At 53.6% G+C, this 59488-nt stretch overlaps 1 protein-coding gene across 1 annotated transcript; it reads right to left on the bottom strand.

Moving 5' to 3' along the window:
* Positions 1-3992: 3992 nt before the first annotated feature.
* Positions 3993-29125, bottom strand: FIGNL2 (fidgetin like 2). The gene is made up of 2 exons (XM_037031020.1): positions 28911-29125; positions 3993-6042 (listed from the first exon to the last, which is right to left on the bottom strand). The coding sequence occupies exon 2, from the start codon at positions 6029-6031 to the stop codon at positions 4052-4054; it is 1980 nt and encodes a 659-aa protein (XP_036886915.1). The 5' UTR covers positions 6032-6042; positions 28911-29125; the 3' UTR covers positions 3993-4051.
* Positions 29126-59488: the final 30363 nt, after the last annotated feature.

The following is a 59488-nucleotide window of genomic DNA, read 5'->3' as shown; positions in this document are numbered from 1 at the left end:
ACCTAGTGGAAAAGGATTCAGTAAAGAGTTCTTGAATCTCGGTGTGTGAATTCTTAACTTTCAAATCGGTCATGCCCCCCCATCCCCACCCCCACCCCGCTCTGCACAGGCATGGATGTTCCTCATGGTGCAGTGTTTCGCTCAGTGACTCCTCCAGCCACACTTGCCCCCATTTCAGCCGTGTTTCATGCTCTTAGGCCAAACCACACATATGCTGCAGTTGCCAGCCTCTATAGCTCTGTCCACTGTACCCCCTCCTGTCCAGGAAGCTTTTGTGACACCCCACAATCACCGTTGTGAGTCTGGGTCTCTTCTGGATGTTCTTGAGATAGACTGTGCATCCTTCATCAAGACACTGTATCTGGGAGCTAATTAACTCAAGGACTTACTCAGTGTCTTCCATGTACCAAATGTGCCACGTATGAGAATAAAAATTTTGGTGTGGCCCCTCCTCAAGCAGCTTTATGCAGCTATATTTTCAAATGATCCCTTTTTGAACTTTCCCCACCCTGTCCTCTGGCATCTCCAGAACAGTGGCTGTGCTTAATCATTTCTATATTCTTAATGCCACACAGTGTCTACACACAGCAGGTATATAGCACAAACCAACTAGAGTGTGAGGAGGGTCTGGACCTCAAAGACCGGGGATGGTTGGGGTTGCTGAACCCTGGGACAATGCCCCGCAGCCCCCATGCCCAAGCACACCCTCAGCTGTTTCTCTCAGAGGAGAAACTGCTTTGCCTCCTGAAAGCCTGGTGTGTACACTAAGCCCTGAGCCCTGGGTGCACTGATCCCCTCACACTCTGGTGTTTTCAATCATTTCAGAACATTTTTCAAAGACCTCCGGAAGTTGTGAGTCCAGACCTCTTTTGGGTTATCTCCACATAGCTTTTTCAGCAAGATGCTCCGTCCTAGTTTTATCGGTCTCTGTTTATGATAAGTTCTCAGAGATAGTTTAGGGTTTGACAAACGGTGGCAAAGGATTCTGTGTGACCTTCAAGACTGGAACTCGGTTATTTCCATACCCTGCCCTCTGGGTACTTCCCCCGCATCCAAGAATAGAACACAAGTATAACCACAGCAGCCACAGGGGCTGCGGGCCAGGTTGTGGGTAAACCATCCTCTTTCACCTCTTCCCCGCATTCATTCACTCACTCACTCATTCAACACACATGCGAGTCTTTCTTCGGCCCCCCACCCCTCCAATCCCATACTTCAGAGCTCTGGGGATACAGTGAGTCAGCCCCAGTTCTGAGCCTCTGAAAGCTCAGAATTTCATGATGGCTTTTCATCCAGGGGCCCTTCAGAGCCTGAGTGTGGTTTTTCACCTGGTAGCCTCAGGGTCCAGTGCCTGGTGGGCACTTCTTGTGCCAGAGTGAAGAATGGGGACGTTTTGCTCAAGGGATAGAAACACCCAGAGCCACACCAATGGCACAGATGCACCTGGATGCCCGAGAATTTCCCAGTGGGCTCCCCACATCCTGCTACCCACAAAAAAATCCTCTGGAAACCACATGTCGTTGCTTTAATACTGTGTGATACTTTCTTTTAAAATACAGTCTCTTCTGAGGTAGACAGAGCGCAACTGCAGAGCATCATCAGACAGGAGATAAATATGTCCATGTACAACACGCAGCAAAATGAGGTAGAAATGGTTACAGCTGGAGGAGAGGACCCCAACCCCAATCTAGGCAGAGGAATGAGAGAGCCAGCTTGCTGAGTCTGCCCTCCCCCAACCCCTGCCCCTGGATTCTTTGGTATGCCCCCTCAACATCACCAGAGCTGGACCTGCCCTTCCCCCACCTGCCCCAGTGCCCAAGAGGTAGGTGCTAGTAGACTGGGGATGTCTCCTTGTGCAAAGTTCCCCAAGGCCAGTAGAGGAGGCGGTGAGGGCCCTGGGTCACTATCAGTGAGCTCCCCTACCAACCCCTAGAGCTGCCTGCCTCTCAAAGGGAAGGGATCCCAACCCTACTTCCCTGATGCCCTCCCCACCCCACCCCCATACACATACACACACCTGAGAGAACCTCCTTGCTCCTCACTCCCTCCAAGGTCCTTTCACAGCCAAGACCCTGTACTGCAGCCCACCCACTGTTTCTGAGGCACCGTAGCGCTGCAAACAGCCAACTCCAAGGAGGGCCAGAGAGACCAAGGGTGAAAAGTGGACACACACAGAGCAGCTTTCCTGTTCATACTGCCAGCACAGGCCCTCAGCACCTTGGCACCTGAAATGTTTCCCCTAGACACCCTTCCACCTGGGAGTGGGAGGTGGCACAGAGGCTGCAGCAGCTGTAAGGGCAGGCGAGGAATAGGAAGGGAGGCTATGGTGGGAGAGAAAAGAGGTAGGGGTGAGGGCATGTTCCCCCCAACTTTGGACCAAAGGTCAGAGTTGTGAACTGGACTCCCTGAAGGGGAGGAGGCAATCTGCTGAAGCCCCATGGAGGGAGGCTGGTGAGGAGGGGGGAATATGGTTCTCAGAAGAAAGTCCTCCAGGCCTGGGCTTCTAGGGGCCAGTGTGGGGAGGATTAAGGCCAAATTCCCAATGTCAGGAAAAACAGCCTGCCCATCTCCTTCCCCTTCTCACACTCCCTTGTCCTCAAGACCTTGGACCCTAGGAAAATGAGGGAGGAGAGCTGCTCCACAGAACCTCTCACGCCTGCCCAGAGCCTCTTCACAGACAGGGAAGAGTGAGTGTGTCATCAGTGTTGGACCCAACCAGTCTTCCCTCCAGAGGGAATCTTCTTAGCCTATGTTACAGGAGACCTCTGCACGGGCAATGGCCAGGTGAGACGACCTCTCTGAGGGACTTCCTGCCTAAGTCACCCTTCCATCTGGGGCTTCTCAGACTACTTGCTGGGTCTGGGGCAGGAAGTGGGCAAGGGCATTCCAAGTCTGGCTAACCCTCCATAGAAAATACTAAGCTGAGAGTGGGCTCCAGTTGAGAGAGCAGCAGAAAGGTAGCAAGACCTGCCTGCTCTCAAATCCCATAACCCACTCCCCAACACCCCTGCCTGCAACTTCGGCTTGGGGAGGACGCCCTGCAAATACATTCTGCTTCTATCCCAGGAAAAGCAGGGGTCTACGTGTGGCTCTGGGCCCTCCCCTTCCAACACGTCTTTTTCTGAGTCTTCCGGGACAGTTTGCTCCCCAGAGGGGTACGGGGGTTGGTGGGGAGCACACAGGAGAGTAGCCGAAGCCTAACATTCCTTCTGAGGGCAATTTCTTCCTGAGTTGTCAAAAATAAAAAGAAAAACAGCAAGTTCTACATATCTTACAAAAATAAGAAGCCTAAATATTAAACAAGCTACATTTCTGATATTTCCGCCCTCAAAAGCAAACAACAACAAAAACCCTTCTTTGGGTGGTTTTTTTTTTTTTTTTGCTTGATTTCCACCCCCCTCCCCAAGGTTTCAGCTGGGTGAGAGGAAATGGGGTGGGAGCGAACTCCATACTTCTCCTCCTCATCCTCTGTACCTCCCGATCTCCTGCAAAAGGATCCTGCACTCTGAATGAGGGACAGAAGGCAGGGGGACACAGAGGCTAGGGAGCAACGGACAGAGACAGAAGCAGAGGGTGAAAGATAGAGATAGGGGAGGGATAAGCAAAGGAGAAACAGGGCCAGGATGGGGGGTGGGGGCAGAGACAAAGCACTAGGAGAGAAAACTAGGCGTATGCAAAGAAAGAGGAGAGAATGGGGGGAGGAGGGGGGAGCCATTAGGATAGCGAGGAGACAAAAGGATTGTGGCGAGAGAGCAGGAGTTCCTTAGGTCCCGGGTGTAGGACCATCCCTGGTGTGCCCGTCGGAGGAGCGGAGATGGCAGCTTCCCGTCCACAATAAATAGAAAAAACCTGAGTACACAGCGCATATGGCATCTATCTGCCTAGCAGAGGCATTTTCCTGACCACCCACCCCCCCAAAAATCCAACAGCACCCTCCCTTCTCCCTCCCACATTCATCACTTGGCACCCTGCCCAGCCCAGTGGGCTAAAGACGCCCCTCCCAGGGCTGGGGAGGGAGGGGCGGCGGCTCCCTCGGCCTCTCCGCGCATCGTCAGTGTCCGAAGCCGTACATCTTGTCCCACTCCACGTACGAGTCCAGATCCTTGGGAGAGACCCGGGGGCCCACCTTGGCCAGTGCCGCCTCCAGGTCCTTGTAGGAGAGGTGGCGCTGCAGCCCCGGGAGGCCCGCCCCGGCCGCTGCCTGCTGGCACAGCTGCCCCAGCTCTCCCCCGGAGAAGCCCTGGGTGCCCTGCACCAGGGCCGCCAGCTCCTGCTCGCTCAGCATGCAACCCTGCTGGGCCAGCGCCCGCTGCAGGATCTGTCCGCGGGCCGCACTGTCCGGCAGCGCCACGTAAAAGCGGAGAGCAAAGCGCCGGCGGGTGGCCTCGTCCAGAGCCGCGGGCCGCGAGGTGGTGCCCACGACCAGCACACCGTCGGACCCCGCGCCGCAGCCGCCGTCCAGGCAGGCCAGGAGCGGCGTCTGAAGCGCGCCCGAGGCGGCGGCGCCGTCTTCCCGGGTCGGCAGCAGCGCGTCCAGCTCACTGATGAGGAGCACGGCGGGTGGGCGGCAGCGCGCGGCCGCGAAAGCGGCCTGAAGCAGGCGCGCGCCCTCCGCGGCGCCAGGCGCGGCCAGCGCGGCTCCGCGCAGGCGCAGCAGAGTGGCGCCCAACTGCGTGGCCAGGCAGCGCCCCAGCAGCGCCTTCCCCGCGCCCCGAGGCCCAAAGAGTAGCACTGTCTGCGGCGGACGCGGGCTGCCGGGGTAGGCGGGCGGCCTCAGCAGGGGCCACACCAGCTCCTCCTCCAGAGCCGCCTTGAGCGGGCCCTGGCCCGCCACGTCTGCCCACTGCACCGGGGGCCCGCAGTCCAGCATCTTGCTCGTCACCAGCTCCAGGGCCCCCGGGTCCACGCCTTTGGGAGGCTCCTCCGACGGCAAGGCAAAGCTCCCGCGGGAAGCCGGCGCCGGGGCGCGCTCTGCGAACTTTTCAAAGGGCTCGAGTTGCGGGCCGTAGACCGGGAAGCCCAGGACCTTGAGAGAGACGCCGTCCGCGTACTTGCCCGATGCCTCCTCCGCCGCTCCCCGCGGCTTCGCCCGGAACCCGTTGCCTCGACACTCGCCGTTGTCCGCCGCAGGGTAGGAGGCGCCGTCGGCTGCCGGGGCCTTGGTAGGCTCGTAGACGTACTTGCGGTAGCGGCTCTCTGCGCCCTCGTCAGCGGCCTTGCGCTTCAGCGACACCCCAGCCTCTGCACCGGGAGCGGCCGCCTGGAAGCTGTAGGAGGTGGGCGCAGGCCGGGACGGGGCGGGCGCCGGCAGGGGCGTGGGCGCCGCCAGGCCGGAGGGCAGGTAGGGGGTAGGCGGCGGAGCCGGGGGCGGTGGTAGAGCCCCGTAGCCCGGCTGCGCAGCATAGCCCCCCGGGGGGTAGTTGTACAGAGGGCCCGAGGGGCCGTAGCCAGGCGGAGGCGGGGGCTGCAACAGTGCGGCCGGCGGCGGCGGAGGCATTGCGGTTCCGGTCTGCGCGCAGTAGCCGGGGGCCAGGTACCCGCCACTGTAGCCTGCGGCGTACTCAGGCGCCGCGGGAGCGGCCCCGCACGTGTTGCCGGCGTAGAGGGGTTCAGGAAGGTTCCCGGCTAAAACCGGGGAACTCCCGAGGCCCCCGGAGCTGCCCCCACTGCCTGACTTCGTTCCCGGGAGGCCTTCGTGGAGTGACGCCAAGGGGTAGTGCGGCTCTGGCCCTGGCCAAGGCTCGGGGTCTCCCTTGGCGCCGTTGAGGAAAGCGGCATCGCTGTAGCCGCCCAGGGTGGGGCGCTCGTAGGGCGAGTCCAGGACCCCTGAGTATTTCTCCGCGTAACGCTTGAGGAGGTTGGAAGCAGTAAGGGCAGAGATGTCGTCGTGTGCCCAAGCATAGTGGCAACGCTGGCGACCCCCAGGAGGCAGCTCCAACTTGTGGGCTGGCGATGGTGTGGTCGAGGAGACGTCCAGGTGCTGCTCTGGCCACTGGTTGAGGGGCTGGGCGTGTTCTGGTGTCCAGTGCATCTTCGACAGAGCTGCAATAGAGGAGTGGGTAGTGAGGCCCTTCAGAGCCCACCGACCTCTGGCCAACCCACTGAGACGGCAGCTTGGGGCAGGCTGGTTCTGCCGCCCAGGACACACTGTCCTGACTTTAAAACCCAATGTGTGAAGAGTCGGGCACCAGATGCCTATACATGTATGCTCTGTCCTGATCTCTCTGGGGCATTAAATGCACTCTCAGTTGGGTGCTTCCTGACACAACCAGCCTCCCCACCCTTGCTTTCCTCCCCTCCCCGCTCAGAAAGGGGTAGCGCTGTCTTCCTGCCCCCAGCTGCAGGCCAGTTACAGACTTGCTCTTCCAGAGGGACTTTGGGCCTACTTGTCGACCAGTTTACAAGCCCCTGCCATTCAGCCTACTGCATAAGGGATCTCCCACCTCACTCCCAGGTTCACAGACTATGTTCCAGCCCCTACATCACCTGAGCCAGAAGTGAGGCAAGTCCCTGGGACTGGGGAAAACCTGTGAGCTTTGGATCAGGGAGGCCTGTGTTTGAATTCAGAGTCAGTTACTGTATAACCTTGGTCAGATTGCCGGGTCTCAGGGAAGCTCAATTCCTCCATCTGTTAAAGGGCATAACGTAGGCCTCTTGGAGTGGTCTTGAGGATTCAAAAAGATAATGTATGTAAAGTATGCAGTCCAGTGTGGGGCACAAAGTATTGTGATAAATGGTACAATTAAGGACTGGAGCAGTGGCTGGTTCTTAATTGTACCATTTATCACACTACTTTGGAGAACATTCTGTGAGGGGGGTTCATTCCGGCTGATGGGACAGAAGGGTCCTCCTGCCATTTCCCAGCACCTCAGGCAAAGTCAGCCCTGTTCAGTGCTTTATCTGATGTAGCCCTCACAGCAGCCCCATAAGGTCAGTGCTATTGTCATCATTCCCATTTTACAGATGAGGAGACAGAGACCAATACAGCCCCAGGGTCAGACAGCCGTTACGTAGTAGAGCAGGATTCTGAGGGCACCAGTCGGACCAAGGAGCCCAGACCCTGTCTCTTGGCTGTGCTTCCTCCCTGGTCCAACGCTCTGCGTACTTGGGGCCAGAAGAGCCCAAGGCCATGACCTAGTCTACATCTCTTCCCTGGTCCTGTGGAAACCTGTGTCTGTGTTTGCCTGGGAATGTGGCTGCGCCTCACAGCTATATACAGGGTTCGGCACAAATAACGCTCCCTTTTATTACAAAATCTTCTATTCCCAAATCATAAGCCTGTAATTCTGTAACATAACAATATCACACTCAAGCACACTATATGGCGTTTTAGGTGAAATGTTTCATTTAAATTATTACACCCAGACTTCCGCCAAGATGGAGGCATAGGTGGAAACACTGTGCCTTCTCCCACAACCAAGTTTGACTACAACAAAAGTTTTGGAGAACTAGAACACACCCAAAGACCAGAACACGGAATTATACGGAAGTCTGACAGCTACGAACCGTAAGAGAGGCCGAACCAGCAGCGGAGCTGGGTCGGGCAGGACAGATCCCCCAACCTAGGCGCTAGGCGCACGGGCAGCCCAAAGCCAGTCGGAGTGTGGGGCAGACTGACCAAGGTCGCACATTCGCGCACAGTGAGACGGACCACGCAGGCCCCAGGGGACGAACCCAGTGGTGGAGGGCTGACAGCGGTGACACACTCGAGTGCAGTGGAACGAAACGCGTGGGCCTGGTGACAGTGGTGGCTGTGGTGCCGGTGGGGGTCGCAGCAGCGGGCGGCGGAGGGAAGCCATTGTACCTCTTTGATCCCGCCCCCACATACAACGTCACAACCCAGCAACTGAGTTGCCCTGCTCTGGTGAAAACCTAGGGTTCCGATCCTGCTACTTAACAGACACGAACAGCCCAAAAGATGGCGCAAGAGGAACTCAAAGTCCCAGAGCCAATAACTCTAAGCAACCAACAGATTGCCAGCCTCTCAGAAGCCCAATTTAAGACACTATTTATCAGGATGCTCACAGAATTGGTAGAGTACAGTCACAAATTAGAGGAACATATGAAGGCTAAACTAATTGAAATGAAGGGAGATGTCCAGGAAACCAATAGCAATGGAAAGGAAACTGGGACTCAAATCAATGGAATGGACCAGAAGGAAGAACGAAACATCCGACCAGAAAGGAATGAAGAAATGAGAATTCAAAACAATGAGGAGAGGCTTAGGAACCTCCAGGACATCATTAAACGTTCCAACATCCGGATTATAGGGGTACCAGAAGGGGGAAAGAAACAGCCACGAGTGGAACACTTATTTGAACAAATAATAAAGGAGAACTTCCCCAGTCTGGCAAAGGAAATAGACTTCCAGGAAATCCAGGAAGCTCAGAGAGTCCCAAAGAAGTTGGACCCAAGAAGGAACACACCAAGGCACATCATAATTACATTAGCCAAGACTAAAATGAAGGAGAGAATCCTAGAAGCAGCAAGGGATAAGGGGACAGTCACCTACAAAGGAGTTCCCATCAGACTGTCAGCGGATTTCTCAAAAGAGACCTTACAGGCAAGAAGGGGCTGGAAAGAAGTATTCCAAGTCATGAAATCCAAAGACCTACAGCCAAGATTGCTTTATCCAGCAAAACTTTCATTTAGAATGGAAGGACAGATAAAGTGCTTCTCAGATAAGGTCAAGTTCAAGGAGTTCATCATCACCAAGCCCTTATTATATGAAATGCTAAAGGGACTTATATAAGAAAAAGAAGATGAAAAATATGAACAGTGAAAGGACAGCAAACACACAGTTATTAACAACCACACCTAAAACAAAAGCAAACCAAGAGGACAGCTAGATCAGGAGTGGAACCATAGAAATGAAGAACACATGGAGGGTTAGAAACAGGGGGGTGGGAGGGGGAGAAGGGGGGAGAAGGCACAGAAAATAGCATAGATGGTAGGTAGAAAATAGATAGGGGGGAGGGCGAGAATAGTGGGGGAAATACAGAATCTAAAGAACTTGAGACACGTGGTTATAAACTAAGGGGGGGAGAATGGTGGGGGAGGGAGTGTGCGGGTGGAGGGGAATGAAAGGGGGGAATAGAACAACTGTAATGGTATAATCAATAAAATATATTTTTAAAAAAGAGATAAAAAATAAATAAATTATTACACCCATATTATTATCCTCCCAACCACACTCAAGCAGGCATTACTTCTGCTGGACCCCGTATACTTACCCTTCAGCCCTTCAGTAGGAAGCACCAGTTTGGGTTAGGGGGCTGTGAGCCCACGTTGCCTGCCCCCCGCCTCCCAAGCAGGAGAGTTTGTGTTCTCTTCACAGCAAAACAGCCCGAGTAGAATTGTCCCTTTCCCCATAAACTTGCCATCCAATAAGCATCCACATTCCTAACTGGCTATACAGTTCCTCACCTGGGTCTGTGGGCTTCCCTGGGAGAGGCTGGGGCTCTGTGAACCAAAGGCAGCTTTCTGAAACTGCACCCTTGGGGGAGCGGGCTCAGGTTCCTGAAGCAGCTTTCTCTGCAGACCCTTGAAGGCCAAGTGCCTCCCACACATAAGAAGCTGGGTCCACCTGACTCCAAAACTTAGGCCATCAGTAAATGGTAACAGAAAGAATTACTGGATGGAAGGGTAAGTAAAAAATTTCTTACATGCCCACCTCTCATTTTTAAGAAGTGTTCTGGCATCAATGAGAGAAGTGATTCAGCCTCTACAAATGGCCGGAACACTCAGTGCACTGACCTCAGTCCCCGTGAACCTCTCCAATCCCCAGGGACCCAGGAAAGGCACTCCCCGCACCAGGTCTGACGCTGGCTGTGATGGTGAGATTAAGAAATACAGATTTAGCCATAGTGGTGTGGTTCAGTGGATTGAGCACTGGCCTGTGAACCAAAGGGTTGCCAGTTCGATTCCCAGTCAGGGCACATGCCTGGGTTGTGAGCCAGGTCCCCAGTAGGAAGTGCGTGAGAGGCAACCACACATCGATGTTTCTCTCCTTCTCTCCCTCCCTTCCCCTCTCTCTAAAAATAAGTAAATAAAATCTTTTTTTAAAGAAATACATATTCAACTTACAGACAGCCCCTGGCTCACAGCTCCGAAACCCTTGGAATTCCCTAAGCATAAGAGCAATGGGAGCATATTTTGTTGTTTGGTCTCTTGTCCTCAGTTCCTGAAGTAGCTTCCAAGCCATGGGTAAAATGGATGTCTTAGTTATTCATAGCAAGCCATTTTCAGCCACACCTGAGTTTTTAGTAATAAAGTGATTTTTGGAAAGCCCTTAGTTAACCCAAAGATGGAGGGTGGTTACCAGGGGAACCAGCCAATTAGATGGTTAGAACTTTCAGCCCCGCCCCCACCCCCACCTCCTGGGAAAGGAGAGGGCTGGAGACCCAGCTCAATTGCCAGTGCCCAGTGATTTAATCAGTCATGCCTATGTAATGAAGCCTCTACAAAAAACGGAAAGGATGGGGATTCAGAGAGGTTCTGGGCTGGGGTGGTGTCCTGGGAGAGGGCCTGGAAGCTCTGCACTCCTTCCCATATTCCTTGCCCTGTGCATTTCTTCCACTGTGGCTGAGTTCTATTCTTTTGTAATTACCTGGTAATCTACTAAAGTAAACTGGTTTCTTGGGTTCTGGGAGCCACTATAGCAAACTAATTGAGCCCAAGGAGCCTCCAGCTTATAGCCTGTCAGAACACAGGTGCCAGTGCCAACTTGCAAGTAGCATCTGAACTGGGGCAGTCTTGTGGGACAGAGCCCTTAACCAATGGCATCTGATGCTGTCTCCAGGTCGAGTGCCAGAATTCAGCTAAATTTGTGGGACACCCAGCTGATGTTGCAGAATTGGCTGGTGTGGAAAACCCACGCATCTGGTGTCAGAAGGGAAGCGCAGTGTGAGGGCAGAGGGGCTGTGTTTGCCCCTCGCCCACGCCCGCTCCACCCCCATCCGTGGCATCCTGGGGCAGCAAACCCTGGGAGCTGTCACTGCGCAACCTTGGGTGAGACACTTCATCTCTCATGCTTCACTTTTCTTCAGTTGTAAAATAAGACAGCTGGTGTAGATGGTGGATGGCAAACTCTCTCACTAGGGGCCCTAAGAAGTAAACTGTTACATGCTGCGGTGGTAAGGGACCCCAGCCATGCAGTATCTGTGCCTCCCTCCAACTCCCTGAGGAGGCTGCTAATACCCCTTCCCCATCTTACAGAAATTCTATGAATCAGAATTCCATTACCCATGAGGAGGGAGGGTAGTGGACCGAACAGGGCTGGGGGCCGGGCAGGGTAGGAGGGGCAGCTGTGTGGCGGCTCCAGTCCTGTGTGGAAAGGGGCTGATGCAGCCCCTCTTGGGCAGTCTCCCCAGGGCTCCATTATCTCAGCCTGGGACAAAGGGGCCAGAGTGGAGAATCCCATTGTCGGCCCTCATATGGAAATCTCATTAATCTATTCAGCGCAGCTCCCACAGGCCTTTTGTCCCAGGCTTTTTGTCTACTGCTCACAACTGCTGCCCCAGGGCGGATCTCCGGTCGCCTGGCAGAGCTCGTGCAGGACGCTGTCCCCCTCCGCTGGGCCCTGCCCCCTCGTGCCAGCCCCTGCTTACTGCAAGAGGAAAGGGAAGGATGACGAAAGGACTCCTAAGGACCAGCCACCTGCCACAGCCCTGGCACCCACCACACAGGAAGCTCTCTCTGGTCTCTGCCAGACAGCAGCCCCCAGCACAGCCGGATCCCCCACCGCCCTACCTGGGGCACCCTCTAGGGCAGGGCCTAGCAATAAACATTTAGGGGTGAGCCCAAGGAGGCCAGAGAGGCAGCTGCAAACTTTCCTTCCAAGGGCCCCAGCCTGTTCTCTGCAGGTAGACGGTTCAGCTCCTGCTAGCCTGCCGACCCGTGCTTAGCAGCACCTCCTGAGTGTGGCTCTGCAGGCCAGCCGTCAGAGATGCTGGGCTGGTCCGCCCTGGCCCAGCCTCAGTCTCTGTCAGGTGACAGAAGGGAAAGTGAAAAGTTGTCATGGAGGGAGGAGAGGGGAGGGAGGGAGGGAAAGAGGAAGAGAAAGAAAAGATGCATTCAGAAGGTCAGAGGCAATGGGTGCTGGTTTTGGAGGGGTTCAGGGCAGCACCTAAAATGGGTGGGAAGATGGAGAGCACTGGGGTGTGTTCCTGGACTTGAGGTTGGCGGGAGGGGGAGGGACCAGAGCCAAGCAGGCATGTGGGCACATCATATCATCACTCACTCACTGTCCATAATGCCCCACCCAAGTGGGCACTATTTACAGATGATAAAACTGAGTCCCAGAAGCCCTGGCTGGTCTAGCTCAGTGGATTGAGCACGGGCCTGTGAACCACACGATCGAGGTTCGATTCCCAGTCAGGGCACATGCCTAGGTTGCAGGCCAGTTCCCAGCAGGGGACTCACGAGAGGCAACCATACATTGATATTTCTCTCCTTCCCTTCCCCTCTAAAGATAAATAAAGTCTTTAAAAAAAAAAAGTGAGTCCCAGAGAGGAGCCCTGGCTTGCCCAGGGTGGGGATGGGGGCCTCCTCCCTCTGGCCAGTGTTTTTCCTGCCTCTATAGGCTGTGGAAAGGCAGGGATACTGGTTGAGGAGCAGACCCCCGAGGGGAGGAGAGGTCCTGGCACAGGGTCTGAACGCTGTTCCCTCATGTCCAGGTGCTCCTTGGGTGGCGACATGGTGAACCTGGAGCTGGGGGAGGGGAGGGAGCACAGGAAGGTGAGGAGGAGGCTGCATGCTGCGATCTCCAAGGAGTAGGAATGTCCGGGACACGTGTGTCACTGTCAGGCTGGCTCTCTTTGTGTCTCAGGGCAAGTTGCTCGTCCTGTTTACTGTCTGTGAGCATCCCAGATGGCTTTGGTTCTTCCAACAATGCAGTGCAAGCCAGCTTTCCTCTCCATGCATGGGACCCAAAGAAATCCAGAAAAAAATCAGCCCTGCTCATTCAGACCTATATGCCTGTGTTCACAGAGTCCACCTGCTGGAGGTGCCCTCCCGCTCCCAGCCACCTAACTCATTCCCATCCTTCAAGCCCCTCCCCCATAAGCCCCCCCACAAGCCCTGCCGCCTTCCTGCATCCTCCCAGGCCTTTCCAGCCCTAATCCACCCCTTGCCTTCTTGGGAAAGCTGCGGAAAGTCCCTCTTGACAGCAAGAACAGGGGATGTTCTTCCTCTTTGCACTGATTCCACCCCCTTTCAACACTCAGGGCTGCTGTTCCCGTGTTCTCCCCTCTCCTGCGCCCCCAGTTTCCCCTGTTCTTGTTCTCATCAGCCCACAAACATGCTGCCATTCTCCCATCTTAGGGGGGGAAATGTTCAGAACCATTTGATCACCCTCCAACTATACATCCTATTGCTCTTTGCTTGCTTTTTAGCAAAAACCAGTTTCAGAGACCCCTGTACGACAACTGCTGATTCCTTCCCCCCATGCCCTTCAGAACCCCTGCCACCCAGGCTCTCACACTTGGCACTGCAGCCTCTCGCCTGCACGGGCCGGGTGCATGACCCGTTGTTAAACCTGATGGCCTGCTCCGGTGCAGCTCCACTCCACAGCACCGGCTCGGCTGACAACCCCTCCTTCCTGAAACCTCCTCACTGGACTCCCTGCCCCACTCTCCTCCTCAGCTTTTGTCATGCCCTCCTTTCACCCCCTCCCCCTGAGCCTTGCAGAGCCCAGGGCTCAGTCCTTGGAACCTTCTCTCCACATTAATTCCTTGGAGACCCCTCCAATCTCCTTGACCATCGTCTGCACATTGAGGATTCCTAAAAGTGGTTCTCCAGCCTAGTTCTCCCCTATGGGCTTCCCACCAGTGTATTCAGCCTTCGTACCGACACCTCCACTCCAATATTTAATTGGCATAATTGACATGTCCAAAACCCAAATTTCTGGCTTCCTCATCCCCCTCCTCATCCCCCTCCCTGGCCTCTCATCTCATAAAACAGCAGCTCCACTCCTTCCACCTGCTTGGGCCGGCACCCTGGGGTCCTCTCTAGCTCTCACACCACAGCCCAGCCAGTCAGGTTGGCGCTGGCTTCAAAATCTCCCCAGACTGCAACCCCTTCTCCCCACCCCACCGCCACCTGTCACTGGACGGCAGCAGCAGCCTGCTGTCTCGCCTCCCCATTTCCACCCTTGTCCCCCACTCACCCCGTATTCTCAACACAGCAGCCACCATGACCCTTGAAAACACGTTTGATCATGCTGTTCTTCTGCCCAGAATTTCTAAAGGCTCGTGTCTCATTCAGAAGAAAGGCCAGAGTCCTCACTATGGCCCACCAGGTCCTTATGATCTGTTTCTGCTTCTCCTTACCTCTGGGCCTCCCTCCAGCCACCCTGGCTTCCTCACTGATCCCCACACCCAGCTTTCTTGCACCCTTGACTTCGCTGTGCTCTGTGCCTGAAACACTCTCTCCCCAGCTCTCTGCTCAGCTGCCACCTCACTGTCCCCCGCAACCTGATGGTCTCTGTAGCACTCATCATAAGCTGAGCTACTTGTTGCTTCATTTTCTTGTGCCCACTGGGAAGTTTTGTTCACTCATATTCCAGGCACCTAGGACAGTGCCTGGTACACAATGAATCCTTAATAGACTCTGTAGAATAGAATGATGGTTAGATGTCTAATGAGCAAAGAGGCTTGAAATTGCCTCTGTGTCCAAATAAAAAAAAAAACTGGGCTGACTAGATCTGAGCCCAGTGAGATGGTGAGAATGGCAAGAGGCAGAGCCAGGGAGTCCCCTCGGGGGCAGAGAGGAAAGGGCACCTGCTGCTAAATGGCACCTAGCTGCCAGGCATCCCACCTGGCCTCGTTTTTTTCTCTTTTAAAAAAATTTTTCCTCTTCTCTTTCCCCAGCCAGGCCTCTGGGAGAGGACAAAAGGGGCAATGGAATTCCCATCAAAGGCCACTGGACACATGGTAAAGAGATCAGGGCCCTTGGGACCCTGCTTCCTCAAAGTAGTGAGGCTGCCCCACTGGTCCGGCTCCTCTCTGGGGTGGGAGTGGGTGGGGGTGTGCCCTGGACTCCTCAGATGTCAGATGCCAGACAGCAGGAGGTCAGCCTGAGTGAGGCTGGCCAGCAGCCCCCATCTGGGCAGTGTGCATGCACGCTGGGGGGAGGGGAAAGTGCAGAAATCCCTGCCTGTGTCCTCGGTCAGGGCCACAGACAGGCTGTGACCATCTGCTGTCGTTCTGAGAGGCCAGGCCAGGGGCCCAGCACCCTTGAGGATAACCCTTCCCTTTCTCCCAGCCTCCTGGTGTTTGCAAAGACATTCATGGTTACCACTCAGTCTCACTCTCACAGCTGCTCTGCCAGATACTCACATTCTCCCCATTTTACAGAAGAGGAAGTGGAGGCTCAGAGGGGGCTGGTGGTTCTCCCTAAGGTTTTAACACCTAGTAGGAGGGGAAGCTGGAACTCAGAACATTCCCTCCCTCCCCCAGTTTTGGCCAAGGTACCTAGGCACCCAACACAGGGCCCTGTCAGAGCTTAACTCTCAAGCACAGCTCTAGTCCAGGCCTACCTTCAGCCCCCCCTCTTCCAGGAAGGCTTCTAGGATTGACAACTCCCTGGAAATCCCTAAAATGCTGAAGAGTCTAGGGCTCCATACATCCATTCCTGTCCCTGGAATGTTTGGCCCCATCATGGCCCAGGACCTATTCAAAGTAGCTCAGCTGGCCGTAGGAGTAGAAGGTCCCTGAACTGCATATGACCCACACTGGGGCTGCTGGTCTGATAGACTGGGGAGGGAGCACCGGCCCTTGGAAGAACCCTGCCCAAGGTCACAGCCAGAAAGGGGTTCGTACCCAAAGGTGTGGCTGCTGTCCCTCAACACAGACTCTAATCCTGTGCTTTTCACATCTTAACCGTTGGCCACGAGTGGCTATTTAAATTTAAATTCACTAACATCTATTAATTATTTTACAGTCAAAATTATTAGTAAAAATAAAAATGTATTATTGAAGTTAAATTACATAAAAATTTCAGTTCCTTTCCCTGGCCAGATAGCTCAGTTGGTTAGAGAATCACCTGATACACCAAGGTTGTAGGTTCAGTCTCCCGTCAGGGCACACACAAGAAGCAACCATGAGTGCATGACTAAGTGGAACATCAAAACCTTTTTTTCTCTCTCTTTCTCCCTCCCCCCTTATTCTCGCTAAAATCAATAAATAAAAATGTTTAAAAAGATCTCAGCCCCCAAACAGCACTAGCCACACTCAGCACTCAGCAGTCACGTGTGCGTGGTGCCCGCAGCCGACCTCACAGACACGCAGCGTTCCCGCCATTCTCCCCAACGGCACTGCTCCCACCCCAGCCAGCACTGGGCTCTGCACCCAGAGTGCTTCCACTACGGCTGGAACCGTTGCAGCTTTCTCTTGAACTTGGAGCCTCACTTCTCAGGATCTCCAGGTGGACTTCCTTAGCACTAGGACTCCTTCCTCAGCGTTCCTAAGCAGTTTAATGGCGAGGCTGGCTCCAGCTTGCCCAGGAAGGATGGAGAATGGGCTAGCTGGACCAGCCACTCCCCACCAGCCCAGCCTGCCCTGCCTGCTGCCAGGAAAGGAGGGGCAGGCCGAAGAGGAGGGAGAAGGGCAGGACAGGGTAGTTTGTCATCTGGCCCTTTGGGCTGTGCTTCCTTCCCTCCCCTATCAGCTGCTGGACACCCATCCCCCCTGGTTAACCATCCTCATCCTCCTCAAATCCCAAGGACAGATGGGAGCCGGCAGGGAGAAACGTGACCACAGTAAAAGCACTCTCAAATGGCACCAGAGTCCAGGGGTCACAGCTGTGTCCCCCGAGGCCTGCCCAGGCCCTCATGTCCGGCCTTGTGTCAGCCAGGCCTGGGCTAGAGAGAATCTCAGTGAGGGGGAGAGGGGCCACTTAGGAATCTTAGGAGGAGATTTAGGAATCTGTAGGTGCTGGATAATTCCAGCAGGCAGAACAGCAGTTAAAAACACAGTCACTCCTGTGGTCACTCATCCATCCGTGCATTCAGCACACACTGAGTAAGTCCCCACCATGTCAAGATATGATGAGAGGATAGAAAGATGGACAGGTAGGCTCCCTAACCAGCTTGACCAGGTAGAGACAAAGTTTATTCTGGTCTTAATCCTTGTTCCAGGCTGGATGAAGATCCTTTGTCCCTGCCTAGTGGTGTGAGCAGGCTGGACACCTTACACCCCCTCCCCACAAACAGGCCTGTGCATGAGTGCGCACACACACGCACACAGAGCTGCTGTTGCCAGGAACCGCCCCCCCATGGTCTCTGGCCAATCACAGCACTGAAGGGTAAGTCCCACTGCCTGGTGGCCCCCAGGGAGTATATTAGCACATTTGAACCGCTCAACCTGCAATGACAAAGCCTGAGGCCTTGGGAGGAGACACAGCAGCAGGGGTGGGGGGCACTGTGGGGAGCTATGCTCCCTCCCTTCCCAGGGAAAAGCTCAGGACTAGATTAAGCATTCTGGGGCACAGAGGAATTTGGGGGCCTCAGCTCCAGCAGTGAATAAGCGATCCATAAAATCCTGATTTACACACTCACTGATCAAACGGCCCATCCACCACCCCAGGAGGTTGGGGATTGCTCCGAGGCTCCCCCTACTTTTGTAGGAGGTACTGCGGAGCCAGGAGCTGGACCCAGGACACAGGTGCCCAAGGTTTTATCTGCAGACACAGTCCCACCCAGAATTCCCATGAGGGGCATCCATCCTGAGCTTCAGGACTCGCCTATACCCCGTGATCTGGCTGCCTTGGGCAAGGCAGGGGAGGGAGGGTTGGGGGTGGCCCACCCGGCAGCCATCTTTGTCTGCCTTCTGTGAATAACAGATCTTTTTTTCTCCTATGCTGCCCTGGGGGTTGCCAGGGCGGACTTCATCCTCATCAGCACGGCTAATCACTTTCCCATCTCTAAGGCCCTCCCCTCCCCCCACCCCACCCACTTCTTTCCAACTGCTGCCCCTCCTGGTGCTGTGCTGCACTGCGCTGCTCCGGGCTCTCTGAGCGCTTCATTGCACCACCCCGCCTCACCCCTCCCCAGGCTAGACCATACCCAGGAACCGGTTGGGGTGGAGGGACACCATCTCCCAGGAGACACCAGGAAGGGAGAACTAGCCTTGTTATTACCCTTGCCCCTTCCCCAAGAGAAAACACAATTTTTGCCCTTACCTGCCTAAATTTTGTTCACTTAGGCTGCAGGGAATTCCAGCAACAGAAAACCATTCTGGCTAATAAGCATCCTCTTTTAAACTGCTGTGCATCTGGGAGGGTCCAAGCTAACAGTCATCACCCTCCACGAAGGGTGAGCCAGGCTGATTTGCTTCTCCCTCATGCCTGCCTGAGACCAGCTGCACTGAATGAATACAAGTTCTGGTTGAAGCCAAGTCAAATCTTTGAGGCTGGGACTTGCCCCCCTGCCACACCCTCTTCGCACTCCTTGAACTTCAGGGGAGCAGGTGAGGGATAGACTTCAACTTCTGGACCCCGAGAGGGAATAGAAAGGGAGGGCAGGAGCACTCTATGTCCGTGCATTCCAGAGGGCTCAGCAGGTCAGCTGTTACCACCCAGAGGCCCGTTCTCCCTGTCACTCAGTCCCCACAACAGGCTGCTAGGCCAGGATTACGGAGCAAGCCCATTGTACAGAAGGACATACATACTCCTTCCCTTCTCCCCTCTCCTTGCTGTCACTGGCTGCTCCCAGGGACCCACAGGTGTGGGCTGGATGCATTAGCAACTTGAGCTAGCAGCCAAGTAACAGCAGCCTGTGTGAAGGCCAGCCTGAAGGACTCACCCGGGACTGGGGGTTTCCGAGCCCACCCCGCAAGCCAAGGGCATCCGTGTGAAGCTCAGTCCCACCTCTCTCCTGTGGCTCACATGGCACAGGGCATGAGTCGGCTCCTGAAATGTCGGACAAGGGTCTTAGCTTCTGTCTCCTCAGGTGAGAAGCTGGAGAACGTGGCGGCTCCCTCACAGGCAGGCATGAGGGCACTGAAGGGTGGGCAGCACTGTCTGGGCTGGCTGGAAGGGCCCAGGGGCTGGTGGGGGACCCTAGGGCAGGACCCTAGGGCAGGATTGGACTCAGCTCCTAGGAGGGCTGGCTCAGAGCTTCAGCCTGGGACAGTGTGTGTGTGTTGGGGGAGGGGGGGGGATGCTTTCTGATGCCAAAAAGAGCCAGTGGGCTTGAGGGACTCAAGGAGAGAAACAACTTCTCAGCTGCCTGCAGGGCCCCAGAGTGGCGAGTCCCACCCCGCAAGAGCAGGTCCCCGTCACACCCCTGACTGACTGTGACTGTGAGGTGGGTCTGCAGAGCCATGAGGGGCACTGATCTCACAGCACTGAAAGTGTAGCCTGCGTCCCAAACCACAGCTTCCCAGGACACCTTAGCCTGACGCCTGACCCTCCTGACCTGTGTCCTGAGTCCGGAGGCATCTGTCACCAGCTCCTCCTCTGCCAACAGAGGGAGGAGCCCCAGGACTCTGACATGCCTACCGCCACCCCCCAACTTCTGACTTAAAAAAAAGATTTTATTTATTTATTTTTAGAGAGAGGGGAAGGAGAAAGAAAGAGAGGGAAACATCAATGTGTGGTTGCCTCTCACAGGCCCCCACTGGGGACAGGGCTGCAACCCAGGCGTGTGTCTAGACTGGGAACTGAACCAGTGACAGGCTGGCAGGCCAGCACTCAATCCACTGTGCTACACCAGCCAGGGCCAAACTTCTGCCTTTTAGAAACTGCCCCTTTGGGTCCCTCTTGAGAGCCCACCAAGCCAGACCCAGCTTCAACCTGACCCACACTTCTCCTGTTCTTGGGGGCTTTGAGGAGAGTTAGGAATCTGGGGAATACTCTCAGGACCCCCTGGAAGCCCACCAAGACCTCAGACTCCCCAGGGAAAACATCTCTGCCTTCTCTCTCCAGAGTCGGTGCATTCACCCAGGCTGGAAACCCTGGAGGCCCTGTGTTGCCACCTCTCGCAGCCTCCACACCTCCATCTGGTCACTGACTCCCTTGACACCCTCTCTGAAACGGCCCACAGCTCTCACATCCCCTGCCACAGCTGGCCCAGCACCTGAATTCTCCTCTCTGCTCTTCTAATCTTTCTCTGACAGGCTTCTGGCATGGTCCTTCTACCTAAAACAAACTCAACCCCCTCTCATCATGGAGAGGACACCAAACCCCTTCCCTGGCACCAGAGGTGAGTCAGTTACTCCTTCCTCCCAGCCTGGGACCCCGCCATTCTAGCCCCTCCCGCCACAGTGGTCCATGTTGTAGCCCATACATGTTCACGCTTCCAGGCCTTTGCTCTGCCTGGTCCCTCTGCCAAGGATGCCGCCTTCCTAGTTCTGCACTAGGCTGCTCCCAGACAGTTAGGTCACTGTGATGCTGATACTGATGCTGGCTCCCTCTTGGGCACTGGCATAGATCTCCTGCACCTCTGTCCTGCCACTCAAAGCCCTTATTTAAAGTCGATGTCACCTGTTAAATTGGGCTCCCCATTACCCAACCCAGACACCCTTGTCCCTGGGCCTTTGCACAGCAAACAGTTCCCTAGCCCAGCAGCCCCTTCCTGCTCCCTTTCCATCCTGTCCTTCTCCCTCCCAAAGTCCCCTCCCTCAGAAAACTTTCCCTGATGCAATGGTGCTAAGAACAGGGCCTTTGGAGTACACACTTTAATACAGGAATTACTTATATGGTAAGTCATTCCTCTTGTTAAAGATTATTTACTTTTCCATCAAGGCCTGGAGGTAAAACCTGCAGCTGAACCCTGTGCTTTGCCCTGGCTACAGCCAGTCCCTCCCTGGGACGCTCCGCTTCTCACCACACAGGGAGACAGTGACAGCTGTGCCCAGGCTCACAGGACCTCGAGTGGACCCAAGTCTGCAGGTGCCCAGCGGAGGAGGCTGTGGTCACTGTCTGACCCGAGCACCACTGCCCTCTGGGGCTGGGTGGGACCCTCCTGGGGCCCAGCTACTCGTCCCCAAGTCCTGGCCCTGCATGAGTGCGGGGTGGAGGATGAACTCAGCTCTCCACCAGTCTTCTTTCATAGGCCCCTTTAGAAAATTTTTTTCTAAGGTGTAGTTCAGTGGATTGATTGCGGGCCTTCGAGCCAAACAACGGCAGTTTGATTCCCAGTCAGGGCACATGCCTGGGTTGCAGGCCAGTTCCCAGCAGGGGATGCACGAGAGACAACCACGCATTGATATTTCTCTCCCTCTCTCCTTCCCTTCCCCTCTAAAGATAAATAAATAAAATCTTAAAAAAAATTTTTTCTAAATCTTCACCTGAGAGTATGTTTATTAATTCCAATGGGGAGGGGAGAGAGGGTGAAAGAGACAAGTGAGAGAGAAACATTGATCAGCTGCCTCCCGTATGTGCCCTGACCAGGGATCAAACCTGCAGCCTAGGCACGTGCCCTGACAGGGGATCAGTGAAACCCACAACCTGTTGGTGTGTGGAATAATGTTCCAACCCACTGAGCCACCTGGCCAGGGCCCCCTTTTTCAGTTTGGTAAACATGTGGCCTGTTCTCAAAAATACTTTTTCAGTGCATGATAAGAAATACACAAGAGAAGAATATAACTATGTATGGTGCCAGATGGTAACTAGATTTCTTGTGATCATTCTGCAATACATATAAACGTTGAATCATGTTGTATACCTTAAACCAGTATGTCAATTACACTGCAATAAAAAATTATACATGGGGCTACTTTGTCAGTTATACCTCATTAATGCTGGGGGAAGAGGTAATGTAAAAATACATGGGTTGCGAAGGAATTAATACTACTGAAATACAATTCTGTCCATGAACTTGTCAGGGGTCATGGAGCACAGGTCTCAGCCCGAGAGACTAGAGCCCCCCACCCCACCCACCCAGCCAGGTTCAGAATCCGAGGTTGTCTTGAGTCTATTTAGGGGGCATGTGACCTCCAAAATACTTCAGCTTTAAAGTCCAAGTGACCCTATGTCCCTGGCCCCCAGTGTGCCCCCTCTCAGTGTCTAGGGAGAGGGAGACAGCCCCCTGCAATGCTGGGCCTGATGAGAAGGAGGGAAGCAGGCCTGGGCAGCCCACCCAGGCTTCCCCAGTGGTTCCTCTGGCCCCTCCTCCGCCCTTCCCAGCCCCCGGGGTGCTGGGCTGAGTAACTCCAGCTATGCAGCCTGGCCGGTCTACCAGGGTGTGAGTGGGCAGTGTTGTCTTCAAGGGGGTGGCCCCCCACACCTGCTGTGCCACCGGAACAGAGAGAGAGAACAAGAACTTGAGGGGAGGCTGCTAGGCAAAGACGAACAACCACCCACAGCAACACCTGGCTGCTCCTGTCTGCGGGTCTGGACGAGGGGCGAGCACTGCCCCAACCCCCACAGTAACCCTGGAGTGGGCGAGACTGCTGTTCCCATGTTACAGAGGAATGGCTAACTCATCCTGGTCACCGGCCTGGGGCCACCCGCCCAGGCAGTCCGGCTCTAGGTGCTTCCCTGCCTCTCACCTAAAAAGCAGTTCTTAGTTTATCAGCGAAGAACACAAAGGTGCCGGTTGATTTCCACCATCCTCATTAACCTCCCTGTCCCCCTCAGCCCTCTCCCCGTGATTCTCACCATCCTCAGGTGCCAACCACAAAGCTTAGCAAAGTGCTTCTCTAGGTACCAAGTAAGTCATGGCAGGTCTGCGACCCCAGGCCCTGGTGACAAACCCGCCACACCCCAAGGAAAGTGATCAGAGAGTCAGGGAACCAGCTGCCTGCAGGCCAGGGCTGGGGGAATGGGGGTGTTTACTCGGAAGGGTTCTGAAGGTTTCCTCAGAAAGACTCCTCACAACCAAGGGTCTCCGAGTGCCTGCCCGGTGCTCAGCTGGTGGCTCCTGCAGCCCAGCCCAGCCCAGCTGCTCCTCCCTGTCCTCAGATGAGGCAGCTCCTCCATGAAAGACGTTTGGCTTCATGTTAGCTGTCTGTGAACATGTGGGCTGTCTCTAGAAGGGCCGAGTTTCCCATCAGTACAGGCACACGGCAGAAGGGCGTCGCTACCGGGAGGGGCGCTCTTGGGAAGGGTGACGGGCTCTTCCCCTCCTCTCTGCCAGTTTTCTGGTCTGTCCTCACCTGCACGGGTAGTGGACATGGCAAACCCGACAAGTCCCACACTGACCTGAACCCCTGCACCCTGGTGCTCCAGCTGCCTTCTCCAACCTGAAGCTGCAGGCAGCACCACCTATCCCAGCAGGGAGCTCGACCCTAAAACTCCGGCCTGAAGAGGGCTGCAGATGGAAGATGGTGACATAGGAATGACATCCCACATGGGACTCAGTCTGTCTGGAAAGGGATCCCCTTTCCAGAGGGGTGAGGGTCTGGCCACAGGTGAATGCTGTCTGTCTTGGAGCTGAGTGAAAGGGGCTATCTCCCCCAGTGGCCAGAGCTCTTAGGGAGAACGGAGGCAGACTGGTAGAGGCAGGGTAGAACCCTCTGAGGGAGTGGGGTTTTTTCTTCCCCACCAGCCTGGAAAAAAATAACAAACACCTCAGACTGTTGAGTAGCCAAGGGCCAGAGAGGCCAGTCAGCAGCTGGGCTCTCCCAGCTTCCCACTAATTCCTATGGAATTAGGGTCTCTGTCACCGATGAACAGCCTCCCCGTGGGGAAACAGTCTCTCTGAAACTCCACCCATGATGCAAGGCCCTGCTGTCAAATTCTGGCCTGACCCTCTCCTTTCCTGACCAATCCTGCACCCATTCCACAGCTCTAAGTGGGCCACTCCCTGGCTCACACAGCCTCATGGCTCCGTTCTGCAAAGGGAGTACAAGGAGATGGTCCTGGAAGTGCAGTCCGTCCCTTTGCCTCCTCACTGATCCCCAACTGTCTCGTATGCTTCTGCAGGGTGGATTTCGGATGAATGGTTACCTAGATAAAACACCCAGGGCCTGGCACAGGGCCCTGCTGAGTGCACAGTGCATGTGGCTATGAATGGCACGAGGTGTTTGTGGCAAAGCAAATGATGCCAGGGCCAGGGGTGTGCTCTTACTCTCCTGACCACACGAGAAGCTGAGGGTTGTTGTGGGAGGCTCAAGGTGTGAAGACCGACTCAGGGCCTGGTACACAAGTGCCCAGTGGGTGCATGGGGACATTTAAGGACCCAGGAATCCCAACCCAAGCTGGGCGCCCTCTGGAGCCTGGCTAAGGTGCACCCAGGACGCTGCACAGTGCTGGGTCACAGCAGGTGCTCAATACAGGCTCGTTAGAGCAAAATGAAGCCTCTTTGTCACATCATCCCATCCATCCTGATTAACCCCAGCACTGGGCTGGGGATCCGGTGACCCGCCTGCCAGGGCAGGGAGAGGGAGGTCTGCTTCCACCTCCCAGGGTCCTGACACAGCTGAGCATCTGTCCTCTCCTCACCCTCCGACACCTTTGGAGAAAGCTCCAAACATGGCTGGGGCAGTGCTGCCACAGCCAGGGCATTTGCACGCCCTTTTCCTCCTCCCTCCTACATTGGGAAGCGGTTCTGGAGTCCCTGGGTGCTGAGTCACTGAGTGAGTGACCGAAGGTGCATATATACTTCAGAGACAAAGGAACACACACCCCTTGAAACCAGGGCTCTGCCACCTATGAACTCACTAGTGTTGTCCCCACTCGGCAGATGAAGAGGTTGGAACTTGAATGGAGTAAGGGACTTGTCCAGGGCAACTACACCTGATCGGTGGCAGGGTCACTGCAGCCCAGAGCTTGGCCGCTAGGGTGAGGGTCATGATCGGTCACCATAAAATCAGGTCAGAGCTCTGTGGAGACTGGGCTGTGGCCACCGCCCGGTGCTCCCATTCATTAGCACTCCCCACCCCACCTCCAGTGCCCAAGGTGAAGTGCACCACCCTCACCTTAGCACTAAAGGAAAAGAGAGCAAGGCCCCCCAGGGTGGCTTCCACTGGGGCCCCCTCTCCTTGGCTGGGCCAGGCAGGGAAATGTCAGCCTGGAGAGCAATGACAGCTCAGAGCACTGTCACCTGCCCTTCTGACCAGGCCTGCACAGGCCCACAGTCATCCATGACCAGGACTCGGGGGTCCCAGCTCCAGCCTGCTGCCTCATGTAATCTCCATAATAATGCTTATGAAGTAGGCATGGTTCTTGGTCCAGTTTCACAGAGGACAGATAGAATATTTAATAAGTGGTAGCTATGATTTATCAAGACATTTATGAAATGCTTGGAGAAGCTAGATTTTCCTGGTTCCTGGGGACAAATGGATCCTTAAACAAAATAAGTCCTGGACCTCCTCTCTCCAGGTGACACACTCAGAGGTGAGATGATGAACCCACACCCCCACATGGGCAGTGGGAACCTTTCCCATTCAAAGCCTGGCCAGTCACCTTGATCCACCACCCCTGGTCGCTTAGCTCACCCTGCCCACGTGCCCGTGAGAAGGCCACGGAGATGGCACTGCGTGTGAAGGCAGGAGTGCTGGGTGCCGCAGGCCTGACCCTGCCCTCAGCGCCTCCTAGAGGGCTAGACTAGGGCGAGGGCTACTAGATGTAGGGTCCCCTGTGCTCAGGGGGTCCACGAGCCCTCCAAAGCAGAATGCAAAGTCTGTTGTCAACCCATGCAAGTGCATTTTTCCTTGAGAGGGTCTGGCAATCAAAGGAAAGTTCTGGACTCCCAGACTGGGTAATCAATCTCAAAGCCCCCTTCCATCTCTAGTATTCTTGGGCTGCATGCTTGTCAACATAAATTCTATTGCCCAGTCTTCAAGCCCAATTCAGCTGCCACTCCAGGAAACTCTCGGATTTGTGTCTTTGACAGGAGCACAAGGCTGGGGACCCAGTGCCACGGCCTTGCAGGGTCTCTCCTGCCTTCATCTTCCTCATTGGCCTGTCAGCTCCCAAAGGAAACAGGGCCAGCCCAGGGCTGAGAGGGCAGAACACACCAGTATACCCCATGGCCAGCCTAGCAGGGCTCACCTCTGTCACTGGAAAGCAGGGACTGTTGCAGACCACAGGTGCACCTGGGGCTCGGGCCCACCTCTCCCGGCTACAGCCCTGAAACCTCACAGGGTCGTGCTCCTGCAGGGAACCTGGTTCTCATTAAATCAGGCAGAGGAGTCATTCACTGTCAGCCAAGTTGAGAAGAAGCAAAGGGAGGCACAGGGAGGGTGAGGGAGATCAGGCTGTCCCCTGGCCTCCCTGGCTGACCAATTGTGGAGGGAGGAGGAGGCGGGGAGACTGGGCTCCTAAGGGTCCAGCAACTGGAGCAGTAGGAGCTGGGGGTGGAGAGTGGGGGCAGTCCTGGCCCAGATAATAAGCAATTGTTAATGTGATCCATATGGATCCTGACTGGCCTCTCTGTTTAACAGGATGATAATGACAGGGAAAGAATGCTGGTCTGTGGGGAAAGGAAGGGGCAAAGTCCTCCCTGACTTTGGAGGAGGGGGAGAGGTTGCAAGGAGGAGGAGTCAGAGACCCACCCAGGGGTCTCCACTCACCCAGGAGCCCAGAACTATTTGCCAGAAAATGTTCAGATCTATGCTTTGCAGGCTGTCCTTATAAAACTCATTTAATTCAGCCAAAAAATATTTATGGGGTGCCCACAAGGCGCTGAGCCCCCGGGCCAGGCTCATGGGGGCAAGGAGCAGGGAAGTATATGCTCCACCTCTATCCCCGAGGCAAAGCCTCCTGTGGACTCAGCCACACAGGCACAGGTGCAGGGCCAGAAGCACATGGAGGGAAGGGCAAGGGCTGAGGCTACAAGGAGGAAGTGGGGCATCGAGTTGGGCCTTGAAGGATGAGAAGGTTGCGGAAAAACAGGGACAATGGGGGAAGGCATTTGACTCAGGGAACAGCAAGAGCAAAGGCAGAGAGGCGTGAAATTGCGTGGAGAGTCTGAGATCTCAGCAATAAAGCTACAGCCCAGGTGGGGGAGGGGAGGGGATTCTTGCCCCATAAAAAGCTGTGGCCAGAAGGACCAGGAGGAAGGCGAGACAGGGCTCTGAGACACACAATGGGGACTGGTACCCCTCCCGTGACCCCTCCAGTCTGTGTACTGTGTCCACTCCCAGGATTCCTGGCCCAGCCCACCCTTATACCAAAGCCAGAAAATCCCGAAGGGCCTCAGAGACCGAGTTTCTCTGCCTCGCTTCTTCTCCCGGGAAGTTGGGTGTCTCCCTGAGGAATGGGGGTTACTAGGCCCTCTCAGGGAACTACTCCACTGCCTCACGTAGCCAAGTTCCCTTTGGCCCAAATGGGCCTTCGCCCAGAAGATACTACAGGGAGGGCACGGGGGTCACTCCTTACAAGGGTGGCTGCTGTGGACACCAATGGAATCAAGTAGAAATAAATGAAAAGGCGTTAAATATGGGAAAGGGGGATTTACGAGGCCTGTCACTGCGAGCAGCACCGCTGGCCTCAAACCCCGCCCCCTGCTCTCCCACCCCGGGAAGCCCGGCCCCGCCCCCTGCCTCGCCGCTCTCGCAGCGACCAGGTACCGGTGTGGCGGCCGGGTCCCCACCGCGCCGCGGCCCGCGAGCCGCCGGGCGCGCCTGTCCTCCGGGGCTGAAGCAGAGCGGAGGGTGGCGTGTGCGACGGCTCCGAGGGACCCCAGAAAGATGCACAGGGGTTTCAGGTTGCATTCGGGAGGGCCTGGGGCTCCTCGCGCAGGGGCAGAGTTCTCCGGGCCCCCGCACCGCCAATCCAAGAGTGCCGCTCGGGGCCCCGAGAAGTTCCTATCGGCCCCGCGCCGCAGATGCCCAGAATGGAGTTGGAACCGGATTCCGGGTCCTCACTGCCGGGCCTGGGTCAGGAGACCGCTCGGCCGCCGCAGCCGTGCGGACGACAACACAAACATTCTTCCGTCCTCTATTCTCCTCCAAATTAGGTATCCATGGAAACAGGGCCAGGCAGCCTGACAGCCCCACGGCCTAATCCTGATTTAGTGACCGTCCCTTTAACAGCCCACCCACCCGTCCACCCACCCCTGCGCTCCAGGCCGCTCACTCTCCCCCGCGCAGACCCCTTCCCAGGCCGCCTCCGCCCTGGAGGTGCGCGGGGAGCGGAGGGGCCAGGCAAGGGGGCCTCCATTTGGTGAGCACCTACTGTGTGCCCAGCCCTCTGCAGAGGGCCCTCCACAGATTGAGTGCCTAGCAAGGGAATCTGTGTAGACCGAGAGTGGGCTCGTGAATCGGGGAAGTTTAAGGGGCTCCGTCTGGAGAGCTGGGAGCTCGGTGGCCTGTAGCCCGTGAGCGAAGGTCAGAGCGGCTCCCGCAACACCCTGACCCCGAGATGGGGGTCTGTGCTCTCCGGGCCAGAAGAGAAGAAAAGAAGGGTCGGGCGTTAAGGGCGCAGGGCCCGAAGTGGCTTCAGTCTCCTGTCACTGCCCCTCCACGATGCTGGGGAATCTCCGGACCAGGAACCCAGCCCCCACCACACACACACACACACACACACACACACACACACACACACACACGGGCCGCCGGACAAAGACCTGACTGAGTGGGAGGGGCCTGCGGGCCGGCCCTCCGGCTCCGGACACAGGATCCTTCTGGGACCCGAACTCTCAAATCCTGGCTCCCCACCCCCCAATCCCGCAGGCTCCCCCCGGCCTGCTGCTCGCTATTCCCGCATCCTCCGCACCAAAGGGGGCGGTGAAGAGGGTGCCCGTCGGCGGCGGAGAGGAGATCCCCTTCTCTGCCCGCCCCTACCCCCGGGAGGTGACCCCCGGCTCCCACGCACCAGCACGGGTTTCTCGCTGGCCTTGCCCTTCGACCCCCCGCCTGGTTGAACCCCGCAACCCTCAGGCCCCTCCCTCTGCCGCCCTTGCACTGCCCCGCGCCCGCGGATAAAGCTCCGGACACCCCGACCGAATGGTCACCACCCCCTGACCCCGGCCCGGCCGCGCGCTCCCGTGCCTGCCCCAGCCCGGTCCCGCGGGCCCGTACCTCGGCATCCCGGCCGGGTCCTAGGTGAGTGTGCGAGGCCTGGGGGGGCGTCCGGCCCCGGGACCCGGGCGCGGGCCGGGGGCGACAGGCCGGGTCTGGAGGGCAGCGGCGCTCACCATCCTGGAGCCGCTACTGCTGCGGCCGCCGCGGCCGGGAGCGGGACTGGGCAGTGGGGGTGGCCGGACAAGGGGCCGCCCCGGCTACCCGGGCAGGCAGGACCCCCACCCTCGCCTCCCCTCGCCCGCCCCCAGCGCCCTCCCTCGCGGGCCCTCGCTCCCCTCCCCGCGTCCTCCCCTCCCCGCGTCCTCCCCTCCCCCAGCGTCCGCCCCTGCGCGCCCTCCCCGCCCCGGCTCCGTCCCCGCCCCGCCCCCACCTCCCCCGGGCTCGCGGCCCCACCTCTCCGCCCTCCCGCTGGCCCCGCCCACCCTCCCCGAGCTCTAAAATAAATTAGCCACGCGGGCGGGGAGGGCGGGGGGTACAGCAAATGACCCTCGGGCTAGAGTGTCCTTGGGCCACTCTCCGGCCCGCCCGCCCCCTCCGCGCGGCCGTCAGGGCGGAAAGTTGGGGTGCGGGAGGAGGCCGAGATGGAGCCCGCGGCCCGCAGAGCGTGTCCGAAGGGTGCGAGCCGCTTCCTGGGTCCGAGGGCGGATGGGGAGGCAGCCGGCCCGGCCCCGCCGTCCGCTACCCTCCCTCCCAGGACTGCCCTGCCGCTGGGCCGAGGCCTTGTTGACTCACGCTCGCGTCCCCCGCCCTCCAGGGTCCTGACCACCTACTGGCACCAGACCGGCCGCGCGCCCGCCCGCCCGGGAGGCCAAGGGCCGGACGCACAGGGCCCGGGGGCGGGGGCCGCGGGCGAGCCCCGGACGTGGGCAGCGGAGCGTGGGGTGTGACTAATAAACAGGCTTCGCTGGAGGGCTTCCCCGAGAGGGCCACATTCCCACTGCGCCAAGCAGGCTGAGCGGTGAAAGGCGAAGAGGAGAGATGAACCCCAGGCCTGTGCTCTGCTCAGGGGTGTCCGGGGGCGCTCATCTATCCGGGAGTTCATTCAACAGATGCATCCTGTACTGAGCGTCTTCTCTGTCTCAAGCGTTGGGCTAGGCGCCGGGGACACTTGACAGGGTCCCAAAGGCACATCACTGTCCTCGTGGAGCTCTCAGTCCAAAGACAGACAGAATTTTGTCCGACAGACACAAGGCTTCAGCTTCAGAAGTGATCCAGTCAGGAAAGGCAGCCTGCAGAGTGAGAGACCTGCTGCAGAACCCGTTTTGCCCCTGGAGGCTGTAAGAGATGGGGCTGAGTTTAGGTTGGAGGGTCCAGATAGATTTCCTGGAGATGCTGAGCACCCAGAGGGTCCCAAGACCATCTATGTTTCCACCCAAGGGCAGTGCTTGAGGGTCCTCTCTTCTGAGGCGTTTCCCCCCTTTTGCATTCCATTCAGTCCCTCTGAGCACCAGTAGGATGCACCCCTCCCTGCCAGCCTGCAGAGTAGCTCTCTGCCCTCCCTGTTTCGAAGAATTCTAAACACTCCTAGTGATGGTTCCTCTGAGAGTGCTGGGTGATGACTCCCCTGTGGGTGCCACTCGGGGAAAGGGAAAGGGGAGCCCTTCAATATGCCCCCCTTTTCCCAGCCTACATATGGAAACAAGACCAGCACCCAAGCAGGTTCTAGAACTCACCAAGATCAGTACCCCCACCCTCAGAATCCTCTCTGCTCCATACCCCTGGGGTTACACCCTGGCGCAGGGACTGTGTTCCAAGGCTGGGAATGCCTGGGCGGCCCCTGACTTTAGAATTAGAAAGACAGGAGGAAGCAGGCCATAGCCACCACCCTAGGAGAGCTGAACCCCTTGAGAAGGGACAGTCCCAGGGTAACAGAGGTAGGAGGACCTCACTGCTTATTTCTTACCGATGAGGCATCTGAGGCCCCAAGAAAAGTGACAAACCAGGTCACACGACAAAGCTGGATCTGGAGTCCGCTGTGCTTTTCCTGCCACACCTACTAGCCCCCCCCCCCCCCAAAGTCAGAGGCAGGAGTTAAGGGAAAGACCGATGTCTGCATGAGCTAAGTGACCCCGCCCACTGCGATGAGCAGCAGGAGGTCAAGCCTGGCAGTGCCAGGGCACTGTGGCTGGGTGTAACTAGGGCCAGGGCATGGGTGGATGACAGGAGTGAGAATGGAGGAAAGAGTTGATAAGGTGACCCCCTGTGTCAGGGATCCAGTTCTCCTTCATTCCCCAGGAGCCTGGGGGAAGTGGCCCTCCCAGCACTGGTAGAAAGGACAAGGTCAGGCCTCAAAAGTCCTTCCCAGTAAGGTTATAGGATGGGCCGGCATGCCGTGGAGACCTTTGCTGAACTCCGTAAGGCAAGGTTCAGCATTTTGGAGGTACAGATTGTTTCTGATGGGTGAATTGGCATGGGTCACATTAAGGGATTTCATTAGCAGGTGGGAGTAAGGTTGGACTTCTCACCCTCAGCCCCCATCCTGCATGAATACTCAGGCCATGAAGTGTGACTCCCCACCCCCAAGCCTCCAACTCATTAAAGTCCTGTTAATATATCATCCAGCCTCCTGGGCTGACACTCAGTCTTGGCAAATGGCCTGTTCTCATGTCTCTCCCTCTACCCTCCTGAGCAGGGCCTTAGGGGTCTGTTCTCGGAGGACTCCCTGCTGACCCTCCTCTGGCTGTCTGCAGTCAGGGGGTCTGTGCCCTGAGAGCCCTCTGTGGAGAACATGGCGGTCAGGGCACCTTGTGATCATCCCCTCCGCAGGTCAAGAGCCCAGCAACTGATTGGATAATGATAGTGGTACTGAGGGCAATAATGTGAAGCTTTGGCAGAGTGCTCTTCCTTCTCTCCAGGCCCTTTTGCTTGTAGCACATCCAAGGTAGATAATCCTACTGGCCACCCTGCTCCTGGGGGTGGCAGGCGCTGGGCTTGGGTGTGGGCTTGGGTGTGGGAGCATGTGTATGTGCAGGAATGTGTGAGAGCATGGTCTTCCCAATCCAGAGATTTGTGACAGGGCCTGTCTGCCAACATCAAGAAAAATAACTCAGCTGGCCCAGGGAGAAACAGCACTAAGCATTTTGAAGGGAGAGAGGAGAGTTAGAGGGAAGATGTGTGAAGCCAAAGAGGGAGGGAGGGCGAGGAGGAAACGGGGTGAGGAAGGAAAGACAAGGGCCTTGGGGAAGGATGGGGGGGGGGAGGAAGGGAGAAAGACATGGAAGAGAGGAAGAGGAAAGGGCGGGGAGGGCTGTCTCTGTGGTCCTCTTGTGTGGGTCGCTCAGGAGTCGTTAAGAATCAGGAAAGGAAGGAAACGTGTACGGGCTGGGGGACTGGGGTGCACACCCGGAGGATACCACACCCAGCTGGCTGCTACTGCTCCCCACTTTCACTGGGCTCAGCCTGCATCCCCACAGGGGGAAGCCCTAGCCCTCTTCTGGCTGTTCGGCCTCGCCAGCTCTGTCCAACCACCTGCACTCTTACTGTGTGTGTGCTTGTCCCAGCTTTGCCTTCTCCGTGTGCTGTGGCCTGTGTCTGGGTCCGGTTCCCACCCACAGCCACACTAGAGGCCCTTAAGAGCTTCCAGAAGAATTAGAGAAAGTGTCCCTTCTTCTGGGCAGATCCAGCTCTGTGCCAGACCACACAAGGCTTGGGACTCCTCCGAGCTGGGACTTGCCATTAGCCCCTCCCTCTCCCCTAGGAGCCCAACACTTGGGGATCCTGGTGCCCACTTCCAAAGTCCCCACCCAGCATCTGATTCTGCCCTTTGGTGGGTGAGCAGAAGCATACCCCCAGCCCCGTCCCGCAGCACAGGCTTGGGCCAGCACACCAAATGGAACACACACTTTCCTAATGCGGTCCCGCAGAGCCTATCGCTCAGCACCCACACCAGTGTAGTGCCTCAGAGTCTCTCTGCCTGCACTATCATTTCTGCTATTTTGTCTTGGGAGCTCCTATTCATCCTTCAGAACCCAACTTACATGCTCTCTTCTGTGAGGCCTTCCTAGCTACCCCTCACCCCCTGCAGAACTAGGAGTTCCTACCCTAGAGCACTGTTAAGCCTTTTTTCTAGGTTCTAGGTGTTGGGCCCAATACCCTTCTTCCTGGAGGAGCCCTCTCCTTCCTAAACCCAGTCCAAAGGCAGGAGACTCCACACAAGGGTGCCTGGCTCACTGTCTTACATGCTAGCGCATCTGGAACCCCACTGTGCTTCTCCCATCCCTAAAACTTACAGACTCAGGGCAGAGAGGGGAACTGGAAATGCAAGCAGCCCAGAGGTCTCCCCACCCCCACTCTGCCCTTAACTGGGGCTCCGCCTGACAGGAGATTCCCAGCACATCTGGTTGTACTTAAATCATCCAGGGCCCAACTGCCCAGGCATGTTGCCTGCTTTTCTCCCCTCTGTTCTGGCTTTCTTCCCTTCCTAAACTAGCCTCCCAGGCCTCTCCTCCAGGATGACTTCCCTGATTGGCCAGCCTCAGTATCCACAGCCCACCCTTGAACCTGATCTTCTTTGGGTTGGGGCCTGGGAGGGTGTGTGCTCCACATGGCTCAGTGTGTGGAACCCCACTCCTTCCAAGCACTGGGCCTTCCCCAGGCAGGGAGGGGAGCTGATCGTGGCCGCTCCCCTGTGCCCTTGGCCTCCACGGTGGCTGCCTCCAGTTACTGTCGTGTGTAGTGGGGGGGAGGGGGTAGTGTTCCTGCCTTTTTAAAGCTTTGGTTCAGATATAGACAGAGCTCTTCCTGTGACAGTGCTTGCTGTCAGCCATCTTCCATAAGGCTTTGCTAATGCTGAAGAACAAAAGGGAAATGAATACAAAGGACACCGTAAGTATGAAAAGACACAGTCTGCAAAGAACAGGTTTGTGGATCTGCCATGACCTGCTTCACTAGGGCTCCAGGTTTGAATATTCATTCACTCTCTCATTCATTCATTCACTCAATAGCATGTACCAGTGGTTGAGCGTACTAAGCTCTGGGAGTAGAGACTTGGATAGGAACCACAGCGTTTCCTGGAGAAACGCTGCTCAGTGGAGGAGCGAGACAGGCACACGAGCAAATGTGAGATGCTGCGACGGACAGGCGCGGGGAGGCAGTGGAGTGCAGTGGCTGAAGATCAGGAACCCTGGGTTGAATCCTGGCTCCCCCACTTTCCTGCTGTTGTGGAGGAGCGGAGGAGGGTGGCACTTAACCTGCTGGAGTCTGTCCGCTTACCTGTGCAAGGGAGATGATGTGACCTGAGAGAGTCCGGGTGGGATTCACATAAGACAATGTGCATGGAAGTGCTTTGTGAAGTGCTGAGCTGTTGCCATTATTATTAGGCTTGGAATTGCCGCCTGGCGCTCCCAGATCACTCCTCCCACTCCGGCTCTGCTGCTGCGCTCTCAGGGCAGCCACCGTGTGGGAGAAACCTCCCCGGTGGGGGCGAGGGCCCAGGCAGCAGCCAGCTGGCATCCACACCCACCTGTGCTTTGGTGACACAGGGAGACACACTTTTACAAAAGTGAGAAAATATAGAGAAGCACAAAACAAAACAATCAATCCCACCACCCAGAGACAACCACTGGTAAGAGTTTGGAACAGGCCAGATATTACTCTAAATGTTGATGTGTAAAGTGAGAGCTCTCAACATTATTTTATAATCTGTAGACAAATACTTTGTATATGTTTTTCTGTCTATAAATATTATTATACCACATAATTGCTGACAGCTTAATATTCCATCGTGTGAACCTGCAACAATTAGTTTTTCTTTGTTGTCGATTTTATTTTCCCGAAATAAAACCTTGATGAACAGACCTGTAACATCCACCTTGTTGCATGTGTCTCATTATGATGAATTTGTAGTAATGAGATACTGGGAACACGTCTTTTTAGCTTCCAGGAACCACTATCCCAGGCCTCTGGCCTGTGCCTTACATCTCCTCCAGGCAGCCCTCCCAGACTGGCCTTTCAGAGCCCAGTGTATCTCCCAAGGCCCACCACCCTTTTCCCAGTAGCTTCATCTCTCAGTGACATGGCCTGGAAACCCCGTAAAATGCTCAGAAGGCCTGACTGTGAAGGCCAGGAGGGGCCCTGGGCGGAGAGCACAAAGCTGGCTCGTCTGGGGCACGGAAAGTGGCCCCTCCCCTTGGGGCTGCCGGCTGAACATTCCTCCTCGGGCAATGGCTGCCTCGGAATCCCGAGAATGAAGGGGGCCGGGTGGCTTCCCGAGTCCAAGCCCACCAAGTAATACCCGTTCCAAAATGGAAAGAAGGGGCACTTGCGTTGTGGGCGGGGTGTGGAGGGGCTGGGCATCCAGGCCTACAGCCCCTCCTACCTGCTGCCTCCCTTTATGGACTCCAATCCACAATAGAGGGAATTGGCACCCAGGCCCCGCTTCCCTGTGGATATCCGGAGAGTCCTCCGCTGTCTTTAGGCTCCTGCTTCCTCAACTGTAAAATCAGGGCCTCTGAATCAGCGGTTGCTGAACTCCCCACAGATCTAAAATGCCCGAGTGCAGTGGCTAGGACACACACAAGCTTTGGAGCGGGGGCTGCCTGAGTGTAAACCCTGGTCGGTCCTCTTCCCTGTGAATGTAACGCCCTGCCTGAGCTTCCCCACCTGAAAAGTGGGTTAATGGTAGATGCCCGTGTCTCCCTGGGGGGAAGGGGGATTAGGGGGGAGGGGGGACTGTCCTGAGGAGGGATGAGAAGATGCTCCTGGGACAACTGGCTGATTGAGCAAAGTCTATGAATGATGGTCCACACTTAACTCTGATGCCAACTTAATTCTCAGCCCCAGGCCCCTCTCAGGCCCCCTCTGCACATTTTGGAGCCTGCACATTTGTCTGACAGGTGACTATACCGCTGGGAAACCAGGGGCAACTGATGCCCAAGGAAACCTCCATTTTTCATGTTTTCATGTCCCATGCATGAACCATAAAGTGGTAAAGCTGTAGAACTAAGTACAAAGGCTTTTGGGGGCAAATAGAATTTGAAATTCAGGAACACTCCTGTGTCAGGTCACATGTCTTCACTTTTTGGGGGAAATGTGGGCATTTCCAATACAGCATGGGATTCCAGGCTCTCAGTAACCCATGGGAGGATTAGGACTAACTCACCCAGTGAGCAGCAGGGGTGTCCTATCAATATTTCCAAGCTGTTTGCCACATGCTCCTGCCCAACCTCCCCCCACTCTCCTCTATCCTCTCTCTCTCCTCCTTACCCACCTCTGCCTCAACCCTAACCCTGTACTCCCCCAGATTGAAATCCTCTGCTGCGAGGACCAGAAAACTCCCCTCACAACGGCTTGACCAATAAGGAGGATGTGTGATCATATTTTATCCAATCAGGATACCAGTGACATTAAGAAGCACTCACTGGTACTCTAGGTTCCGGGGGAAAGAAAAAAGCACTGCCAATTAAACTGACACAGGATTTCTTATCACATAGAATTTTTATTTTTATTTGTTAAAATGTTATTTTAGACCTACATGGAAATATATTTTAATATATATTGCTCTTGCACATGTATAATAAGGAAAACACAGGTGAGCCCTGGCTGGTGTGGCTCAGTGGACTGAGTGCTGGCCTGTGAATCAAAGGGTCACCGGTTCGATTCCCAGTCAGGGCACATGCCTGGGTTGCAGGCCAGGTCCCCAATTGGGAGTGCACGAGAGGCAACCACATACTGATGATTCTCTCCCTCTCTTTCTCCCTCTCTTTCCCTCCCTCTAAAAATAAAATAAAACATTAAAAAAATACAGGTGAAATAAATTGGTTAATGTTTTCTCTAAACTTTATTGAAGTCAGAATCTGATTCTTGGAATCCCCATTCAGCGCTGCACTTTCACATCTGCTTCTCCACACACGCTCCTTGTCTGGACTGTCCTGAGCACAGGTGCTACAGTAGGTCTTACAAGACCGCTCTACTGAGGTAATTATCTACTGCTGTGAAAAAATTACCCATATCTTAGACCCTTAAAGCAACAAACATTTCTCATCCTATAGTTGCTATGAGTCAGGAATCAGGAAGTGGTTTAGCTGGGTGGCTCTGGCTGGAGGTCTCTTATGAGCTGGCACTGGAGCTGCCAGAGGTGGGGGGTGGGGGGGTGGGGGCAGTCGTATGGGGCTGGAGGACCCCCTTCCAAGCTCCCTGATGGGGCTGTTGGCAGACCTCAGTTCCAGGCTGGCTGTGGACTGGGCTCCTCGCTTGTTCATCACCTGGGCCTCTCCACAGGCCACCTGAGGGTCTGACTGTCTTCATGACAGGGCAGCCGGCCCTCTCAATGGCAAATGACCCAAGAGAGAGCACAAGCTGGCACTCAAAACAGAAGCTGCAGCCTTTTAAAAACCTAGTATTGGAAGGGACATACCATGATTTGTACCCTATGCTATTGGTCACAAAAATGCCAGCCCAGAACAGAGTGGGGAGGGCTGTACAAGGGTGTGACTGGCAGGAGGTGAGGCCCCTTGGGGCCATCTTGCAGGCTGCCTACCACATCCTTCTAAGCCACTGATATCCATTCTGGATGTTTCGAAGTTGGCAGATGACCTGGCCGGAGAGCCAATAAAAGTTTCTAGGTATCAGTTAGGACTCCAAGAGTTCTTACCTGGTTTGGAAACTGAAACATCTCAGGGTCACAGTTGTGCTGTCCTGACAGTGGGAAAGTCACCAAGCTTGCGCGCGCATGAGCGGAAAGGGCAGCTAAGCACAACCGCTGTGTGGCTGACAGCAGGTTAACATGCTGTTGACTATAAGATGCATAAAGATTTCAGAAATGTTAAGTGTGACCAAATGTGCACTTTCCAGTGATCAAGTTTACTCTATGTAAGAATGAGAAATGGTAGCTTCAGAGGTGACTCAGTCAGGGACTCAGCACCTTCTGCAGAGACCCAGGTTCCTTCCGTCATTGACTCTAATGCTCCCAGCCCATCTGCTGTGCCCCTCGATGGCTTTCCTCAAGTCACAAAGTGGCCAATGCAGTTCCAACCATCCTACGTGGTTCCAACTCTTACTCTCAGGTCTCCTTTTAAGAGCAAGAAAACCTTTCCCAGAGACATCCAAAAGATTTTCCCTCATGTCTCACTGACCATGTCTCACAGAAATTGCTACTGCCTCTGTTAGTCAGGATTAGGTTCAAGTTGCATATGTTGGCAAAACTCAGAATGATTTAAACAAGACTGCACTATATTCTTTCTCTTAGAAAAGGAGCATGAAAATAGGTAGTGCTGGTGTGGTCAGTAGCACCACAGCTTCGGTGTCATCAGGGACTCAGGTGGCACCCATCTCATGGGATTTAATTCTCAAATTCACCTCATGTTCCACAATGGCTGCTAGAGTTCCAGCCATCACATATTCTACAGAACATCCCTATTCACATCTTATTAGTCAGCATATGGTCACATGGACACAACTAACTGCAAGAAAAACTAGAAACACTTTTTAGCAGGGCACTTTATCACCCTACATAAAATCTGACTCTTCATTACAAAGGAAGAATGAATGTTAGGTGGCTACAATCAGTGTCTTCCACTGCCTTCCTACCTAAACCAACCTTGGTCAGGGGGACAGAATTACTAAGATTGATGTAGACACATCCAAATTTACTCATGGATTGGACACAAGGTTATATTCCTTGATAGGTAGCTCTGAACAAAATCTTAACTCTGTTTATGAAGAAGCAGCAGTCACTCTTGGTCAATAACCAATAACCATTGTCCTCCTTTCTTGCTAAAAGAACCTTAATTTCGCTCAAGGACCAGACTGCTGTGTTCTTCAAGGGAGGCTGAACCCCTCTCCAGCCCCAGGGGTAAATCTTGATTAGTTTGAGACACCCGTGGGAATCCCATTTCCACTGCTAGTGTTTGCTTTAAGAATAGACAGCCCTGGCTGGCATGGCTCAGTGGATTGAGCGCAGGCCTGCGAACCACACGATCACAGTTCAATTCCCAGTCAGGGCACACGCCTGGGTTGCAGGCCAGTTCCCAGCAGGGGACTCACAAGAGGCAACCATACATTGATACTTCTCTCCTTCCCTGCCCCTCTGAAGATAAATAAATAAAATCTTTAAAAAAAAGAATAAACAAGTAATATGTCTGGCCTACAAAACATGAGGGAATGTTCTTTGGGATGCTTCTGGAAAAATTTCTCAGAAGCTAAAGGAGAAACAGCTTTTCTTGGTTGAGCTTTGAACAGTATTGTCTGCATGTAATGTCTGGAAATGCAGCAGCCGTCTCGTGACTTTAAGAGAAGTGAGGGCACAAGGTCAAAACCCAGCATGATAGGGTGGCAGAGAAAAGAGAGAGAAACATGGTGGAATATTCACAGTATGGAATCCTGCTCAGCAATAAAAATGAATCGTTACACACGCACAAAACAAGGATGAATCTCAAAAACACTGAAACAAAAGAGTATATACAATTTGGTTCCTCTCAGAGGAAGGTCTAGAGTGTGCAAAGCTGAACTATGGAGGTGGAAATCAGATCAGTAGTTCCTATGGCAGGGGACATACGGACACAAGAGAGAACTTTCTGGAGTGATGTCAATGATCTATATAACTTGATTGGAATGGTGGCTAACAGGTATACACTTGTCAAAACTTTCAAACTATCTTTTAAAAATAGGAATTCTGCCCTGGCTGGCGTAGCTCAGTGGATTGGGCGCGGGCCTGCAAACCAGACGATCGCGGTTCGATTCCCAGTCAGGGCACATGCCTGGGTTGCAAACCGGTTCCTTGCAGGCTAACTACCAGCAGGGGATGCACAAAAGGCAACCATACATTGATGTTTCTCTCCCTCTCTCCTTCCCCTCTAAAAATAAATAAATAAATAAAATCTTTAAAAAAAAGAATTCTACTGCATGTAAATTATATGTCACTTTTAAAGGTTTTATTTATTTTTAGAGAGAGGGGAAGGGAGGGAGAAAGAGATGGGGAGAAACATCAGTGTGTGGTTGCCTCTCATGTAGCCCCCACTGGGGACCTGGTCTGCAACCCAGGCATGAGCCCTTATCTGGGAATCGAACTGGTGACCCTTTGGTTCACAGCCAGCACTCAATGCACTGAGCCACAGTAGCCAGGGCTAAATTATATTTCAATAAAGTTGATAGAGGAATGAAGGAAAGTGGAAGGAAGGAAGGAAGGAAGGAAGGAAGGAAGGAGAAAGAAAGAAAGAAAGAAAGAAAGAAAGAAAGAAAGAAAGAAAGAAAGAAAGAAAAGAAAGAAAAGAAACGAAACCTAGGTCCTTGATGACATTGTTGATCACTGCATTAATCAATACCCTCACCTTGGGACTTCTTGTTTAATGACACAATAAATAAACATCCTTATGATTTAGGCCATTTTTAAGTTGTGTCTTCTGTAACTTGAAGCCCAATCCCTCTTGTAAAATGGGGGAGAGGCACCCAGAGGCTGGGACACGGATCCAATCTGGGAAAGTGTGGGCTTCAAAGAACAGCTGGAAAAAGCAAGAGAGTGAAATCCTTCTGCTCCATCTGGTGGGGTCTGCTCCCCACCCACCATCATAGGGAGCTCAGTATAGCTGGGGGGTTTTTCTCACCTTCCCTGACCTCCCACCCCCACCTGCTCTCAGGACTTATTCTCAGGCTTCTGGTGATGACTAGGAGAAAATACAGGAAACTCAGCACCAGACCAGGCACATAGTAAGAGCTCAATAATGCTCCTGTGTTACCTGGCCTGGCCCTGCTGAGGATGACCTGGGCCTGAACCATGCAGAGGTAGAGAGAGAGGAGGGAACAGAATTCGGGAACCCATAGTAAGCAGATCTCAGGACTGTGGGTGATTGATGACAAGTGCTGAGGCCTGGGTGACAATGTGGATGGGATTGCTTCTTAGGCTTTTGGGGAAGATTATGGGCAGTATCTGTTTTTATCACCAGGCAGATGCTGGTAGAGGAGAAACAAAATATGGAAGGAGGAGAAGATGTAGGGAATGAAAAGAAGAGGATACATTGAATTTGAGGTTCCTGTGAGTGGTGTAAAGAGGTGAACAAGAGCAGGGTCTCTGCCACCAACTAGCTGTGTGACCCTGGGCAAGTTACCACCTCTCTCAGAGCCTCAGGGTCCTCGTCCGTAAAACGGGATTTCTAAGAATGCTTACCTCCTTAGGTGCTGTAAAGGCCGGATGAAACAATGTATTCAAAGTGTTTGGCAGAGTGCCTGGCACATAGTAGGTGCCCATTAAAGAGTGATAACTTTGATCATCCTGCCTCATCTGCCCAGACAGGCAGCTTCACGCTGGGCCGCTGCAGCTACAGTGCTAACTGTAGCTGGCAGGTAGGAGAGTCTTGAGCTCACACTGGCCTTCCTCTTCTTTTTCTTTGGTCTGGTTCCTCTCTTCCTTCTAGTCTCTACTTTTTTTCTCCTTCCAGGAAGACTTCCTTGACTAATGCCACCTCTCTTCTCTGCCAACCTCTCCGCAAGCTTCCCTGTAGGGGCTGTCTCCCAGTCAAGAGCTCTATACACTCCCCTCCATTGCCAAGGACCACTCTAGCTCAGATAAGACTGGACCTAAGGGGATGCTTATCTGGGAGGCGAAGGATGCCTGATGTATACAACATCCCCGATGAAGACTCAGAAAGGGGTGGGGGCTGGTGAGGAGGAGGCCACCTGCCAGAATGGCAGCAGCCAGGCCAGCTAAATCCTTGACCTATGATTTAAGGGGTCGGGCATAGTTCAATACAGCACTCCAGGCTGAGTCTCCGCTCATTCACATAGGTCAAGGGGATGAGGAGCTGGAAGGGGAGGAGGGCCGTCGCCCCCAAGTGCCCTTTGGAGTCATTCCCAGTTCTTTGAAGCACGATACAGCACCCTAAAAACCCACAAGCCCCCAAAGCATCAGTGCAGAAGCCCCCCAGAGGTGAAGCGGAAAGTGGAAGCAAGCAGGGCAGGTGAATCGGGAAGCGGGGAGAGCCATGGAGTCACAATTCAAGGCAGACACTATGGGCCCAATAAGGCTCCTGTTTGTATTAATCGCAGAGCCCTTTGTTAGTTTCTGAGACTCAGCAGCTTTGCCCAGAGTGCCCAGGTCGGCCCTAGTCTCCGCTCCTCTCCTTATCCTTTGGAATTTCCTCCCAACCGGGCCCTACTAGGATTTGGGAGGAGGCCCTTTAAACAGCAGAAGTGTCTCATGCAATCCCAGATGCCAAATGTAGAGCGATTTGCCTAGCCATAGAGGCCAGTCAGGCCCCTAAAGAGAGCCAAGTTTGGGTCCCAGTCTCAGTCGGAAGCCTGCCTCCACCGACCTGCGGTCTCCCCACCAGCTGGCACCTAGATTTACCCATTGGCAGTGCTATGCAAATGAGATGCAAAGGAAGCTGGCACAGCTGTTAGGATTGGCTAGCGCTGGAGACCCTGTCCACCCAATCCGGGGTCTCCCGCCGCCTAGGCTCCCCCCCTCACTCAGCCTGGTCCCCGCCTATAAATCAGCTTGGTCTGCGTTAATGGCTCCTGACTAATTGCCTGGACTCCAGCTCTGGGCTCGGGTCGCCGCATTAAAATTCAATCAAGTCCAGCGCTGAGCTATTAAATATTCATTGAGAGAGCTTCCCGAAACCAGGCTGGGGGATGGGGATAGATGGGGTTAGAGGAACAACCCCAATCCCCAGAATCCCCAGCTCCAGGGGAAGCCTTCCCATCCTACTCTCTCATCCCCAACGATTGCTGCCTGATTTCCATTCTACTGGGCCTGAGTTCTCCGGAAGTCCTAAACCATCTCTAGAGATTCCGGGATACTGGGCTACCCTGAGAAGGTGTGGGTATTAAAATATGCCAAGATTCTGTCCGAGTCCTCTGTCCTCTATCCCCTCCAAGCCTGGTCACCTCACTTCACAGATCCCTCACCCAGTGACCACTCTGGGCCCCTATTGATGCTGGAACCTTAGGTTCCACCAGGAGTGGAATAGCTCGGGGGCACAGATGGCTTCACCTTCAGCAGAGTCCAGGAAAGGCCCCCAGGCTCCTGGCCCTGCTGCCTTTGCCAGGGGCTTCCTTGGCACTATAATGGCCATCTTCAGCATGGCTTGAGAGAGCTTCAGGTTGGGCAGCACGGGGTGTGCCTTAGAAGAGAGGAGGGCCTCTCTGCAGTCCTCCTCTCCTCTCCCCTTCCCCCAGGAATGCAGCCAGTCCACACTCCTGGGCCTCTGGCCTGATGCTGAGCAGGCTGCCTGGAAGTTCTCAAGGAGGGTACCCAGGGGGAGGGGCCTGGACCTGAGGGCCTAGAGGGGGCCGCTGGGAATGTCTAGGACTCAAACAGGAAACACCCCCCCACATACACATATACATACACACATACATACACACTGTAGTTGGAGTGTTATAAAATGGGTTTAGTGGGTGTGAGGACAGGCATGAATGACTCAAAGGCTGGAGTGAGTCCCTCAAACAAGGACTAGAAATTTTTCTAGGCCTCAATGTTGTATCAAGATATTTTATGACACAGCTCCAGTCGCTGGGTGAGGAGGTATTTGAGTTCAGGGAAAGAGAAAGCACCAGGAAATTGCTAGGGGAGACCTGTTTCCCTCCCCAGTTTTTACAGAGAATCCTCAGGAGCAAACCACCTGCTCACAGAACTCTTCCCCTGCTCTGGAGCCTGAAGTCCTGCAGGAAATGGACCCTGTGAGGGACCAGGGAGGCCAAGACTTCAGAGCTACAGAGTATCCTACAGCTACTGTAGGGGAGGGATGGAGGCCCAGGGCACCTGTTCCTGCAACACCAGAAGCCACTCAGGGCTCCAGGGGGCCTGCAAAGTTCAGGGGAAACTGTTTTAGGAAGCACTGGAAAGGACTTTTTAAAAAATTTTTTATTTATTTATTAGAGAGAAGGAACAGGAGAAAGAATGGGAGAGAAATATCAATGTGTGGTTGCCTCTCATGCGTCCTCCACTGGGAACCTGGCCTGCAACCCAGGCATGTGTCCTGACTGGGAATCGAACCAGTGACCCTTTGCTTCACAGGTCCATGCTCAATCCACTGAGCTACACCAGTCAGGGCTGAAAAGGACTTCTTATTCTGCTATTCTGAAAGCATGAACCCTTGGCCCATCAGAAAGCCTAGAATTCTTGCCTGAGAACCCCTAATCCCCCAGGGTTTCGCTGCTCTCCTAGTGGGAAATGGGGGACCCCACAAGAAGCACCCCTTCTCCAGAACCAAGACAGACCCTAGACCTGGGGACAGGGCAGTGTGTCTGGCAGCGATTAGCAGGGGGGCTGGGGCTGGGAGGCCTCAGGCTTCAGCGGGTCAGGAGTGGCCTGAGCCAAGTGTCCGATTCCAAAGCCAACCATCACAGGCACTCCAGGATTCCAGCTCACCCCACACGTGTGGTTCCCATTAGGGCTGGCTGGGGTCTTCCTGAAGGCCAGCCAGATTCCTGAGCCCCTCCCCCAATGGCCCCTCCCTCTTTGGGCGGTGTGGAATGTCTTAGCCAGTTCCTAGGGTGGCCTGCCACAGTGCAACCGTAGGGATTTCCAGGGGCATCCCACTCCGCAGAGCCCCCCCACCCACTGGGGGATGTGTCTGCAGTCCCTTAAAGGGTCAGAGGGATGGGGGACAAACTTTCAACCCCCTGGGGAAGGCTAGTCCCTGAAGACCCCTCTACTTGTGCCTGGGAGCCTTCTCTTCTCTCGGCCTGGCTGCCTTGGTTCAGGCCTCAGGCCCTGTGGCCTGGATGCTGGCAGCTGACCCCACTGACCAGGCCCTTCCTCCCTAGTGTCCCTGGTGGGCACCTAAAACCCAGGACAGTTTTTCAGATCACTTCCCTCACAAAATTTTCAACAGCTTTCTAGCAAGTGGCAATCGCTGTTTGTGTCCCCAAGATGTTCGTGTTGTGTGTGCTTTGGACACACCTTAAAGTTTTAAAAAATTAACATTTAAAAACCAGGAGGCAACACACAGAAACCCACATTTCTAATTTTTTTTTGAAAATATCTGACATCTCTAAGCTCACATTGCTGCATGGTAGCACCTAGCTGGGGCTGAGTAATTACTTGGCCTTCAGAAGGGGTCTGTGGGACCTACATATGCACCTTAGTCCCCAGGAGTCCCTACTGTCTCCCAGGTGTGAGGTCCAGGTGAGTAAATGGCCCCTTTTATCACTGGTCTGGCACTAACCCTCCCAGTCAGGTTTGCTCCTCCTATCCAGGTCTGTTCCCATCTGCCCTCAGCTCAACTCGCTACAACGAACCCAAACCTAAATCCCTTGGTCTGGTGTATGAGTCCTTCAGCCTCCCCTTCACACATCTGTCTTCCCATCCCAGGCAACTTCTCACCTCCAACCCTCTTGGCCAGGCACACCAGATTTCGCACCCTTCCCCAGGCACATCTCACTTCCACACTCCCGTCTTTGCACTGGCTGATCCTGCTGCCTAGAACAGCACCTCTCCTTTTCTCCCCCTAGTGAACTTCTATTTCTCCTCCAAGACCCATCCTCGAAACCTCCTACCCTGATTCCTCAGGGAAGCAGTACCCTCAAGTTGCCCAGTGGCCCCTAAGAGTCCAGATGGTCTCACCCTGCGTCCCCTCCCTGCAGTGACTGTCCCCCCTAGGACTGGCAGCAGCCTGCTCAGCCTGCCCAGGGACCACCTGTGTGGAGGAATCAGGCCACCAGGTTGGTGGGGGGATGATCGGGTGAGGGGATTGTAACTCAGCCCCCGGACTTGGCCTCTGCGGCAAACAGGTTTGTCGAAGTTGGCAGGTTGTAGGAGGGAGAGGTAGCAAGGTGGTCTGTGCCATACGTGAGGTCCTGGGTCCTAGGCTGGAGGAATTGCCCATGTCCCCAGGGGACCTTGACTTGAGGAAGCGGGGCTAGGGCTTTGGTATTGCCGGACCCCCATCTTCTCAGGATCCCTTAGATGTGCGTCTGTGCCAGGGGGTGTGTGAAGATGTGTAAGCGGCTCCCTGCCCAGGGCAGCGAGCGGGGTGCTCTCCTCTGTCCTGTGAACACTCCGCGGCCCCCAGTGCTGTCACCCTCGGCTCCTGAAGCTGAGGTTGCAGAGAACCCAGGGGGCAGCCTTGAAGCCAGAGAGGCCGCTCCCAAGGTCTATTCCCCTGCCTCGGATCCCTAGCTCACCTTCCCTCTTCCCCAGTGGAGTCCCTGCTTCCTCAGGGCTCCCAGCTGTCACAGCACCTTGCACAGGGCCCAGTCAGCCCCTGTTGGCATCGCGCTGCCCCAAGGCCAGAGACGGGCCTGATGGATGCCTGTGGCCTGCCGAGATGAGCAGCTGGCTCTCTGTGGAACCACCCAGAAGTAGCTCCAGGGCCCTCCGGATTTCCCAGACCGGAAAACCGCTCTGAGCGGTGAAGGTACGAGCTTCAGGCCCCGGGAAGCGGTAGCTGGGCGGGATTTTCAGCCAGCTGCGTCTGAGAGCCAAGTTCCGTCTCTAGCCGCGTGCCTCCCCCTCACCGGTTCCAGCCTCAGGTTCGGCTTCGGGCCTCGGGTTCCTCCCCCTCCGGGCCACAAACCCCAGTCACATCCGTCCTGTCCAGAGATCGAGGCGCCAGACTCCCAAAGCCGGCGTCAACTGCAGCTCAGCGCGTCCGTCGGTCGGCAGGCGCGAGTTCCGGAGGGACCGCCCCAGGGTCTTTCGGTCGTTCGGACTCCGCGAGGAGCGGAAACCTGAACAGCGGATCCTCTTGCAGTGCAGTGTCGCTCCAGCTGGGGACCGCCCCCGCCCCGCCCCGCCAAAGAGAGGCAGGTGGGGACGTCCTCAGGGCACCCCAACGCTCGTCCCCAGGCGGGCTCGCGGGTCACCCACAGCTCCAGCCGCCAGGTGCTCGTGGCGCGCGCCCCAGCCCCTCCCCCACGCCGGGTGGATGCGGGGGGAGGAGGGAGCAGATGGCAGCAATTACGGCTCGGACCCTCCCCCGCCCCTAGCCCGAGGCCGGAAGATCGGCTCCGTGCGCCTCCGAAGGCGGAGGGGCGGCTCGCCATCCAGCGGGGGAGGGAGCGCAAGCTGGGGAGGGACTTCCTTCCCCTGGGGACGCGGCTGAGAGATTCCCTTAGGAAGTGCCGACACCCCCTGCCCGCTTCCCGCTCCCGCCTTCGCTCCCCGAGCTGTTTCAGGCCGGTGTCCCAACAAGCTCCGCGCCTGTAGGCTTCCGAGCTCCGAGGATTTTCGGGTTGGGTCGGTGGTTCAAGGCCGGGAAGAGGGGAGCTGTACGGTCCTGTGGCTGTTATCCAAACAAGGTTCAGGAGGAGGGGATGAATGGCATCTGCAGTCCAAGCCTTGGGCCTTGTCAGGTGCTGACTCGTTCTGGAGGAAGGCAGAGCACCTCTTCTCACAAAAGCTCGAATGGGCAAGCCCGGGCTGCCCCTGGTCTAGCCCGGCTGACGACAGAGAGGGGCCGAACAAATAGCTGGCGTTGGCTTCCGTGGGTAAGAGGCAGGGCCAAAACGGGCAGGAGGACTCTTGTGGCCCAGGACAGGGGAAAGTTCTGGACCATTAAGGACCAGTTGGCCTTCCTGGCCCTTTCTCCATTCTTGAATTCCTCTCCCATCTTCTCCTCTGTCGTCCAACCCATGAGCAAATTTTGTTCCTTCTGTCTCTGAGATATGTCTGAAGGAGCGCCTGCCTGCACCCCATCCAGGGTCCAGGCCCCAGCGACTGCCTTGCACAACTGCAAAGGCTCTTGACTGTCCTCCTGGCTCCCCAACTGTCAATCACATAGCTGCCAGGGTGACCTTTAAAAATAGGAACAGAAACAAAACAGGGATTCGGGCCTGTCACACACACACACACACACACACACACACGTGCTTAACACCCTCCTTCGACTTCCCTTGGAAGGAAGCCCCCACTTCTCACCCGGGCCCCACCTATCCAACCTCTCCCTATCATTCTCCCCCCTGCCCAGATGCTGTTCACACTGGCTGCCTTTCTGTTTCTTGAACTGGACAAGCTTTTTCCCACCTCTGGCCTTGGCCTTCCTAGCCCCTTGGCCTGGAACACTCTGCTCAGACCCTTGGCAGGGATGTCACCTCCCTATTAACCCTGACCACAACACAAAAGCAGCCCCACATCCATCTGACCGTGCCACTTAACCTTATCTATTTCTTCCACAGAGCTAGCCACTTTCTGTAATTATATTCCTTATTCACTTGCTTTGTGATCTGTTTCTCTTACCAGTACGCCAGCTTCGTGAGTGTGAGGGCCTGGTCCATCTTGTTCTCTGCTGGCACAACGCCTGGCGCAAAGCTAGGAGGTGTTTGACATACTCCATACATTTAAGGAATGCAGGACGCCTCGGGGAGCCAATGGGGCACTAGCCCAGCTGGTCGCCCTATGGTGGCTACGGCCAGCTGCAAACCCGTATCCTCCAAATGTGTCCCCCCAAATGCCTCATGCATATGGGCGAAGCTGTGGTTTTCAGTAACGGTAATCTTCACAGCCAATGTTTACTGAGTGTTTGCTATGTGCCAGGCATTTTTCTAAGTGTTTTACATCGCTTAACTAATTTTAATTGGCACAGTGAAGTAGACACTAACGTCCTCAGTTCACCAGCAGAGACTCACCAGGACACACACAAGAATGTGCTGCCGCTCAGCAAACACAGGTGCATTGTGAGGACTTCATTCGTTCATTGTTATCATGCAGCAGATAGGTGGGGGAAATGACCGATTCCATGGGTGAGCCTGGGACACTTAGTAGCTACCATGGGAAGGTGAAACAGAACAGAACCACAGGGAAGGGTCAAGGACCATGTATATGAGGGGTGAGGTGGGCATGGGGCTAGTCGGGGTGAGTAGAAGAGGAAGTTTAGGCCACAGCTTATGCTCTGGGTCCCCAGGGCACTCAGGGTGCCAATGTGATGTGGAGACAAGGGCCCGAGCCCTGGTGTTCAGAGGGGTGATCTTGGGCAACCACATACCCTCTCAGAGGGCCTCCCCTGGCACTTTGAAAAACTAGCAAAGTGCCAGAGGAGGCCTGCATAACACCAACTCCCAGAGCCATCGCCAGGATTGAATTAAAAACACTCATGGAAGTGCTTCCTCAGCTGCAGAGGGCTTGCTGGGGAGAGGGACTAGGGAAGGTGTGCAGGTGGTCAGCCTGGAAAGATGGGGTTGGAGATATGCTGGGCCCACTGCTGTGTGGCCCTCCAGGGTGGGCCATGGTTAGATCTCGAAGGGTGCTTGTCGAGAGACCACACGTGTTTGCTGAGTGAACCTCCATCGGAGGGAGAGAAGGACCAGGGGATGAGTAAGAGGGAGAACAAGGACGTGAACGAAAGATGGAGTGAATGAAGCAGGGACTAGTGACACCCTCTGCCTCTGTGCCTCAGTTTTTGCATCTGCAAAAGACAGTGGTGCAACTTGGCCCACCTGTCTCCCTGGGCCCCAGTATAGATCGGACAAGAGAGGCCAGGTCCGTGGAGGGCCCCCCCCTTGCTATCTGTGCAGGGCCGGAGTGACTCATGCTCCCCTCCCCCACAGCCGTGTCCCCAGAATTTATAGATTCCTCATTGTTCTGCACAAATGCCTCCTAGGGGAGGAGGCGGGGTGGCTAAGGAGACTGGAGAATTAAAGAGTCAGAGGCTGAGTAACAGCCGGCCACACCCGAGGCCCCATAAATCTGCCTGGACTCCCTGTGAGAGGCACTTCCTCCGCCTTCGCAGCCGGTGGCCCCGCTCCTGCCGCTGGGCGAGCTCATCCTCCTGCAGCTCTGAGCCTCGCCAAGGTGGGGGCTTGTGTGCAAGGTGGGGGCTCCTGTGCGGACAGAGAGACAAGATCCTGAGAGTGGATGGGGGTTGAATCCTATTGTTTTCTCCCTGGATGTCAGAGTCCTTCCTGCCTGCTCTGTTCTGCAACCTTAGGGGCCCCTGTGATTCCAGTGCTGCTGTTGGCTCTGGGCAGAAAAATAAGCTTTCTGTCGGCATTCTGAGTCCCCTGGTGAGGACGACCTGGAGGTCCAGCAACACGGCCTCCTCCCCCACTCCTGCCTCTGGGAGCGGGAGGGGCTGAGGGTAGCACTGGCAGATGGTGCAGTGTTAACAGATGACATGGGAAACAAAATTACTCAGCTGCCCTGTCCCTCCATCGTCCCCGTGGAAGGGGATGGCCGTCAAACTGGGAAGGCAATGATGTCCATTGGGTGGGGTGGGGAGGAGAGGGAGAAAGAAGTGGCAGGGCAGAGGGGACAGACGGCACACCAGCCCTCAACAGCCCTGGCTTGGAGCCCCACCTGCCACTCAGCGGCCGGGTGATCTCAGGTGGGTTCATTACCCTCTTGGAATCTCTGTTTTCTCATCTGTGAGATGGGCCAATGAAAAAACCTGCCTCACCTTCTCACTGGCTTTTATGAAGATAACATGGACTTTTGTGTTTGAAAAATGGGCTTTACAGCTTGTGAGGGTGTAACAATGTAGGAGGTTACTTATAAGTGGTAAGTGCCAGCCCCTTAATTGTTTGTAAAAATCACTTTAGAAAACTTTTTTTTCCTTACAACAAAATAGAACAGAGTACAAAACATCACAGGGCATCACAAAGTTTTGTGAAACTTCACTTTTAGTTATATGTGTGCTCATGTGTCCCGAGTAGGTGTATTTAGTATAAGTAATGCTCAAGAAAGTTTGAAGCATTTCGAGTAGGGGAAATTCCTTAGTGGTCTCTCCAGAAGGGAGTGGTAGAAAGGCAGGAACTAACAACTCAAAATGCACTGGGTGAAGCAAAAACGTATCGGGCTGGGGAGGCCTGGCTCGGAGCAGGTCAGTATAACCAAGGTGGAGGGTGGAGATGGGTGGAGGGGCTCACTCAAGACCTAACTGCCTTCTCAGTGGGTGGGAAGCCTTTCCTTGCTTTCTAAGATGCCTTGGACCTGAGTCCTTAATGAAACACCTGTTAGGCTGTATATAAGGCGCCCTCAGCATGGCCCTGAACAGAGCCAGAGAAAACAGCAGGTCAGTGAGAACCCTGACCTCCTGTGCCTGGACCCCTCCCCCAACAAATCAACTAAGACTAGAGAAGAATCTGCAACAGGTATGATGCAATGGTGGTCAGAACCCCCTGTCTGAACTTCACCCATGACCCTCACCTCCACCCCCACCCTAGGGGCTGTAGTCTAGCCAGAGAGAGCCAGTCAAAGGGGTCCCTAAATCAATCTCGGACTTCCCTGGCTGGCATTGAGTTATGAGCTGTGGGTTTTGTCATGTAGATCACAGTCAAGGAGGAGGGGGCATGACCTATGGCGGGTCACACAGGACCCCCAGAAGGGGCCACAGCCGGGGTCAGAGACCACCTCCTCCATTCTTCGTTCTACCCTTCTGGGTCCCATCCCACATCTAGCCAACTTTCTGCTGACTGCTGGCCCCAGCTGCACCTGCCGCTAGGCCTATAAGATGAGCATCAAGGGGCTGGGCAGGAAGAAGATCCTGGAAGAAAGGGAGAGGACGAGGTGACAGGACCCTTGGTTCCCTAGAGAAGACAGGTCTGTGTTCCAAACCAGACTCAGGAGTCTACTGAGTTCTCTCAATGCAGATTTGCCACTGCACTCTCCCCAAACCTCCCCCTTGTCTTCCCTTTTCTTCTGGTTGAATTCCACAGCAAGTCAAGGCTCCTGCAAACCGCAGCCCAAAGTGTTATTAGATGGCTGGAGATAAGGCGGGGCAGTCGGAGAGCGAGAGAGAGCCTCAGCCTGTGCTCCAGCCTGTACATTACCAGGGCTTCAGAGGGGAAGTTAGAGGGACAGAAGGATGGAAGGATCCTGACAGCGAGACGAGAAGGATCCAATGCTGAAAAGATAGAGAAAAGGCCAAGTGAGACAGCCAGGAGGAAGATGGACAGACAGAAGGCAGTGAAGAGAGCAACACCGAAAAGAAATCAGAACGGCCGGAAAGGAGCATTCTGGCGAACTCCTGCCAGTCCCCAGCAGCTAAGAGGTCAAAAGGAGTATATTTGGTGTGGACCAAGACTCCGGAAGGCACTGGAGCGTCCCTGCGGCACCGGGGTGTTATTCATTATTTTACGTATTAACCATCTCCCTCCCCTACCACAGTCATCTCTATCGGCGAAGACACGCACAGGGAGGGTCAAGACCGGGCCTGGGCACTGGGCGGGGGCGGGGTTGGGAGGAGCCAGCAGAGAGCCCTCTCGAGGACACAGGCCGGTAGAGGGCACCTCAGAAGGAGACGTGTCTGCCAGTGGAAAGTAAAAGAAACCTCACAAACCCGGGTAACTGGTCAGGTTCGCTAAAGCTGATCAACAGAAACGACTCCCCTGCACCTCGTGATCTGGGCCAAAAATGGGGCTCCGACTGCCCCATTTTTGCGCACCTGCCCTGCCCACACCCTCCCCCTGCATCTAACCCAGAACCCTCTGTAACAGCCTCGATGCCGTCAGGTGGGGATGCTCTCCCAATCCTTGTCCCAGGCTGCCCCCTGCTGGCAGAGAGTGGCCTTGCAGAAACAGGACCCTGGCTCTGGCTGTGGCTTCTCTAGGCTCCGGGAAAGAGAATTTGAAAAGCAAAACGTGAAAACCCCTCTTACCTAGCTAGATGGCTTTGGGGCCGCTCCACATAGATTAAAGTCTCCTTCCACAGTCATTCCTGAATGGTTCCGGGGGCTCCCAGGCCACAGGAGGGGCTGCAGGGAGCTCACCTGTCCCGAGTGGCTGAAACTACGCTACCTGCGGGAGGCAGAGCTGACCAAGGCAAGGGGAACAGCCGAGAATAGATTAATGAGAGCTAGTGTGAAAAGCACAAAAGCCAAAACATATGTCTGACACAGGGTAGGTGTCAATGAATAGTTATTGAATGAATGAATGAATGAATGAAGCGCAGAAGCATCACTGAGAAGTGATGGGCTGAGTACAGGGGAGGCTGAGCAGGAAGTGAAGGAAACAGGAACATCTTTCTGATTCTTTTCTCCCTTTTATTAACAAGTAGTAATTATCTTGGTGGGAGATTCAAACATTGTACAAGTTTAAAAAGCAAAATATGAAGGTCCCTTTGACCTCACTCCCATTCAGCTTCCTTAAATGAACCACTGCCAACATTTCAATGAGCATCATTCTTTACAGCAGTCCTCAGCCTTCCGACACAGTAGCATCACACTGGGAGATCTAGGAAGTCCGTTGTCCAAGGTGTGCCCCTGACCAATGACAGAATCTCTGGGGCGGCTTCCAGGCATCACTATTTTTAACCCGCCCCTAAGTGAGTCCCTAAGTGATCAGGCAGGCTGTGCTGCCAATGTCAAAACTGCCGCTCCAGGCCTTTCTGTGCACACACATGTAAGCAGGCAACCACGCACACAAACACACCATATATATTTATATCACCAGCTTTAAAGATTTTTTTTTTAATTTAGAGAGAGGGGAAAGGAGGGAGAAAGAGAGGGAGAGAAACATCAATGCGTGGTTGCTTCTCGTGCGTCCCCTGCTGGGAACTGGCCTGCAACCCAGACGTGTGCCCTGACTAGGAATCGAACCATGGTTGTTTGGTTTGCAGGCCCGTGCTCAATCCACTGAGCTACACCAGCTAGGGCAGGAAATTCGATTTCTAATCATATGACTGGCTGGACTTTGGACTGATCTTTCTGAGTGCTAGTTAAAATACAAATGCAAATTATTTTTAAAAACACTGAGGAGCTGGCTAGATAGCAAGAATTTATTAGGTTGTAATATAAGGGAATGCAGAAACTCAGGGTAGCCGAACAAAGAATCTACTTTAGTCTGAGGACATTTTTTGAACTGAGTAAACTTGAGCTTCAATTTCTTCAGTCTTTATTGTTGACAGAACCAAGACGAGGAATTTAATCAGGGTTTTCTTGAAAAAGTGATGACGCCAAAGGCCACACCCTTAATATAAGATTGAATCTGAAATGAATCCACCCACTGTCACCTGCTGGGGACTTTAAGGAAAACTGTCTCTGGGCTAAACAGAGAAAGAGTCACTCCCCCTGAGCTGTAGCCACCAGCTGATCCTTGAGCTGATCTGCAGCCCCAATTTTTATTAACTTGGGTGACCCAAAACTCTCCAAGTCAGGGCTTAAAGTGGTTCAGGACTGGTAGCACGTCTAAGGCCTGGCAGGAGCAAAATCATCTTCTCTGCAAAACAAACAAGAAAACAAACAAAAACCACATTTATCCTTAGCTTCAAGAAACTTCCAACAACATTTTTCAGGGAAAATAAATGTGTCACAGTAAAAAACAAAAACAAGAACAAAACAGTAAAAAACCCATGAAACACAAAAGGGAAAAAGACCATCAGCAAGATCCGGCCCACCCCCATAACCCAGGATAATCTCCCAGTCTACAAATCCTTAACTGAATTTTACCTGTAAAGTCCCTTTTGCTGTGTAAAGTAATGTATCCGTGGGTTCTGGGAATTAGGACATAAACATCTCTGGGAACTATTATTCAGCCTACTGTAATAATGTCAGTTCATTTCACAAAGTTTGAAATCATATAACTTTAAAATAATTTAAAGGACAAATTTAATAGCAGAATAGACACAACCAAAGAGAGAATTAGCAAACTGAATGACAAATGCAAAGAAATCTCCCAGCCTTGTTGCCGTAACAAAATCCCAGCTACTGGGGGACTCAAACAACAGAAGTTTATTTTATCATAGTCATTCAGGCTGGAAGTCCAAGATCGAGGTGCCAGCAGAGCTGGCTTCTGGTGAGGACTCTCCTTGGCTTGTGTATGGCTGGCTTCCCACTGTGTCCTCACATGACCTCTCACATGGGGAGTGGAGCTCATGGGTCACAAACACTCTGTTTCTTCCCTTCTCCAAATGACGGCAGTCCTGTTGGGTCAGGGCCCCACCGCATGACCTCATTTAATTTTGAGTAAAGGCCCATCTTCATAAAGGCCTCTCTCCAAATACAGTCATATTGGGGGGTTAGGGTTTCAACATATGAATTTTAGGGGGACAAAATTCAGTCCACCACAGATCCCTTGCTCACACCATATATAAAAGTAAATCTGGATGGATTAAAAGCTAAATATTAAAACACAAAACTGTAATATTAATAAAAGAAATGAGACCCTTGCGAGCTTGGACTGGGAAATCCTTTTAAACGAGACCCAAAACACAAGTATAAGGGGAAACTTTGACGATTTAATCGCATTGTCAAAACTCAGGATTTCTTTCAAGGAAGTTCACCACAGATGAAGTGACAGAAAAGTTTCTAGTACAGACGCCACATCTAAAACCTGTCTGAACCCCAGCTGGTGTAGCTCAGTGGATTGAGCGCGGGCCTGTGAACCAATCACAGTTCGATTCCCAGTCAGGGCACATGCCTGGGTTGCAGGCCAGTTTCCGGCAGGGGCCAGTTCCCTGCAGGGGATGCACGAGAAGCAGCCATACATTGATGTTTCCTTCCTCTCTCCTTCCTTTCCCCTCTAAAGATAAATAAAGTAAAATATTTAAAAAAATAACCCAGTGGGAATGAAACAATGGTCATTAGTCGATAGAACTGGGCGTTCACTATACTATTTGTAATTTAAATAAATAAATAAATAAATAAATAAATAAATAAAACCTGTCTGAGAATGGGCTGATTATCTAGAATCCTAAAAGGAATTTCTGAAGAATCAATTTTAAAGTCAGGAAAAGTCCGTAGAACATTGAACAGAGCCTGTGAACAGTCAGTTCGTAGGAGGAGAACGAGAGAGGCTGGCAGGTGTGTGCAGAGACACCATCTTGTGGGTAACCAGAAAAGTCCAGTATGAAATAGCAACATCACTTTATTGTTCTGTACCATCAGAATGACAAAAGTTAGAAGGCTGAGTAAGCACCAATGTCGAGGATGGAGGGAGACTTTTATGACTGCTGGTGGGGGCCCTGCAGAATGGAGAGCAGCCTGACGATACCCAGTCAGTAGCATGTGGGTGTCGATGGCCCAGCAACCTCAGACATGCTGTCTTGCAGATCCACAACTGGATGTGTTTAAGGGTGTTCACTGCAGCATTATTTGTAGAGGCAGGACGTTCAAGGCCACCTAAATGTCCATCATGGACACCTAAGTGTCCATCACTGAAAGGGTAAAGAAGTGCAATGTGATGGATGCACGTATGGAATTCTGTGCAGTGGAAGATGGGGAAAAAGAAAGAGGGAAAAAGGTATGTTCCACATCTTTTATCAAGACAGCAAAGTTTTCCCAGGAGCCTCACCCATCAGATTGCCGCTTGCATCTTATTGTCCAGAATTGTGTTACATGCTTACACTTAACTAAATGGTAACTAAAGAGGAGTTAGAGGGGATTGTGTGTCTAATTAGTGATGCCTATCACATAATCTGGTAGATGTCTTCCAACTGCTGCATAGAATTCCACAGTGGATATTCATCACATTTCACTGTGATGGCTGCAGGTACAGCAGCTGTTTTGTGACCATGAGGGAAAGTCAAGAGACTTCCAGAGAAGGTCCTGACATCAAGTTACATCAACACCAAAAGTTTCTCATGCTTGAACTTTTCATCTTTTTGTTTAAGTCACTTGTGTCAGTTAGGGTTCAACTGCAGACAACAGAAACAGATCTGGCTGGTTTAAACATGAAAGGGTGGGGAAGCAGCTCTAGGCCCAGGAACCACTCCCAGCTTCGAGAGGCACATGACCCCTGCGTGTGGTCAGGAAAACAACAGCCGCCATGACCAGAAGGCGATGAATCAGGAAGCTGCTCACCAGAGCTCCAGTGCATCTGTTGGGATCTATGACAGCAAGACGGATGTCCCCTGCTATTGAGTTCTGTTCTAAATTTACGTCTTCCACCTACTTCACAGGTTCCTAGCCCAAGGGAATGTGGGCAGCGTTTTGGCTTTCCGGCTCAGCAATTCAGAGAAACACTAAAAGGAGTTTCGGCTTAATGTGGAGCAGCCAGTCTACGGCAGCAGCCTCAGCCCTGAGGCCAGTTTGGGATCACCTATGACCCCAGGCACTCCGAACCCATACACTGCGCAGAAGACAGCGATAGGTTTTGAAGACATAGCATTTAGTGGGGGAAAAGTAATGTAACTCTAAGGTGCTAGTGAAAACATATGCAGGTCAACACTACTTTTTTCAATAAAATGTACATCGTGCCAATTGGGAAAGAAAAGTAGGAGGGGAGCCCTGGTGGGTGTGACTCAGTGGACTAAGAGCCAACCTGTGAACTGAAAGGTCGCCGGTTCCATTCCCAGTCAGGGCACATGCCTGGGTTGCGGGCCAGGTCCTCAGTTGGGGGCGTGCAAGAGACAACTAATCAATTGATGTCTGACATCAGAGAACTGATTCTGCTTCTCTTGCACATCAATGTTTTTCTCCCTCTCTTTCTCCCTTCTCCTCTTTCTAAAAATAAATAAATAAATAAATAAAATCTTAAAGAAAAAGAAAAGGAGGGGAATGAGCTATGGGGATAAGGAACAAAAGAGATAAAGTAAATAAAGTAAAATGAAGTGAGAGAGAGATTTTGTTTATTCTGATGCTGGGAGTGATATAAACAGAGGAATGTGACTGGCTCAATTTTCTACTCCTGAGGTCCAAAACCAATCAAATAAATTTAATATTAATATTACTTTAAAGAACAATTGATTATTACACAGTGGAATTCTATGCAGCAGAGAGAAAGAAGGAGCTCCTACCCTTTGTGACAGCATGGATGGAACTGGAAAGCATTATGCTGAGTGATTTGTCCTTCAACATAAGCCAGATGTTGAAGGACAAATACCATATGATCTCACCTTTAACCATAACATAATCAACAAAAGAAAAAAGCAAACAAAATATAACCAGAGACATTGAAATTAAACAATCTAACAGTAGCCAAAGGGGAGATGGGAGGGGATAACTGGGGGAAGGGTTTTCAGGAACGTAAAGGACACATGAACAAAACCAAAGGGGAGGGTGGATGCAGGGGAGGGAGGTGGGTTTGGCTGGGGTGTGGGAGAGTGGGAGGGGAATGCAAACAACTGTAACTGAACAACAATAAAGTAATTTTTAAAAGAATAATTTATTATTAAATTAATACATAATTATAAATAATTTAAATTCAATTAAGGTATCTTAATAGTAATATAACTTAAATATTTTATATTTATTTTAAATTCTATTTTGTTGATTATGCTATTATAGTTTTCCTGATTTCCCCCCCCCCCATGTCCCCCTCCACCCAGCATGCTCTACTCTCTCAGGCAATCCCCACACCACTGTTCATGTCTATGGGTTGTGCATATAAATTCTTTGGCTACTCCATTTCCTATACTGTACTATACATCCCCATGGCTATTCTGTAACTACCTATTTGTACTTCTTAATCCCCTCACCTCTTCACCCACTCCCCCACAACCCCCTCCCATCTGGCAACCATCAAAACTCTCTTCATATCCATGATTCTGTCTCTGTTCTTGTTTGCTTAATTTGTTTTTTAGATTTAATCATTAATAGATATATTTTTATTGCCATTTTAATGTTCATGGTTTTGATCTTGTTTTCTTAAAAAGCCCATTTAACATTTCATATAACAATGGTTTGCTGATGATAAACTCCTTTAGTTTTCCCTTGTATAGGGAGCTCTTTATCTGCAATTTGATTCTAAATGATAGCTTTGCTGGGTAGAACAATCTTAGTTGTAGGTCTCTGCTTTTCATGACTTTGAATATTCCTCTCCAACTCCTTCTCACCTGCAAAGGTTCTTTAGAGAAATCAGCTAACAATCTTATGGTAACTCCCCTGTAGGTAACTAACTGCTTTTTTCTTGCTGCTTTTAAGATTCTCTCTTTATCTTTAACATTTGGCATTTTTTTTCTTTTCAAAATTTTATTTTAGAGGGAAGGAGAAAAACATCAATGTGTGGTTGCCTCTCCCATGCCTTCCCACCAGGGACCTCGACTGCAACCCAGGCATGTGCCCTGACTGGGAATCAAACCAGCAACCTTTTGGTTTGCAAGCTGGTACTCAATCCACTGAGCCACACCAGCCAGGGCTAACCTTTGGCATTTAAATTATGATGTGTCTTGCAGTGGGCCTCTTAGTATCCATCTTGTTTTAGACTCTGTGTTTCCTAGATTTGCATGTCTATGTCTTTCACCAAATTAGGGAAGTTTTCTTTCATTATTTTTTTCAAATAGACTTTCAATTTTTGCTCTTTCTCTTCTCCTCTGACACCCCTATGATGCAAATGTTGGAATGCTTAAAGTTGTCCCAGAGGCTGCTTACACTATCCTTGTTTTGGGGGGGCATTCTTTCTTCTTGTTATTCTGATTGGTTGTTTTTTGCTTCCTTATGTTCCAAATCATCGATTTGATCCTCAGCTTCATCCACTCTACTGTTTCCCTGTAAATTGTTCTTTTTTTCAACTAGTGTAACCTTTGTTTCTGACCACACCAAAACAAGTCCATTGAACTTAATCTATCATAATTTTTGTACTCCTCCTAATTATGCAATTCTTTATGTTTTAATTTCCCCAGAACCTCAAAAAATAGTTCCAGGTGACTCCTGGAGCCTCCCCCACCTCCCCCAGCTCTGTTTAGTGAGATGTTCACACTCACACCCTGTCGCTCACCCACACTCACCATGATCTCATCGAGTCACACTCTGCCAAAAGGAAAGGGACTTTGGTATTGGGAGACCTCATGACCCAACTTAGAAGGGTTTGTTTCTGGTGCAGGTGTCTCC

The sequence above is a fragment of the Sturnira hondurensis genome, unplaced genomic scaffold (assembly GCF_014824575.4).
Source record: "Sturnira hondurensis isolate 20B ecotype Veracruz unplaced genomic scaffold, ASM1482457v3 Scaffold0020903, whole genome shotgun sequence".
NCBI lineage: Eukaryota > Metazoa > Chordata > Mammalia > Chiroptera > Phyllostomidae > Sturnira > Sturnira hondurensis.
This window is presented reverse-complemented; position numbering and strand designations above follow the sequence as displayed.

Bases quoted from the DNA above. Each gene is read 5' to 3' on its own strand.
- FIGNL2 (XM_037031020.1), bottom strand. From the start codon at position 6,031: ATGCACTGGACACCAGAACACGCCCAGCCCCTCAACCAGTGGCCAGAG.